Source organism: Pleurodeles waltl, chromosome 7 (assembly GCF_031143425.1).
Source record: "Pleurodeles waltl isolate 20211129_DDA chromosome 7, aPleWal1.hap1.20221129, whole genome shotgun sequence".
Lineage (NCBI taxonomy): Eukaryota > Metazoa > Chordata > Amphibia > Caudata > Salamandridae > Pleurodeles > Pleurodeles waltl.
The window spans coordinates 246,713,079-246,785,167 of NC_090446.1; positions in this window are offsets into that span (position 1 = coordinate 246,713,079).

The following is a 72,089-nucleotide window of genomic DNA, read 5'->3' on the forward strand; positions in this document are numbered from 1 at the left end:
GTTTACAAACCAGCCTCCTGGGAGCAGAATAAAGCATAATAAAAACCCTTGGCAATGGCAACTGTCCACATTAACAGCAACAAGTAACAAGCCTTGGTTAAACCCAGCAATGGCAATTCAATACAGTTAACTGCATTTATTATTTAATGTACCATGATTGAGCCAGCACCACTGGGGTAGCTGGCTTTACACAACATAAGAACTAGACCTAGACGAGGGAATCACAACAGTCCCCCCATCAAAGAAAACCTTACTGGGTGGGGCTTGGTTAGATTCTGAAGATGGAATTGAGAGACGAGGCAAGGGGCATGGACAGCACTAGCCGATTCCCAGGAGTTATCCTCAGAATCATAATCTTTCCAAGCCAAGAGATGAAGTCAGTAGGCTATGCTAACTCTACAGCTACTGGGTTAATAACCTTTGTGATGGTGAAAGGGCCAATGAAATGGGGATATAGCTTCAGTGATAGTAGAAGCCAAAGGTTTTTTGTAGACAACCAGACCAGGTTGCCTTCCTGATAATCAGCTGCGTTTTGTTTTATGTTTATCAGTCTGCCTTTTCATTTGTGTGTGAGTTTGTTTCAGGTTTTGAGGGCCTGTGATTAGATTTCCTGCAACCTTAGTGTGATGTTCCTGTACTGAAGGTGGGTGTTCTGGGGTCCAATATAGGAAGCATTCTAGGATGTTGACCAGAAAATCAATAGAAAGGAGAAACCCCTGTAGCTGCATGGGTACTATTGCTGTAAACAAATTCTACCAGGGTTAAGGCCTTCTTCCATTGACTTGCCCATGAGGATACAAAACATCTCAAAATCTGTTCTAGGGACTGGTTGGTTCTTTTCGTCTGACCATCTGTTTGGGGGTGGTAAGCGGAGGACAGGTGTACATCTATCCCCAAGACTGAACAAAAGCTTTGGCAAAATTGAGAGACAAACTGGGTTCTACGGTCGGACACATTTGTCGAGGGCAAACCATGTAGTCTCGTTATATGCTAAAAAAATAAGCTTGCTAGAGATGAAGCACTGGGGACCCTTTTTAAGGGGGTAAAATGGGTAATTTTAGTCAAGTAGTCTAAGACTACCCAGACAACTGAGTACCCATTGTGAAACAGAAAGGTCAGTAATGAAGTCCATGCTTATGGTGTGCCATGGAGTAGATTGGATTGGGAGGGGTTGAAGTAACCCTACCTGTTGGTTGTGGGGGATTTTAGCTTGGACACAGATGGAGCAGTTTTTGATGTAAGTCGTGACATCATGTGTCAGGGACAGCCACCAAAATCATCTCTTGCAGGTCTCTAACGTCTTCCTCTCTCCCAGATGGCCTGCAAGGGCCAAATATTTTCCCCAAAGAAGGATGGTTTCCTGCAGATCTGGAGTAGTGATATACAGTTTGTCGGCATGATAAAGGAAACCTCCCTGTATGGTAACAGTTGGAGAGCAGTCAGTAACCAATTGAGCAATTTGTAGCTTGTTGAGAAACTGACATGGTGAGCATGCTACTACAATCTGTTCAATAGGTATAATAGAATGGATCTGTTCTGTGTCTGTGCCCTCCTGCGTATAACCCAACCTGGATAGGATGTCAGCCTTTTGCTGGACTGTCTCAGTCTGTAAGTAATAACAAAATCAAATTTGTCGAACAATAGTAACCGACGCAATTGTCGTGGGGTGAGTGCTCTGGCAGTTTGAAAAAAATGAAGATTGCAGTGGGCTTATATGTTTATGTTTATAGTGTGTCTAGCCCTAAAAGTTGATGACGCCATTCTTGGGAAGAAAGTTTTATGGCCAACAACTCTCGTTCTGCCACCATGTAATTCTGTTCTGCTGGGAGTAGTATTTTTAGAAAAGTATGCCACTGGGTGAAAACTCCCTGCATCTGGGTCTTGTTGGGAAGGGACACCACCCACAGCCACCTGAGGGGTTGCAAGGGATTTGGGTGGTGGAGAATAGGGGCTCGACTAAAGGCCTCTTTCTGATGCTGCAAAGCATCTTCCGCTTGCTGATCCTAATAGAAGTTCACTATTTTTCTCAATAAGCGTGTGATTGGGGTCACCACTGTAGAAAACTGGGAGACTAATCGCTGATAAAAGTTGGCTTATCCCAGGAACTGTTGGATATCCTTGACAGATTTCTGGCTTTCCCTCTTTAGGGTGGCTTGTACTTTAGATTGATCCATGGAAATCCCCTCTGGAGATATGATATAACCCAGGAAATCAATTTGTTGGGCATGAAACACACACTTATCTAATTCAGCGAACAATTGGTGTTCCCTTAACCGCTACAACCCAGCTTGGACATGTCCAATATGTTCCTCAGTAGAGATGGAATAAATAAGGATGTCATCTATGTAGACTATTACACAGACATCAAGGAATTCCTGCAGCACTTCATTGATGAAAAATTGAATTGCTGTAGGAGCATTGCAGAGGCCAAAGGGCATTACAGTATGCTTGTAAAGCCCAAACGTGGTCTGAAAGTCGGTTTTCCACTCATCGCCCTTGCGTACAAGGATCAAATGATAGGCCCCTCGAAGATCGAGCTTGGTATAAGTGGTGGGATTGCGTACCTAATCAAGTAACACGGGTATTAGAGGGAGAGGATACCTATACTTTATTGTTGCCTTGTTTACCACGTGGAAGTCAAAGCAAGCGCGTAGTTCGCCATTTTGTTTTGGAATGAAGAACAAAGGTGACCATACTGGGGATGTGGAGTGACGTATAAAACCCTTGGCTAACAAGTCATCTAGGTGCTCCTGAAGGTACTGGGTCTCTGGCTCATATAAGGCATAAATCCTACTGCATGACAATGTCCTTGCAGTAAGACTACACGACAGACGTATGACCTCTGAGGTGGCAACTGCGTAGCTTTCTGCTCACAAAACACATTGTGGAAGTCCTGATCAGGTTTTGGTAAGGTTTGTGGGTCAAGTTTCTCTGGAGTAAGTGAGGAGAAGCAATGCAAAGGAGTAATCAGACTAGGAGGTTCTTGGTAACAGGAACACTAACAATGTTTGGAGTCCAGGGTTACCTTTCTAGCGATCCAATCAATCTTGGGGTTATGCATACCCAGGATGGCCCCAAATACGGGTGTTTCAATTAAATCAAATTGTATTTGCTCAGAATGGCCATTGGCACAAACCATGGTTAGTGGACCTGTCTGGTAAATGTTAAGTCCAGAGGACAATTCTGAGCCATCCACAGCTCAGACTGGATCAGAGGTTTGTTTTCGTAACATGGTGATGCCTAAGGTTTTAACAAAGCTGAGGTCGATAAAGTTTGTTGTCGCTCCTGTAGGAAAGTACCATCTTGCCTGGCATGTTGCCCCCATTTTTTACTTGTGTGTCAGTTTGGTTTTGCCTGTCTCATTGGGATCCTGTTAGCCAGGACCCCAGTGCTCAAAGTTGTGGCCTGAATGTGTTCCCTGTGTGGTGCCTAACTATGTCACTGAGGCTCTGCTAACCAGAACCTCAGTGCTCATGCTCTCTCTGCCCTTAAAATTGTCACTGCAGGCTAGTGACCATTTTAACCAATTCTGATTGGCACACTGGGACACCCTTATAATTCCCTAGCATATGGTACCTAGGTACCCAGGGTATTGGGGTACCAGGAGATCCGTACGGGCTGCAGCATTTCTTTTGTCACCCAAAGGGAGCTCAGACCAATATTACACAGGACTGCCACTGCAGCCTGAGTGAAATAACGTCCACGTTATTTCACAGCCATTTTACACTGCACTTAAGTAATCTATAAATCACCTATATGTCTAACCCTCACTTAGTGAAGGTTAGGTGCAAAGTTACTAAGTGTGAGGGCACCTTGGCACTAGCCAAGGTGCCCCCACATAGTTCAGGGCAATTTCCCCGTACTTTGTGAGTGCGGGGACACCATTACACGTGTGCACTATATAGGTCAATACCTATATGTAGCTTCCCAATGGTAACTCCGAATATGGCCATGTAACATGTCTAAGATCATGGAAATGTCACCCCATGCCAAATTTGGTATTGGGGTGCCAATCTCATGCATCCCCGGGGCTCCAGCATGGACCCCGGGTACTTCCAAACCAGCTCTCTGGGGTTTTCACTGCAGCTACTGCTGCTGCCAACCCACAGCTAGGCTTCTGCCCTCCTGGGGTTTGGGCAGCCCAGTCCCAGGAAGGCAGAATACAAGATTTCCTCTGAGAGAGGGTGTTACACCCTCTCCCCTTGGAAATAGGTGTTAAGGGCATGAGAGGAGTAGCCTCTCCTGGCCTCTGGGAATGCTTTGAAGGGCACAGATGGTGCCCTCCTTGCATAGACCAGTCTACACCAGTTCAGAGATCCCCTAGCCCCGGCTCTGGTGCAAAACTGGACAAAGGAAAGGGGAGTGACCACTCCCCTGTCCATCACCAACCCAGGGGTGGTACCCAGAGCTCCTCCAGTGTGTCCCAGACCTCTGCCATCTTGAATGCAGAGGTGTGAGGGCACAATGGAGGCCTCTGAGTGGCCAGTGCCAACAGGTGACGTCAGAGACCCCTCAATACGTGCTTACCTGACTAGGTGGCCAATCCTCCTCTGAGGGCTATTTAGGGTCTCTCCTGTGGGATTCTCTTCAGATAACGAATGCAAGAGCTCACCAGAGTTCCTCTGCATCTTCCTCTTCGACTTCTGCCAAAGATCGACAGCTGACTGCTCCAGGACGCCTGTAAAACTGCAACGAAGTAGCAAGAAGACTACCAGCGACATTGTAGCACCTAATCCTGCAAGCTTTCTCTACTGTTTCCTGGTGGTGCATGCTCTGAGGGCTGTCTGCCTCCACCCTGCACTGGAAGCAAAGACAAATCCCCAGTGGGTCAACAGAATCTTCCCCCTGCTAACGCAGGCACCAAACTTCTGCTTCACTGGTCCTCTGGGTCCCCTCTCATTGTGGTGAGCGTGGTCCCTGGAACACAGGAGGTAGATCCAAGTGACCGCGACAGTCCAGTGGTCCATCTGTCCAAATTTGGTGGAGGTAAGTCCTTGCCTCCCCACCCCAGACAGTAATCATGTGTACTGCGTGAACTGCAGCTGCTAGGGCTTCTGTGCATGTTTGCAAGGAATCCTTCATGCACAACACAGCCCAGGTCCCCACCACTCCATCCTGCATTGCTCAACTTGCTGAGTTGACCACAGGCTTCGAAGGGACCCTCCTTTGTAGTGTTGAGATGACCGCTATGCTCAGTTTTCTTGAACCCATGTTCAAGTACTTCTGCGGGTGCTGCCTGCTTGTGCATGGGCTCTCTTTGTTGCTGAGCGCCGCATCTGTCTCCTCGCCCAAGGGACGACCTCCTGGTCCTTCCTGGACTCGGAGAGCACCCATTTTCTTTAACTGCAACCTTTACAGCTACCAAGGCTTGTTTGTGGTCTTTAAGCGAGGAAACAACTCTGCATACTCCAGCACACCGTGGGACATCTTCTGTGCAAAGGAGAAGTCCCTGGCATCTTCTGTTATTGCAGAATATTCAGCTTCTTCCACCTAGAGGCAGCCATTTTGCACCTTCATCCACGGTTTAGTGGGCTCCTGCCCCCCCCGGACACTTTCGTGACTCTTGGACTTGGTCCCCTTCCTTTACAGGTCCTCAGGTCCAGGAATCCGTCTTCAGTGCTTTGCAGTCAGTTGTGGTCTTTGCAGAATCGCCTATCACGACTTTAGTGTGTTTCTGGCGAAGTAGGGTAACTTTACTCCTACTTTTCAGGTTCTTGGGGTGGGGTATCTTACACTCCCAGCAACCCTCTACACACTACACTAGGCCTGGGGGTCTCTAAGTGGTTCGCATTCCACTTTCTTAGCATATGGTTTGTGTTGCCCCTAGGCCTATTGCATCCTATTGTATTCTACAGTGTTTGCACTACTTTTCTAACTGTTTATTTATCTGATTTTGGTTTGTGTGTATATTTTGTGTGTTTTACTTAGCTCCTCAGGGAGTATATCCTCTGAGATATTTTTGGCACATTGTCACTAAAATTAAGCACCTTTATTTTTAGTAACTCTGAGTATTGTGATTCTTATGATATAGTGCTATATGATATAAATGGTACAGTAGGAGCTTTGCATGTCTCCTAGTTCAGTCTAAGCTGCTCTGCTATAGCTACCTCTATCAGCCTAAGCTGCTAGAACACTACTAATAAGGGATAACTGGACCTGGCACAAGGTGTAAGTACCATCAGGTACCCACTATAAGCCAGCCCAGCCTCCTACAGCTCCTGAGTCAAGTAAGATTGGAAGGACCTTAAGGGCTTGTGGGGAAAGTGTACTGGTCACAATAACTGTCAGGTGTCGGGGTGAAAGGGTCATAGTGTTAACTAGCTGATGAGAGACCATTGGAGAGGGATAGCTCGATAAAGTGGACTCAGACTTTATCAAGCCTGGAAGTTTTCCATTTCACTGATCTCACCTCCTACCACTGCTCCCACTGCTTTCTTTGCTATACTGGGTTTACTGGTACAGTGTGAGAAAGTAGCCTCTCTCTAGCCTTGTTATCCCCACTTTGGGCCTGTTTGTTAGTATATGTCAGGGTGTTTTCACTGTCTCACTGGGATCCTGCTAGCCAGGGCCCAGTGCTCATAGTGAAAACCCTATGTTGTCAGTGTGTTTTTTATGTGTCACTGGGACCCTGCTAGCCAGGACCCCAGTGCTCATAAGTTTGTGGCCTAAATGTGTTCCCTGTGTGATGCCTAACTGTCTCACTGAGGCTCTGCTAACCAGAACCTCAGGGTTATGCTCTCTCTACTTTCCAAATTTGTCACTAACAGGCTAGTGACTAAATTTACCAATTCACATTGGCATACTGGTACACCCATATAATTCCCTAGTATATGCTAGTGAGGTATTGGGGTTCCAGGAGATCCCTATGGGCTGCAGCATTTCTTTTGCCACCCATAGGGAGCTCTGACAATTCTTACACATTCCTGCCATTGCAGCCTGAATGAAATAACGTCCACGTTATTTCACAGCCATTTACCACTGCACTTAAGTAACTTATAAGTCACCTATATGTCTAACCTTCACCTGGTGAAGGTTAGGTGCAAAGTTGCTTAGTGTGTGGGCACCCTGGCACTAGCCAAGGTGCACCCACATCATTCAGGGCAAATTCCCCAGACTTTGTGAGTGCGGGGACACCATTACACGCGTGCACTGTACATAGGTCACCAGCTATGTACAGCATCACAATGGTAACTACGAGCATGGCCATGTAACATGTCTAAGATCATGGAATTGTCCCCCAATGCCATTCTGGCATTGGGGGAACAATTCCATGATCCTCATGGTCTCTTGCATAGTACCCGGGTACTGCCAAACTGCCTTTCCGGGGTCTCCACTGCAGCTGCTGCTGCTGCCAACCCCTCAGACAGGTTTCTGCCCTCCTGGGGTCCAGGCAGCCCTGGCCCAGGAAGGCAGAACAAAGGACTTCCTCTGAGAGAGGGTGTAACACCCTCTCCCTTTGGTGTGAGGGCTGGGGAGGAGTAGCCTCCCCCAGCCTCTGGAAATGCTTTGATAGGCACAGATGGTGCCCATCTCTGCATAAGCCAGTCTACACCAGTTCAGGGATCCCCCAGCCCTGCTCTGGCGCAAAACTGGACGAAGGAAAGGGGAGTGACCGCTCCCCTGCACCTCCCAGGGGAGGTGCCCAGAGCTCCTCCAGTGTGTCCCAGACCTCTGCCATCTTGGAAACAGAGGTGTTTGTGGAACACTGGACTGCTCTGAGTGGCCAGTGCCAGCAGGTGACATCAGAGGTTCCTTCTGATAGGTTCTTACCTCTCTTGGTAGCCAATCCTCCTTCCTAGGTAGCCAAACCTCCTCTTCTGGCTATTTAGGGTCTCTGCTTTGGAGATCTCTTCAGATAACGAATGCAGGAACTCACCAGAGTTCCTCTGCATCTCCCTCTTCACCTTCTACCAAAGGATCGACCGCTGAGTGCTCAGGACGCCTGCAAAACCGCAACAAAGTAGCAAGACGACTACTAGCAACCTTGTAACGCCTCATCTTGCCGGCTTTCTCAAATGTTTCCAGGTGGTGCATGCTCTCGGGGTAGCTTGCCTCCTCCCTGCACCAAGAGCTCTGAAGAAATCTCCCGTGGGTCGACGGAATCTTCCCCCCGCAACCGCAGGCACCAAAAGACTGCATCACTGGTCCGCTGGGTCCCCTCTCAGCAAAATAAAAAAAAGGCATGTAATCAATTTGCACTGTTCATCAAAATTCTTTAATACACATATAATACAATGATCCTCAATAATATTATTAAACTGATATCACAGCCATCATGCAGGCCTATGGCAAAGGCACACTGACTGGATGAACAAAATGGCCTCAACCACATGGAACAACAACAATATTGAGCAAGGAGGCATAGGGAACAAAGAAAACATGCAAGCCTACAGCAAAAACACACTGGCTGGATGCACAAAATGGTTCCAGCCACATGGTCAAACAGCTACAGTAAGCAAGGAGGTATGGGGAACAAAGAACACATGCAAGCCTATGGCAAAGGCATGAGAGAGTGTAGTTTATATAATGTATATTAACATGAAATGTTTATGAAATAATGTGTGATAATGCCGCATAGAAACTGAATTAATGTGATTTGCTTAAAACGTGACCACGGGGAGTGGCCGTCAATATATACGAGAACTAATGAAATTGACTAATGCTTATGAAATTTGTATTAAAGTATGTTTTTGTACTAATTGTTAATGATTATGTTATTATAGTTATGCTAAATGAATTTTGTAGGCCTTAAGTTAACATGAGCCAAAGCTTAGCTGCCTGGCTCTCATATTAAATGTTTTTCTAAACGTGCAGTGTGCGGACTCGTAAAAGGACATGACCTCTTGTTTTTCTTCAACTAGAAGCTGAATGTAACCATAGTGGATCCGTTCTCATGAAAATCATCTGGCTGGTAGAAATGTTTAGCTAAAAAGCAACAGTGTAGATTACTATAATGTACAAGGTTGTTCTAACCAGTGAAGACAATGGAGCTACTGACCAAAAGATGTGCAAAGAATTACAGAGGATGAAATCATACCGGACGTACTAACTCTGAAGACGTCAATCACATGGACCAATAAAATGTCTATAAATTAATATGGGGTGAATGATTAATGACAAAATCTGTTTTCTAATAGGGTAAAGATAGTGGGGTATAACCATGGACCAATGAAATCTTAGGAGAATGTACGACAAAAAAGGGATAAAAACCCATGACACGGGGAGCCATTTAGGTGGGTTAGGGAATGCTATTGATTTTATCCAGAAACTCTGTCACTCTGTTTGGTGACTTATTGGTTTACTTAAAACCATTTTCATCCTTAGATTGTTCATTTTACAATTTGCCTCCTTATGAGGGAAGTGCCCCTTTTGTTCCCCAGATCTGAGTTTTGACTGATGGCGAATCAACTGATGTCCTAAAGACGAAGACTGAACCTGAGTGCTGACCTAAACCTTGGAGGGCAACTATGACAATGAAATTGTGATTTGTCTGTTTGCTTTTCCTTTCTAGGTACCAACTGCTTACTTTGACAAGGACCATAGCTAGATGTTTTCCAAATTGGTGTTCTAAATTGTTTTGCATGAAGCCCAACATGCTAATGCTACTCAGTGGTTAGGACAGGGGTTCACTAAAACTGACGCAAATAGACAAACAACTGAATCTATACTTTGTTGAGCTGACACACTAATGATACTCTACTAAAGTTAATCTATGTACACACCGTGTTATGTTCTGTTGTTTGTGATTCTTGCCTTAATGAAATCTTATCAGAGTTGCCATATCGTAACTATGCTGTTTTGTTTCTTGGTTTTGAGATTAACACATCTACTTTTAGAATTGTAACTAATAGGGAATAAATCTCATAAAAATTGTACTAAACTGGTGTGGTTATTCATGACTGCAAGGTCATGGTGGTGTCTTGAATTGATTAATGTCTTTGACTAAAGTGAAATGCATTGTGGTAATAAATATTGATGACCTTATTGACGTATTGATTGACATATTGATTAGCTATCTTGTCCTAAGGTGTCTCTCAACTGGGTGAAAAGATTAATTGGCCTAAAACGAGTCCTATTGTGTAGTAAATTATCATAAAGAGACACGTTAACAGGCACACTGGTTATATGCACAAAATGGCCACCAGACACATGCATAGTCAAACAACAACAACGAGCAAGAAGGCAAGCAGAGCAGATAATACATGCAATTCTACTGCAAAAGCACACTGGCTGGATGCACAAAATGGCTACCAGCCAAATGGTCAAACTACAACAGTAAACATGGAGGCATGGAGAACAAAGAACACCTGTGAGCCTATGGGAAAAGCACACTGGCTGGATGCACAAAATGGCCACCAGCCACATGCATGGTCAATCAACAACAGAGAGCAAGGAGGCATGGAAAACAAAGAACATGTGGAAGCCAATTGCAAAAGCACACTGGTTGGATGTACAAAATGGCCACCACACCAGCCACATGGTCAAACAACAACAGTGAGCAAGAAGCATTGGAAAAACAAAAAAAAACATGTGCAAGCCTATAACTAAAACACACTGGCTGGATGTGCAAAATGGCCACAAACCACGTGGTCAAACAACAACAGCCAGAAAGGAAGCATGGGGAAAAAAAGAATACATGCAAGCCTATGACAAAAATACACTGCCTGGATGCATAAAATGGTCACCAACCACATGGTCAAACAATAACAGCAAGAAAGTAGGTGTGGACAACAAAGAACACATTCAGGCCTATGGACGTAGCCTACACATGATGGCCCCTGGCTACATGACATGGTGAACAAAGGCAAATGGTGGCCGATGACAAACACACACACACACACAAAAACACACACACACACCAAGCTGGCTAGTAAGAAGTGGCATGGTGATAGAACTGAAGAAAACACTAACATTAATTCAGCAATGAAAAACACAAGAATTAACTGAGCTATATAAATTTTACAGCACACATCCTCTTATGCCATCAAATAGTACCCCACATATACACTTTTTGCAGGAAACAAGAAATGCAAACAATAACCAATATTTTTAAATTAATTCAATTTTACTACCGCCTAAATGAAGATTCAAATCCATATACCACATTTCTTTCAATCACTGATGACCAGTTCTGGGCCTACTGTGTAGATGGCTCATTCGAAGTTTAGGCCACATAGTAATATATCTTAATATTGCAAATGTAACAAACATGGACAAAAAGTACTGATCTGTGCAACAATTTTCCTTTCCAAAAGATGAAAAATCAATGAAATATATAAAAAATATCTATACCCCTACTTAAACTGAAGACCACCCACCACAATGAAATGTAAAAATTAAATAAAAGTACAACTAAAAACTGGTGCATGCCCTATCAAACAAACAACACCCTTATAGATTTTTTTTTTATTACGTGTATGATATCACAAAAACAAAGTCCTTGAATCCTGGAGACAAAGAGCGTGATCCTTCCACCTTGAAATCCAAGGGAAAAGTGACAAGGAGATTGACAAAGCACTGGGAGGAGCCTGCTGACCAGGAATAGGAAGTTCGAGCAGATGGGGCACTTTCTTCCTGTTGGAGAAAAAAAGTAAAATAAAAAAGGATTCTCCACTAAAAAAACAACTTGAACTGTCTGTTGGAGAAGAAAAGCCACTCAAAAACCTATTTTGGATCAGGTTTAGCTGCTTCTCAAGTGGAAAATCTTCTCCAGGTGTGTTTATGCTTGTAAGAGGCACTGAAACGGTGTTGCCGAGGCTGGAAGGCGAGTGAGCGAATGTAAAATATTGAGCCCACTCACTAGCCACCTGAGAAAATCGTTGCACGAGGAATGCAAAACATAAATCTTGCGCTCACAAACAGAAAAAAACTCTTCTCCGTGCCATATGGCAGAATTCTGGAAGTTCGTGCTACTCTGCGTAGCAAACAAGTGCTTGAATTCTGAAAACTCAGCAAGTAGAGTTTTCCACCCAGGCCTACTTGCGACTTGTCTACATGACTCTGAGATTAAGTTTGCATTAAATCTCTTAACTTTATTGCTGAATGGAGTGTGGCCACATTGGTCATGCTGTGTAACTTATTTGGTTTGTATTGAAATTGTTTTGAAGGGTATATCACAACCTATGGAGGGTCCAAAGATCCGTTGACATCAATAAGCATTGATTCCTCTGAAGGATGAAGATGCTTCAGCAGCACCTAACTCCTGAATGAAACTGTCATGTGCCTTTGTATGAAGAAGGGTAAGGCTTTCTATTTTTTCTCTAGCTCAGAACAGGCTTCCTGGATTTCTTTCTGGTTAGTCTCTGTGATGGAAAAATAGTTCTCAATCTCTGTTGATAACTCGGCATTCATTTCTATGCGCCCTTGGTTCTACTGCCAACATTATTGGCTTCCAACCTGATCAGGGATTTTGTGGATTGGACCTTAATGATGGTGTGTCTCTATGGTTCTTTGCAGTCTAATTTGCTAATGTATCCCCCAGTGCCTGGCCACTTTTTAATGACACTCTCCCTGTAGGTTTATTTGGATACTTTACCTTTGGTTTTACATTTATCTGTCTTTCATCATCCTGCTACCCCCTCTTCGCACTGGCCCTGGGATCCAATAACAGGGATTTTGCAGATCTTGAAATGTACCTTCTTCCACAAACGTTCTCTCCCCTCCTTAATCTTAATACTACTAAACTTCAAAAAAGCAGTAGCTAGGCGATGCCCACTCACACTTTGCCAACATGGGACTTGTGCTGACTCTGTTGGTGCTGTGTCTATGTGAAACACGCAGTGTGGTTCAGAGTTCAGTGCAGAGCTCTTCCTCCACTCTTAACCACATCAGACCTAAAACACCAAAGGCCTGATATATGGAAAGTTAGTGCCACCCTTTGTGTAATTTTTTGACGCAAAAGCAGCGCAGATCTACAAAATATAATATATATTGTACGTTTAAACCACTTTTGCATCAAAAATTATGCAAAGGCAGCGCTAACTTTCCATAAAGCAGGTCCCAACAGTGTTAGCGGCTCCCACGTAGTAATAAAATCAAGATCACTGCACCCATGGCACAGAACACCACCAACATGCAGACGAGGGGGTAGGGGAAACTCCACATATCTCTAACCTGAAAGAGAGAGCTCTCGATAAACTACTCTAGCTGACCACCATGTTCCTGCTGATTTGTTTTCCTGAACACTCCCATTTAGGGGATACTAGTAGAGTGATGTGGGATTGCATAATCTGTTGTGGATAGTGAATAAACCTTTAGGTGAGACCTGCTCTTTTGTCTTTTCCTGATTATGCCTTCAGTTTGGCTGATGGCAAACACATAACCCAGTATGGAATATGCCCTGGTCTCAGAAGAATCACTCTGCACAAATGCTGTGTCTGTAGAGCAGCCTGGAAGGGCACTAAAATTGAGAACAACCCCAAACTGGTTCTACAGTTGCAGGCAGTGGATGCACAGAAACATATTTAGAGAGGGAAACAGTGACTATGGCTGTATCAAAGGGATTTAGAAGACAAAACCTAAAGAAAATGGGGTACCTGATAAAGCTTTGCGAACCTCCTTAGAAATGTGAATATTGGCTTTGGTGGTACCTAGAATGTCAAAGGGAACTACCAAAAGTGATATTTTGACACGGGAGTCTACAAAGTGCAGTTCAGGACCCCTCAGAAAAGCTCCCATTCAGCACCCTTAATCACCCAGGGCAAAAAAACAGTCACTCATTCAAAGTTATAGCTAATTTGAAGTGTGCTGCAGTTATTTTCTGTTGTGTTCTAGAAGTGTATCAACCCACTGATTATCTGCTTACTTAGCAGAAAAGATTCAGTGAAGAGTTCTGTGGTTTCTATGGTTTGCTATTAAAGGGATGATATGGTTCATAGGTATGGCTTTTGAATAGCTAATAAGTCCAAATATAGGCATATTTATGTTATCAATCTATTTTTTTATTATTGTAATATTTGTATTGTTTTAATGGGTATATGGTGACACTGTGATGAGGCCAGTAAATCTGGCTTTTGACAATTTTGTACTGCATGTTTAAAATAAGAATATAACGCAGTATTGTGGTGTTAGGGATTAAAGTCTGCTGAAAGAGAGACTGTTAAGGTGGCTCAAACATACTAGTCTGCATTTAGAGAGTTGTTCAGCTTCTGAGATGCACCTTGCGCGTCCTTTGAATGGTGTTCTCATTAGTTTTTCCATTTATTTTGTTGTATATTATTCGTAACTTTGACTGTTTTATTTAATTTTGAATGTATTGAAGTGCTTTTATTTTTTAAAGAAAAATCACGGACTGGGCATTGATTTATTGAATATAATTCCCTGTGTTGCTGAGTTCTGTAGACCAAGTTACTTTCCTGGGTAAGCCTTGGATTGCGTTGACTGACTCATGTATTACAACCTGGGCCCACAAATGTATGATTGTTCTGGGACTCAGCAAACCAAGTTTATCACATTCATGGTAATGGTAATAACTTTTCACAAAGCCATATTCCTAGTACTTTACTCCTCTAATAATACACAACCTTTTATTAAGGGTTGTAGACCAGTGAACTGATCGTTTTTCATGTATGCCTGTGACTCTTTCTCAAACTATATACAGATGTTTAGCAAAGACTAACACATGAATTTACTTTACAAGTGGATTCGTTCACTGTTCATTATTCCCTTGTGGTATAGGGGTGGCACCAGTGCTCGTCTTGAAGGAGGAGGGACACCAAACATGGTAAAGAAGAAACAGGATTTAATTACGTCCCAGAAAAAAGGATCCACGACAACACAGCAGTGTCCGGCTCCAGGAACAATGGCCAACTGAACTTCGTGACCAAAGTTCCAGCACACAAAGACAGCCACCAATGAAGACGAGGTTCCATATCAGAATACAGAGGTAAGACCCATTACATCACTAGCATTATACAAAAACAATATCAGCATTATACAAACATACTACAACCCTCTTCACCCTATTCACTTTGACATATGTTGTACAATTAGCTTACTTAGCGACTTTCAGGCCATTTTAGGAGTTTTTTGCAATTACACCTTGATGTCAGTTAACTCCCGGTTTTGACTGAGTTCAGTTGGATTATCAAGTAATTACACTGCTGGTTCGTCACCTTCACAGCTAACGAAAATTCACGTCATCATCTGTCTCATACACATGAAAGGCAGAAGTACACATACAGGAATATGCATGTCATTGGCCCTTTGCCTTCCAACTGTCCACCTTGTTGGGTTCCATTTACTGCCACTGCAGTTCGTACAGAGTTTCGCTCCATGTGTATGTTAATTGTTTTTGGACACCAGCTTCTGTTCACCCTGTACTTTACCTATTGCATTCTTCCGCTTGCCCACGTTTTTCAAAGTGTATAGGTACAAAGATGTGGCAGCAGCCATTTAAAGCTTCGAGGACTCAGTTCCCTACCTTGACAAAAAGTTTTAAAAAATACATATTTTGGGCAAGGTATGGATACCCCTAACTCTAGGCCTGGTGGCGAAATTCTTTACGAACCTCCAGGACCCAAAACCTATATTTTTTTTCTAACAACAGGACCACTGTCTTGTAAAAAAAATGTGAGGTCCTAAGGATTTTAAAAATATCCCATACACTGGGTCACTGTTGTTAGCGGCTCGGGAGGGTGCCATCGCTCTCCTGAGCAGGGAACACAACTTTTCTCCCACCTGAGTGGGAGTAGGGAAAATGCTTGGGTGTGCAGAGTTGCTTCGATATAGGTCTTGCAGCAGTGCGGCTTCCACCTCGCTGCCAACTCTCCTAAGGCACCCGCTGCCCCTGTTGCAAGTAACCTGGGGGAACCAGAAAAAAACACAGACCCCAAATTCTCCAACCGTTGGAAAAATGCCCACTCTAGTGCCGGAGCGCCAATAGTTTCACGCAACATCTGTAGTCCTCAAGTAAGAACGAGTTATATATTAATTATTTTAGATATCCAGAAAAAAGAATCTGAAGAGTCAAGAAGGAAAACAGGCTAACATTTTTACATGTTGAAATAGGCTTCTTTCTAGATGCAAGTACAGCTGGTTCAACAACTACCAACTTCCACTTAACCTTAGCATGACCAGGCGCGTCCATTGTGCTGGCCCAGTTCAAAAGGGACGGCAAGTTCATTTAGGTCTTTGCGGCGTTCGAAGAGCATTTATATAATTCCACTAGATTAATGCATCAAAAGAAGGCAGTGAAAGTCAGAAACACCGAGCAAGGATTGCCCCTCTCTGCTTCTGGCTCGTGCTGTCTAAGGTTCATACATTCATTCGGTGAAATTCTGAGTTATATTTCTGAATTTCAGACGCAAAATAATATGCGCTGGTTAGCGTTGAACCACCGCACCTGGTCATGAAACGGCTTATGAAATGCAGTCACGAAAATCTATGAATTGATTTAAACTAGATTCTAGTGCAGCATTCTAATACAACTATGCTATTAAACGTTAAAACTTCTCCTGAAAGCTTCACCCCTGTGCGTGCTCTCATTAACTCCAAGATAAATTGATATACTTTTTACAACCAGGCAATTCCAGATTGTTCTCTATATGCACGACAGATGGTTTTAAATGTTGCTGTCAAGGTCCAAATATGAAAACATTTATCATATTAACACCAACTATGAATCCAAAAAATGTCCATTCGATCCCTCTGTCTATCTCTTAGTGTTTCTGATCGGTATTCCTGGAGATGTATTTTTCTACATGAAAGAAATGATCAAACTATAAATACATAATAAACATCTTAGAAACTATAAACATATGATAGAAATCTTATGATCAGATACTCAAATTCATTGTTTTTTTCTACTTCAGTGTAAAATAGTCTATTTACACACTTCATGTTTCACGTGTTTTGTTATTCACACAGTACAAAACACACACTAAACGCCAGAAGAAAATCGTGTCCAATAAAATCGTAAATAGTTAGACTTCACAGTCGAGTTTTGCGATAGCAAACGTCAGGTTGCTGTCTTGGCAAGTCAGCCCATGCACGGAGCTAATATCCTTTGCAACTAATACTCCAATGTCTCACACAAATCGTTGTAGTCTTCCTCACCTTGAGCTAAATTCGAAGGATTCACTCAAGATTCAGCTCTGAGACTCATCCCACTTATCAGATGGAAAAAGCTAACAATTTTCATCTTGGCACTGAAAATAAAATCCCACACCTGTTTCCCTGAGCATCTCAAAACAGAGGTTCTCTCACTAGATTATACTTTGTAATGTAATTCCTCTGGAGCACCACTATCATACATTACCTTCCTAAAGGTCAACCTACACTCTATGACAATACATTGATTTTACCAAACTAGCTTTTACAACATTCAACAAAATTTGCAATGGCGAAAATACAGCTGTTCAACTTAAAGCAGTGCAAGAGTTTTCTAACTGCAAAGCAGCAACAAAACATAGAAATAAGTGCACAGGACAATGGGACTGAAATTCCCACTTCATGTGTGCTCAAGCATTAGAGATAAGTCTCCTAAGGTTTCTTTTCTTGCTACACCTGGAATATTTAGGGTGACCTACAAGTTTTGAAGCTGGTCTCCTGTGAATAAATTGATGGTGGGCCACTGCTGCTTTGGTTGGCCTCATCCAACAGCAATCTGTTGTGTGGGGCTTCTGCCCTTCTGGGGCACTGTGCCTCCAATATGCAAACTGTATGAAGTGCCGTAGAGGGTTCTGGGGTGCTTCTTTGTCATTAGCCCTTTCATCTGATGCAGCCATTCTGATTGCCTGCACTGTGTATCCATGGGCTTATGTCCTGGCACTGCTATTGGGCACACACCTGACACATGGTGTGCTGTACCTCACTCATGGCATGCACATATTAGCTGAAGAGTGCGCTTTGGGTTGCCAGAAAACTGAAGCAGCAATGGGTGCTGAATCACTATCCAAACATTTGACCCATTGTCTCGATATAAGAATAAAATGGTACAATGCACCACCAAATTATTGTCTGGGTGGAAGGTAGGCAGAAGGTGTTCCACTCCCTACGTACATCATATACACACTTGTCATACAAATCTACTGTCTTGACACAGGCCTACAGCAAATCCAGATTTACATGTGAAGACTGATGTACGGGTGTATGGCCTAGGTATTAAAGGGTTTGCAAGTACCAACAATGGTTGACGTGTAAGCACGGTATCCTAGTATGCTCTGTATAACAACATCACACAGCACATAGCAATACACACCTCTCACAGTCACTCACATGCCAGACCAAGAGTAAGGTACCACAGTCATAAAATTCCCAAATATGTTTTAGACCCTCATTACGAACATGGCGGTCCATTCCGCTACGCCGGCGGTGGCGGTAGAAACCGCCAACAGAGGAGCAGTCTGGACCGCCAAATAAGGATCCAAACGAAACACATGCATCCCGTGAACCACCCACTGCCAGGAAAGGAGTCCCGCCGACGACGGCAGAGTCTGCCCACAGGCCGTCGGATCCGCCGCCAGTTCTGGGGTGGGAACCACCTCCACACAAAGCCAGGCAGAAATGAACCAAAAATAAGGAAACACTCACCGGAGTTCCACAGAGTTCGACAGGTGGGGGGGACTTTGACTTTCTTGTGGAGGGTGGGCTTCTCCTTTGAAGGGGGTGGGGGCTGTTTGGCTCGGGTGGAGCTGGATGGCCTAGGCTCTGACTGGATCTTCTTCTTCACTGGGGTAGGGGCACGGGAATGGGAAGGCTGGACCGGTGAGGGCTATGATGTTGAAGGAGCGGAGAGGGCAAGGAGGTGGGCACGTTTGGGGACAAGACGAGGTTGGCCAGTGGGTTGGAAGAGGTCAGCACGGGAAAGGAAACGTTTTTTGGGAGCAATTGGGGTGGGCGTGGATGAGGGCGTGGGAGTGGAGGCAGAGGGAGTTGATGTATGGGGTGTAGGTGTGCGTGTAGTGGGTGAGGGTGACTGCTCAGTACATTTCCCATGTGAATGCCATGTTTCCGGATTCAGTCGATGATTCATTTGTGTTGAGGAACAGTAGTGTGCCACAGAAGATGGAACAACTACAAGAGGACAGAGGGTGGATCATAGGTAAGTTTGCCTGTCACTAACTGACACATTGCAGAAAACCAGCCTGTCTGAGTAAGAGACATTACAATGATGACTCTGTTTTGAACCATTTTGTAGGTGATTCTGGCTATCCAAACTTGCGTTGGCTCCTGACACCAGTAAGGAATCCCAGGACAGATGCAGAGAGGAAATACAATGAGGTCCATGGACATACTAGGAGGGTCATAGGGCGTACTATAGGTCTCCTCAAGGCTGGATTCCGGTGTCTACATATCTCTGGGGGTTCCGTGGCCTATGGGTCTGATAAGGTGTGTAGAATAGTGGTGGCCTGCTGCATGCTGCACAACGTGGCAGTGAGACATACTATCCCCCTTTTGGAGGTGGAGGGTGCTATAGGTCCTGATCAGCTACCTCAGAGAGGTGAGGAGAGTGATGGTTCGGATGAGGAAGGGGAAGATGTCAATTCCAGGAACCAACTAATACAACTCTACTTCCAATAACTGTGTGGGACTTAAGCCTGCTGTTGGGGTTAGTGACTGTAGGAGGCTGGCCTGGCTTATAGTGGGTACCTTGTGGTACTTATACCTTGTGCCAGGTCCAGTTATCCCTTATTAGTAGAATAGAAATGTTCTAGCAGCTTAGGCTGATAGAGGTAGCTATATCAGAGCAGCGTAGGCTCCTGCAAGGTTCCTTAGACATGCAAAGCTCCTACCATACCACTTATATCACTTAGCACTATATCATAAGAAACACAATACTCAGAGTTACTAAAAATAAAGGTACTTTATTTTAGTGACAATATGCCAAATGTATCTCAGAGGATATACTTCCTTAGGAGGTAAGTAATATACCCACAATATACACACAGACCAAAATCAGGTAAGTAAACAGTTAGAAAAGTAGTGCAAACACTGTAGAACACAATAGAATGCAATAGGAGACAATAGGCCTAGGGGAAACACAAACCATATACTCCAAAATTGGAATGTGAACCACAAATGGACCCAGGCCTAGTGTAGTGTGTAGAGGGTCGCTGGGAGTGTAAGAAAACACTAAGGGTGTCCAAGATACTCCACCCCAAGACCCTGAAAAGTAGGAGTAAAGTTACCCTACTATCCCAGAAAGACAGTAAGGTCGAGATGGGGGATTCTGCAAAGGCAATAACTTACAGCAAAGCACTGAAGATGGATTCCTGGACCTGAGGACCTGCAAAGGATGGGAACCAAGTCCAAGAGTCACGCAAGTGTCCAAGGGGGGCAGGAGCCCAATAAACCCCTGATGAAGGTGCAAAAGGGTGGCCTTCCAGGTGGAAGAAGCCAATAATTCTGCAACAATGAAAGGTGTCAGGAACTTCTCCTTTGGTCAGAAGATGTCCCACGGCATGCTGGAGGATGCAGAGGTGTTTCCACGCAGAAAGACCACAAACAAGCCTTACTAGCTGGAAGAGATGCGTTTGAGGATTTTCGGTACTGCCAGGGCCCAGGAAGGACCAGGAGGTCGCCCCTTGGAGGAGGAGACAGAAGGGGTGCTCAGCAAGAAAGAGAGCTCATGCAGAAGCAGGCAGAACCTTCAGAAGCACCTGAATAGGCATTAAGAAGATCTGAGCACAGCGGTCCTCTCAGCACAACAAAAGAGGGTCGCACGAAGTCAGAGTCCAGCTCAGTGAGTTGGGCAATGCAGGACGGAGTGCTGGGGACCTGGGCTAGGAGTTGCATGAAGGAAGTCTTGCAAAAGTGCACAGAAGCCCTACCAGCTGCAGTTCATGCAGTACACAGGATTACTGTGTGGGGTGGGGAGGCAAGGACTAACCTCCACCAAATTTGGACAGAAGGGCCACTGGTCTGTAGGGGACACTTGGATCCAGCTCTTGTGTTCCAGGGACCATGCTTGTCAAGATGAGAGGGGACCCAGAGGACCGGTGATGCAGAAGTTTGTTGCCTGCGTTAGCAGGGAGAAGATTCCGTCGACCCACAGGAGATTTCTTCTTGACTTCCAGTGCAGGGTGAAGGCAGACAGCCCTCAGAGCATGAACCACCAGGAAACAGTCGAGAAAGCCGGCAGGATGAGGTGCTACAATGTTGCTGGTAGTCTTCTTGCTACTTTGTTGTGGTTTTGCAGGCATCCTGGAGCATCAGCGGTCGATCCTTGGCAGAAGTCGAAGAGGGAAGTGCAGAGGAACTCTGGTGAGCTCTTGCATTAATTATCTGGTGAGATACCCACAGGAGCGACCCTAAATAGCCCTCAGAGGAGGATTGGCTACAGAGAAAGGTAAGCACCTTTCAGGTGGGGTCTCTGACATCACCTGCTGGCACTGGCCACTCAGAGGTGTCCATTGTGCCCTCACACCTCTGCATCCAAGATGGCAGGGGTCTGGGACACACTGGAGGATCTCTGGGCACCTCCGCTTGGGAGGTGCTGGTCAGGGGAGTGGTCACTCCCCTTTCCTTTGTCTAGTTTCACACCAGAGCAGAGCCGGTGGGGATCCCTGAACCGGTGTAGACTGGCTTATGCAAGGAGGGCACCATCTGTGCCCTTCAAAGCATTTCCAGAGGCCAGGATAGGCTACTCCTCCCAGGCCCTTCACACCTATTTCCAAAGGGAGAGGGTGTAACACCCTCTCTCAGAGGGAATCCTTTGTTCTGCCTTCCTGGGACTGGGCTGCCCAGGCCCCAGGGGGCACAAACCTGTCTGAGGAATGGCAGCAGCGGTAGCTGCAGAGAAAACCCTAGAAAGTTAGTTTGGCAGTAACCGGGCTCTATGCTGGAGCCCCGGGGATGCATGGAATTGTCCCCCCAATACCAGAATGGCATTGGGGTGACAATTCCATGTTCCTAGACATGTTACATGGCCATGTTCGGAGCTACCATTGTGACACTATATATAGGTATTGACCTATATGTAGTGCACGCGTGTAATAGTGTCCCCATACTCACAAAGTCCAGGGAAATTGCCCTGAACAATGTGGGGGCACCTTGGCTAGTGCCAGGGTGCCCTCACACTAAGTAACTTTGCACCTAACCTTCACCAAGTGAGGGTTAGACATATAGGTGACTTATAAGTTACTTAAGTGCAGTTTAAAATGGCTGTGAAATAACGTGGACGTTAGTTCACTCAGGCTGCAGTGGCAGTCCTGTGTAAGATTTGTCTGAGCTCTCTATGGGTGGCAAAAGAAATGCTGCAGCCCATTGGGCTCTCCTGGAACCCAAATACCCTGGGTACCTAGGTACCATATACTAGGGAATTATAAGGGTGTTCCGTTGTGCCAATCAGAATTGGCAAAATTAGTCACTAGCCTGCAGTGACAATTTTAAAAGCAGAGAGAGCATAAACACTGAGGTCCTGGTTAGCAGAGCCTCAGTGATACAGTTAGGCACCACACAGGGAACACATACAGGGCACACTTTATGAGCACTGGGGTCCTGGCTAGCAGGATCCCAGTGACATAGGCAAAAAGAAACATACATACAGTAAAAATGGGAGTAACATGCCAGACAAGATGGTACTTTCCTAGAGTGACTAATACTGTCAGTTTGCTCTGTCTATAGGGGGGATTGGTCATGATAGGCGATACATGGACCACGGCTGCATGGTACTGACAAACAAATATACACATTCCCTCCTTGCCAAAATTTGGGCACACGGTACCACCATCAAGCACAAATTGACAATAGAGTTGTTGTCTGCCAGTTGCATCCATACTCCACTTTGTTCACCATTGAAGACAGGGGACAGTGTTACAGGTGTGAAATATGCTTTATTGGTAGACTTGAGTGAATTGTGCTATATACAATTGTCGCGTGGGCTCTCATTATCCTAAATGAGACTACTGGATTTCTAGGTAGCAGGGTTGTTCTTAGTGTGGGGGACTAAGTCTTACCCACTCGGAAGGACCACTGTCACCCCAAATCTGGTTTTGCTCCGGCTAACTAGCAGTGCCTCATCTCTCCCAAGGGGAAAAGATGATTGGGCAGCCGAGCGCATGACATCTTTGGAACTTCTCAGGGAAGTCATGGTCACTCAGATTGAAACCAGCTCTCTCATTTACAGTATGATCTCATATACAAATGACAAAGGCAGTTTGAGTTTTATAGATTGTTTTAATAAAACGACTGCATTTTAGATATTAAGGCATGAGCCGCAATAACCAGAACCATACAACACAGTAGGATTGAAATAGTCATGAGGAGAGTGAAACATAAGAATAACGCTATCATGGTGTTAATAATTTCTACTCTCTCTCTCAGCTAGTTCTATTTCGAGCACAGCATGTTAAGCTTCTAACTTGCCTTTCAGATTCCCTGGGAAGCCATCAACCCTCATACCTGAGCAAAGGCCTGTGATCTGGTTCAGCATCTGCAACGAGGCAGTCAGCGTCTAGTTGTGGTTCCCTGGTCGGAATCTCCCTCTTGCGTGTATTAGGACAAGGAAGTGTTTTTATAACTAACATGTCAGTGTGATCACAAAATGTCCCTACGCAAGAATGCCAAAGACTAAACTCTTACCACGTCTATCGGCAATGTACCAGACTGTATCCTTGACTGAAGCACAGAGTGAACAAGAATGTGTTAATGAGAACTCCAGTGCTGAAGTAGGCTAAACAGTGTGATATAAAAAATAAAACAAGACTGTAGAACTGGTTATTTGAAAAATAACAGTACGAAGCCGAATAAAAAACATTTAGAGCAAAGTGCACAGAGGCTCTAAGCTGCGAGCAAAGGAATAAAATACATCCAGGGCAAAGTGCACAAAGGCCTAAAGCCTCAAGCTAACGCAAAAAGGATATATAAAACTGACCACACTACACCCTCCCCTTGTCGGTAGCAAGTGGTTCTAAAAATATAAAAATATGCCCCTGATATAAAAAATACACCAAATATATTTCGACAAGTCCAGAGGACAGCAAAGCAGAAAACTAATTTAAATTGGGAAGCATGTGACGTTAAAGCCAAATTTGATGCAATGTCAATTTAAAGAAAACCAATTCTTAGACGGAAGCTACGGAAAGCAGGAGATCCTCCACTTCGACAGATGTCAATATCGGAAAATCCACGCCAAAAACTATCTGGTGTCAGCGGACCACAATGATCCAAGTACACACACTGTAAAGGTTTATTTGATATCAGAAGGGGCGTCTGCTCCGGGCATCTAGCCGTGGAAACTTTAATTTGTTGGCAGACATCACAACAAAGGACATACTTCTTCGTCTCCTTATAGAGACCAGGCCACCAATAACGAGCCTGTAACAGTGAAATGGTGGCAGCCACGCCGGCATCTGCAGATGCCGCCCCCTCATGTGCTGCAGTAATTAATCGAGGTCGCTCAATTTTATTGGGCATTTCACGTACACCAACGCCTGGGATTTTAACTACAGCGTTTAGCATACCACCCATGCAGTAACTATATTTAGAAGGGAATCCTTTAGGAAATGGCATGCCATCAGCCGTAGCCTTTATGGCAGGCAAAATCTCTGTGTCTGGTTTGGAACTCGAACGAGTTACTGCGGCCACAGTGGCAACTGCCACTGCCGATTTTGCGGCTTCCTCAGCCAAGGTATTCCCAGCAACGTGTATTCCAACGCGCTGGTGTCCAAGTGTATGCACAACATGGACTTTAGGAAGCGTTTTCTTCAGATCCGCAACCTTCCTCCACAGCAATTTGTGTTTAATGGTGTTACCTTTTGAATCTCTGAACCCATTCAACCTCCAGTAGTGTAAATATTAATTGAAAGACTGAACACAGTAATAGGAATCACAAACCAGCAATGTAAATATTGCCGGATCCGCATGTTCCAAGGCTAACAATAGAGCTTTCAGCTCAGCCAACTGTGCCGTACAATCTCCCAAGTTCTGTGTATAAGTATGTCGGGGGCAGAACACTTCCCCCTCCATATAGCCGCTCACCACCGCACATGCAGCAGAATACTGTTGTTTAGTCCCAACAGCTGGTTGCGCATAACCATCGGTATACATGACCACCTGATATTGGTCAATAGGCAATGTGGCAGCGGGAACTGGGTACTCCATTTCATATTGAAGAAATTCTTGAGTCTGCAGTTTAGGGTCAAATACATAATCTACATCAGTGGCTGTCAAAGACGTTGCCCATTGTATCCATCGCGGGTGTAAAGCTTTCGAATTAGGAACACTCGCTTTCGTAACAGCCTCTAAGGCTGGAATCGTGGAAACAACAATGATGCGTTGGCCCTGGGCAAGAGGTCATTCTTTAATCACAGCCATCTGTACAGCAGTGAGCATTTTCTCAATTTGTGCAAAACGTTGTTCTGCAGCAGAATACAAGTGGGACTTGTATGCTATCGGGACTGTCTCACCCTCATTAAAGGTGACATATGTAAACCCAACGGCCCCAGGTATTACCCTGATGACTAGATGCGTTTTATTGTCCCGTGTGTGTAAATGCTTTACTGCTAAGAGATCAGTTTGCAAATCGCGAAGAATATGTGTATGCTCATTCGTCCAAAACCTTCTCGAAAAATTAGGGCGAATCAACTTGCATAATGGTTTTATACGTGTAGCGTAATCAGGAATGTAAGTTCTGCCAAAATTAAGAAACCCCAATAATGACTGGAGTTTCTAAATCGTATTAGGAGGTTGCAACTGTGCACAATTTTCCAAAAAGTGTGGCGCTAAGCTCTTGCCCTCATTCGACAACTCATATCCCGGGAAAATGACGCTGAGGAAGGCAATCTTTGATTTTTTTTAATTAAATTTGTAGCCAATTTCAGCAAATCCCACAACAATGCGCGCTACCCGCCTTAAATGTTGCAGTAACTCATCTTGCGTCAGATATATATCATCAACATATGATAAAGCTTCAGGGTCCAACTCGTGCAGAATTTCAGTTACACGAGCCAAAAATAGTCCTGGGCTATTCCTATACCCCTAAGGCAGACGACAAAACTTTTTTTGAGAGCCAAACGCACTAAAGCTCGTATAGTCCCTACTTTCGGGTGCTATATTTTGGCAGAAGAATCCATTCAAGATATCTAATGTTGTTTTGTATTTCTTACGCACAATATTATTCATGAGCGCTGCGCTGTGTGAATTCTGTATTGCATATGTGCGTGTATGTCCATTTAGATGTCTGTAATCCACCACTATCCTATAAGAATGGTCCGGTTTAGCTACTGGAAATAAGGAATTATTCATCGGCGAGACACAGGGTTCAATTACTCCCTGGTACTCCAATTGTGTAAGTATTTTCCTTACCGATGCCCTCGCTTCAAACTTTATTGGATATTGCAGTTGCGGCTGAGGTTTGCCCCTTTATCGGAATTACATGATAAGGTGAATCCCTATCCCACCCCACATTATTTCTATATAAGGCGGGTGCCTGTGCCAGGGCCCATGTTTTACTATAGGACTCTGCTAGTTCTCCCGGAACAAGTGGTGAGAATGAAGGTGTAATAACCTCCTCCCCAACTGGACAGTCACGAACAAAGTCAGGGGGCCAATCCTGTTCGGCCAGCAGAATGTCATACAATTTGACCACATGGTCCCAAAAGATGGCGTTTATAGTGCGCTCAATGTCCCCTTCTAATTGTAAAGTTACTGTATAAACTCTATCGGGATCAGAGACACGCATTTCTGCTGTTTCGACTTGTATGAAGTCATCAGTTGCTTTCACCTCCAGATGCTCTAGAAGATTCCGGCGAACTATTGTGACCTCTGCCGCGCTGTCTAACAGTGCTGACGCCCATGTCTTGTTCTTCAAGAGAACTCTCTTCTTGAGTGGTATGTCTAAGTGAGACTGCCACCACCTTCTTCTTTTTAAATTGCTGTTTTTGTTGGATCGGTTTCTCTTCTTTCTTGACAGAAATCTCAGTTGAGCGTTGTGATTCCGGCCTCAGTTTCACGTACTCTGTTCTCCGCTCTGACCGCCCACCTCTCTCATTTCCCTTTTCCGATGAGTCCTGAAAGAAACGAGATTGGCGTGTATCAGCATATTGATATCTCTCAGGCGTCTTCAAATTATCCCTATTCCTGAGATTATACCTATTCTGCGGGGTCTCTGGTTGCAGAGATTGTCCCCTATCTTTTTTAGGTGTCTGTTGTTTTTTCTCCCAGTGCTTTTTAGTACCCTCAGGTTGCTGTTGTTTAGTAGTATCCTTACTACTCTTACCCTGTAACTGTGGTTTTTGTGGTCTAGCCTATAGGCTATCACGACCGATACTCAAATATGTTTCTGCTATTATTCTCGGCAGCTCCCGGTCTTGATTCAGTTGCGGGACGTCTCGAAGACGCATACGCACTGTTAGCGCTACTGCCTCTCCTTTGAGATTACTCAAAATAATAGAAGAAACTGCGGCAAAATTGCCCATCAGCTGCATCCCTAAATCTAAGGCTGGGGCAGCCCCATGTTCATCTTGAATTTGTTTTAGCACTTCCGGTAGATTAGCCAATGTTGGTGTACCGTGTGCTGTAGTGTAGAGCGCGGCAAACCCTGTGCCCCAAGTATTACAATGATCCACAGTAGGAACCATTCCATACGGCAAACACATCGTCAATATTCTATGTTTATCCTGAGGTCCTGTATGGGGAAATACTGCTTCCAGCATATTAATTTTTTGCGCCAGCCAAAATGGAGTTTCCTCACGTTTAGCCGGTACTTTACCCATAACTGAGTGTACAGTGGCCGGATTGATACCCGGAACCACCGAATGTGGGTGCGCCGGAGCAGCACAAGCTGCGTTAGTATTTAAAGTCTGCATTACAAATTGAACCAGTCTTCTATATGTAGTAGCTAAGTCTATATATAAATGACGAACTTCAGCCACTGTCAAGTTAGCAACCGCAGGATATGGTGTGTATGTAGCCAATAAAGGCCAGGTAGGACCATCATTAGTCAGTTGACTTAACCGAACTTGTGCAACTGTGTGTTGGAGGGCGCCATCAAGCCAATTATTGTGTTCTTGATAAGATAAAGGTATCTCTAAGTATGCATATGCCATGTATTGTCCAGGGACATTCGCAATAGTGTATTCATGAAAAGTATTTGTACCCCCATCAACTGCTGAAAATACGACCCAGGAATAAAAAAGCTCTGTTCTATAAGCTGCATGGGCATCCACCACAAACGTGACTGGACCACCCTGGTTCGTCAGACCATGTGTTATCAGATGTCCTGTGAGCGGTTGGCGCATATTAAGCGCTATATTCAATACCTGAGGATTCGCCATTATAAAAATAGCACCAGGGCAGAGAAGGCACCCCAACATCGGGGTTTTCCCTTCAAAGTTCAAGCTTGAACAACCGGCCACTAAGTAATAGGATGTACCTATTTCGTGGTGGCGGAAATCCTCAGCGCCACGGACATCTCCGTTAACGGAACCGAGGAGTCAATGTATATATGAGACCGAGAGAGTCAGCCGGACCCAAAAATTAGAGCCAGACCAATCGTTGGCGGCGCCATGTTGCGTGGGCTCTCATTCTCCTAAATGAGACTACTAGATTTCTAGGTAGCAGGGTTGTTCCTAGTGTGGGGGACTAAGTCTTACCCACTCGGAAGGACCACTGTCACCCTAAATCCGGTTTTGCTCCGGCTAACTAGCAGTGCCTCATCTCATCCAAGGGGAAAAGATGATTGGGAAGCCAAGCGCATGACATCTTTGGAACTTCTCAGGAAAGTCGTGGTCACTCAGATCCAAACCAGCTCTCTCATTTACAGTATGATCTTATATACAAATGACAAAGTCAGTTTGAGTTTTATAGATTGTTTTAATAAAACGACTGCATTTTAGATATTAAGGCGTGAGCCTCAATAACCAGAACCATACAACACAGTAGGATTGAAATAGTCATGAGGAGAGTGAAACATAAGAATAACGCTATCATGGTGTTAATAATTTCTACTCTCTCTCAGCTAGTTCTATTTCGAGGACAGCATGTTAAGCTTCTAACTTGCCTTTCAGATTCCCTGGGAAGCCATCAATCCTTATACCTGAGCATAGGCCTGTGATCTGGTTCAGCATCTGCAACGAGGCAGTCAGCGTCTAGTTGTGGTTCCCTGGTCGGAATCTCCCTCTTCCGTGTATTAGGACAAGGAAGTGTTTTTATAACTAACATGTCAGTGTGATCACAAAATGTCCCTACGCAAGAATGCCAAAGTCTAAACTCCTACCACGTCTATCGGCAATGTATCAGACTGTATCCTTGACTGAAGCACAGAGTGAACAAGAATGTGTTATTGAGAACTCCAGTGCTGCAGTAGGCTAAACAGTGTGATATAAAAAATAAAACAAGACCGTAGAACTGGTTATTTGAAAAATAACAGTACGAAGCTGAATAAAAAACATTTAGAGCAAAGTGAACAGAGGCTCTAAGCTGCGAGCAAAGGAATAAAATACATCCAGGGCAAAGTGCACAAAGGCATAAAGCCTGAAGCTAACGCGCAAAGGATACATAAAACTGACCACACTACACAGTGATGGGAGTCGTAAATGTTGGATGTCCTCAAAACCAACTTGGTGGCAGCCCTTTTGGATGTTTTAGATGGGTCCATTTTGTAGAACAGTACTTCAATTTGCCCTCAGCTAAGTGTTGTTGGTGAATTGGTGGGATGGTTGCTTTGCATTAGTAGCAGTGTCAATTGTTGGAGTGGGCCTTGTTCTTAGCTGGGTTTCCAGTGCCATATCTTGGCCTAAGACTACGTTTGGGCGCCTGCTGTGGAGCTTCTTGGGGTGGCATGGTTGTCCATTGGGTTTCCTGGGAGGGTATTTCCTGTGATGTTTCTGCTGCTTGGGTCATCAGTTGCTGGTGGTCCTGGGCTGTTGTGGGGGCCTCTTGTCCGGTGTGGGTGTCAGACTGTTTTTTTGCCAACTGCAGCAGTTCTCCAGCAATGGTGGCCATTGTGTCATTGTGCTCTTTCCACTGCTCCATGGCCTGTTGGTGTTGTTGCTGCTGCATCTTCTGACTTTGCTCCAGCGTGGACACAATCTGTGCAAACCTGTCTTGGGTAAGTTGGTAGGCCCCAATACCTCTGCAATAATGTCCTGGGCTGCTGCATCCATCCGGTGGCCTCCCCCCTGACCCACTGGGACACTTGAACTTGCCCTAGCCCCCTGTGCCTGTGTCCCCTGCACAGGTCTGGCAGTGCCACTTGTACTGGGGTCCTCGCCTTCCTGCATGTTGGGAGTGGGAGACTGTGGCCTCTGTAGCTGTGTTCCCCCAGTCTGTGCCCTGGGTACACTGGTGTTGGTATGCCTCCCCTGGCCTGCTGGTCTTGACTGGGTGTTAAGGGTGACAGTGGTTTCCTGGGTGGGGCTGCTGCATGGTGAAAATCCAGGACTGTGTGAGGGGCCTGCCTGCTCATCAGTGTCCAGGGATCCTTCGCCAAGGTCTTGTATTGTATTGTATTGTAATAGTATTTATATATCGCTTACTACCCCTGACGAGGCGTTGAAGTGCTTTTAAGCGAGTAGCATGTTACTCCGGAACCCATCAAGAATTAGTGATGGATTAGTATTGAGAAATATGAGCACAGTTTTAGTATTTTTATGACTTGATTTGAGCCGCGGATATGAAAGTTTGTTACTTAGATTGACTAGAGTAATGGAGGGGTGGAGGAGGAAAGAAATCCAGAAGTGTTAATTGGGAGTATATCCCTTGTTTACTCATCCCAAGGGCTTGGGATGAGTAAAGGGGGATGGAAGAGGGAAGAGTCTGTGGAAGGATAAGGGAGATCATAGTAGCAGGGTGAGATAAATGAGGGAGAATTTAGTAGGGTTGTTTGGGAGGTCATGGTAATAGAGTGAGGTTTCGTGAGTTAGATGTGGAAGCGGAGGGAAGAGCTTAGGCAGAGGTATTTAGGAGATGAAAGAAGTAGAATGGATTTGGGATGAGTCAGAGTGGGAGTGGAGGATAGATTGATAGAGACATGACATATGATGATGGGTAGATAAGTGTGATAAGATGAGAGCAGGGATTCATAGATATCTGGTACAACAACCCACCTAGGAGCCATGCAATGATCCACGCACATGCCAAGCACAGAACAACATACACACATACATATATATATATATATATATATATATACATATATATATATATATATATATATATATATACATGAATACCCACACATATCCACACATATATGTACATACAATATATAATTGGAACCATGGGTAAATATACTTGGTCAAACAGGTTTAAAGAGTGTGTGTGGATTTTATTGTTATGACATAGTAGTGATAAATATTTTCTAAAGAACTATACATAACTAGAAATAGACACATAATCAGAAAAAAATATTTATCAACATAGGCATATGAAGTCCATAGTTGTTTGAATATGGTGGTTATGAAGGAAAGAGCTAACTCTTGAGTAGTTTTCAGAAGACAAGAAAGTTGTCTGTGGCTCTTATAGTTGGGGGTAATGAATTCCATAGTTTGGCTGCTTGAACGGAGAAGGATGTACCGCCCATAGTCTTTTTCTTGTATGGTGGTGTTCTAACGCAGGGTGCCAATCTTGAGCAGAGGTTTCTTTGTTGGATGTATTTGGTTATTTTGTTTCTGATAAAAAGTGGTCCTGTTCCATGTATAGCTTTGTGGGTGATACAAAGCAGCTTGAAAGTGCATCTTCTGCCAACGGGTAACCAGTGTAGTGCTCTCAAGGCAGGGGATATGTGGGCTTGCGGCTTTACATGTAATAGTAGCCTGGCTGCAGGGTTCTGAATATGTTGTAGTTTTTTCATATTAGATAGAGATGATCCATGGTAGAGGCCATTGGCATAATCCAGTTTGGATAGTAAAAGCGATATAGTGGCTTGCACCTTGTGTGGAAATCCGAGGTGGGGGAAGATGCGTCGTAGAGTCTTCAAGGTGATAAAGCTTGCTCGTGCTAATTTGTCCACTTGGGCATTCATAGTTAACTTGGAATCCATGGTGATTCCAAGGTTTTTAACTTCCTTGGATAATTGAGGAGGTGGTCCAAGATCGTCAGGCCAGACGCACAGAGGGTCATAACTTTTCCAGTCACCACTTATGAGCATTTCTGTTTTGAAGGTATTTAGTTTGAGATGGCTCCAGGTTATCCACTGATCAACGGCTCTGAGGCAACTGAAGATTTTTGAGTTTTCAATGTTTTTGGGGCATTCTAATTTAAGTAGTATTTGTGTGTCATCTGCATAGTTGTAGCATGTGAGATGAAATTCATTGATCAGTTCTGGTAATGATATCATGTAGATGTTCAAAAGCAAAGGTGAGATGATTGATCCTTGGGGGACCCCTGCTTTTGTGAGGTAGGGTTTGGACAAGAAGGGGGGTGAGTAGATGATATTAGATCTGTTTTGAAGATATGAAGTAATCCAGTCGAGAGCAGTCCCTTGTAGGCCGGCATCGTGGAGTCTTTGAATTAGGGTGTCACGGTCAACCATTTCAAAGGCAGCCGATGAGGTGCCTCTGTCTCCCTGGAGGGCTGTGCCACTCCTTGTCCCCTCCTTTAGGGTTGCATGGGCGATGGTGCCTGTTGGGGGACATACACATGTCTGTTACATATGCAAGTAGGTTGGAGGTGTACAGGACTGTGCTATTTTGTGCTGGTGTTAATTTCAGTGTCCTTCCATGGTGCCATTGTGAGGTTGACATAACATTTAGTGGCAGTGGTAGGGTTGCCTTGTGGTGTGGGGTATTATTCCATTGTGGGTACGTGCAGGGGTGGGTAGCTGTGCACAGCAGGAGTGATGTGGGCCTGTTAGTGGGTTGTAGGTGATTCCGGGTGGTGGATGTGGTGGGTAATGGCTGGGTGGGGTGTAGGTCCAGGTGGGTGGGGTGGGGTGGTGTATGCATTGCAGATGTGTTGTATATGAGGTAATTGTTGATGACTTACCCAAGTCCATTCCTCCAGTGAGTCCAGTGAGTCCCTCTGGGTGCAGGATGGCGAGGACCTTCTCCTCCCAGTCGGTGTAGTCGGTGGTGTTGGTGGCGGTCCTCCCCCAGTCTTCTGCACTGTGATGTGGTGCCTAGATGCAATGGCCCTGACCTTCCCCTGCAGGTCGTTCCGGATGTCGTCCCTGGTGCGTGAATGGTGTCCCACTGCATTCACCCTATTGACAATGGTCTGCCACAGCTCCAATTTCCACACAATGTGTGTGTGCTGCACCTCGGACCCGACTATTTGTGGCTCCACCTTCAGGATCTCGTCCACCATGGTCCTTAGCTAACTTTTGGTGAAGCGTGAATTTTTGGGGGGGCATGGTGAGTGTGGTGGATGGCGTCGGGACTGGGGATGGGGTAGGGGTGCTCCTCTGTGGGTCGAAATGTGTCTCCTGTAAGCTGCCGTTCGCTGTCTGGCTCTGGTGCTCTCCGTCTTCTGGTTTCATTGCAAGGGACCGTGGAGTGTGTCTGGGGGTGATTTATGGGGTTCTGGGTGTGTGTCAGGTGTGTGGGTGATACGCCTATCCAATGTGTGCACTTGTTGCTGTTGTGTCCACTAGCTGCCTGTGGCGGTTGCAGCCGCCAATGGTCGTGTGGCCTCCACTGTCCGCCGAGGTGATTTGCGCATCATTATTTGGAGGGCGGGATGTAGGTGTGCTTGGCGGTGGCGGGGTGGGATGGGGTGGGCCGGGATTCCTGCCGACAGAGTCCTGGAGGGGAGTGGTGGTCTAGGAATTTTTTGCAGGGTTGGGTTTTTCTTTCATTACATGGCAGGTTTCCATTCACTGCCAACGGCGGGATTCTGTTCACCGCCGACACTGCGGTCGGCGGTCTTTCCGGCCATGTTCATAATGACCGCCTTAGTCTCTAACATGCCAATCAGGTGTTGGATGTGCAAGTATGTCCAGCAATGTCCAAACATGTCAGAGAGCTACTCAAAAAATGAACGCAAGTAGAAGTAGGCCGATAAGTTGCATTTGGCTAATGAAAAAAGCAGCACTGAAATGATTTCACACATCACCATCATACAGTCATGGTAAGAGTTACAGCGGTTGTGGAATCCAGGAAAAAATGCATACCCATGTTCAATGGAGGATGTTGATGGACAGCTGAGAGATACTCACAGATACTTGGTAATACAAAATCGGAGGTCGCTTGGAGACGACACAAGTGCTGTGGCAGGTGTAATCTCATGTGTGTAGCACTCATTAAATTCACAAAGCCCGGCAATGGGACGGTAATTATCATGTAGCCAGTAGAAGAAGATGTTTTCATCTACAATTTACACAAGTCACTCGTTGCATTCTGTACATGTATGACAAGACAATGTTGCTGTAGAAGATGTGTACAAAGTGTAAGTAGCCTAAAGATTGGCTGCAATGTAGGACACAAAATACTCCTTACAAGTAATGTGGTAAAACATGTAAAAGGAGCACACATAGACAATACTGACTGTGCAACACATCAATGTCTACATGTGATTACCCAATATATGCACAGAGAGGGTGGCTAGGTCAGAACATAACCCAGTCATGTTTGCCACTACTATAACCTGATAGTTACCCATTGCATGCAAACATGATAGGAGGCAGTGACAGATAACACCATCTGTCCCCTGGCATGTTCCCAAAATAGAAGTCACAACAGAGATACAACCCCTAATCAAGCTGCCCATGGAAATTACTAAGGACATCAAATGATGAGACTTGTCCTACACGTGCAAGTGGCCAGTCTTCAGTACATTAAACGGGAAGACTGACATCAAGTGCCCTAGAGGCAACATTAATTTCCCAGTCCATTTGATCACATTTGCTCATGTGTCTGTCTGCAGGGGACTGTGCATTGCTTTGCCGATTAGCAACCATGAAGAGGCTAGATCCCTGCCCAAAATACCCTAACACAACTGCTCTGGCTACATACATTTTTGACTTTGTCAGGGACTTGAAACATTTGCAAAGTGGACTGAGTAGTCTGGAATCCCCTAAACCTGCGCATTCACATGCAACCATGGGACTAAGTTTGCATAAAACTTCCACAGTAGTGATGAAGAGTATGCTGCCACCTTTGCCAGACTGCAACACTGCTACTCAGAGGTATGCCATTGTATGTGACAGTCATAAAAAAACATGATGTGGATGATTGTAACTGCCTAGTTGGTGGCATGCACACATATACAAGATAACTCAGCACACATGTATCATTTAAAATGGCAGTGACCTGGTAATGTGTATTGGAGCCTGAACAAAAGGCAACTTACCACAAATGCGAGTACATATGTATCACAGGCTCATTGACAGGAATACATTACCTTCACATGTGTTCCGACATACAGAAACATAGATGACAGTGATATGACTACACAGGCATTTGTCAATGTCCAACATGTGTCCATTAAGGAAGATAGATATGTGAGGTTTCACATCCCATGAACATATCACTGTGGTTATATGTTACTGAAATGACACTACATATATCTTTAGACACACACACAGCATATAACAACCTTAATTGACACATGTGTACACCATCTTCTGCAACTAAGATGCATAGGGAACTATATGTCACACCTGTAGCAGAGCATCATGGAGGCTAAACCAACAACACACCACAGAGTCGACACACATGCACATGCAAATTGCCATGGGGTAACGTGATCTCAACCCAGCGGTAGTCCACTGTATCGTCTGAGAACAAATTGCCATGGCTGTCACATGCTTTACCATGCATTGGGCATAGCCCATCATACCTATTTTGTTGTAGGTATGTGTACATTTGTAAATCAGACATAACAATGTGGTACACCCACAAATATGTGTAAATGTAGGTGGACACAGTGTAGCTACACATGCACATATGCACAAGGTAAAAATGATTGCATGCATCACACGCATACACGAACATATAGGTTGAACATACCAATGTCACCATCAAGATATGAATGGATAGGTTACACATGTAGCCATACCATAATGACAACATTATTGCATGGCCCCTGTGACATGGTATGTGAATCTGGGTGCACTCTAGGCCTACATAGCAATTTTCCACACATTCCCATCATGCGTCAACATTTGTTGACGCAAACAGCTCAGTTCAATACTCCGCAATGCCAGAAAAATGACACCTGGCACCTGAGTGGCTCACGCAAGTCCACAGGCCATTTAATGCACAATTGGACAAAATCGACACATGACTGTCAGGCATCAAAAATGTAGACACAAACGCCTAAACTTCATACTTTTGTCTGCAGCGAAAAGACGCCTAGCCCCTGAGCATCTATCGCATGTCCACAACCGTGTCACGCACAATGGTACAAAATCGACGCATGATTGTAATTCGTCACAAATTTAGACGCAAACACCTAAACGTCATACTTTTCTATGCAGCAAAAAGACACCTAGCCCTCAGCACCTGAGCGTCTATCGCAAGTCCACAGGCCTTCTCACGCACAATGGGACAAAATCAACGCATGACCGCCATGCATAAAAAAAAAAACAACACATGACTAAAAAAATGTGTTGAAACAGGACATCCTGCCTGCATACATGGTACAGTGAGTTCACTTTCACTTCACAGTCTTATTGTCTGTGACTATGTGAGGGTGTGTGGAGCTGGTGTTGTTGGTGGACTGGAGTTTTTGGAGTGTTTTTGTACTGTGTCCTGTAGCTGTTGTGTCTTTTTTTGTCTTTTAAGTAGTCTTTTATAGTGTATTTGTACTGTGGGGTGTTTGACTAGGTGTTGGATAGTTTGTTGGGTATTTGGGGTAGTTTCACATTTTGTTTTTTTCCTGCAATTGTATTTGCAGTATAGATACAATGCATGATGTCAGGGAATGGGAAGATGTCCAAGATGTTGGCAGATGGGCTGGGGGTCTTTATTTGTCTTGTTCAGCATTACCTGCCAATGAGGCTTGTATTGGGTGACCATGTTATCCGGGGATACCCCAGAGAGGCCAGGAAGCTGCAGTGGGGCACAGTGCTGAAGCACTTGATATGAATATTCAGCACTGGGCGCAATGACCACCAACTCAAACACCGTTGGACTGGCCTGATCTCAAGGGAGCAAGATCTACTGGATCACCCCAGCATTGAGATTGGTGGAGCAGTTGATAAGTATCCCATTTCCATAGAAACACCATGATTTGCATGTGCATGGCAGGTGCTGATAAGGTTGAGTGCAGCATGTTTTGTCAAAGGATTTGAACACGTAGTATTGTGCCTGTATTAAGAGCCTCAGCACCACCTTAGGGGTGCCATTGTAATAAACAATTATGAAGTAGAGCCAGAACAAAAGAGCTATCTTCCTGGCGCAATCATAATAAAGTGTTCTGACCAGCACTTCATGAGGCCTGTGCCAGGCATCATGTATGGAAGGGGGACCCAAAACCTGCTTGGGGGGGGCTAAAGTACATGCCTCTGGGAAATATGAGAAATAACATAATGCCATATTTCCTGCAACTTGAAATGCTGCTCAGAGCAGGTGTTATAAGGGGCATATAAATCTATATGATGGGCCCCTATGTACTCAGCAGAAGTGGTGATAATCTGTTATGTTGCTACTTCTGCTGAGTCCTCCCTCTTTTTCTGGTGAGCTATGGATCCACTTTCCGCTGGTGTGCGGTAACTAACATGAGACTTTCCTGTTGTGCTCGTCCAGATACGGAACACGTGCTTTCTGCTTCAGCTACTCCATTGTAACACGATTTCTGCTTTGCTGATCAGAAAAAGAAGGGTGTGCAGATTGGGCTCCTTACAACAGGATTATGTTATGAATGCACATGAGTTTAGTGTCCAGAGCATGGGCATTAGAATTGGATTTGAACAGTTTGAGTAGTTTGCATCCGACCCTGTGGCATTTATGAAACATTGTTGATGACTTTGTCTTAATAGGTACTTCTTTCTTCCACAGCCCTGAAGAGGCCTGCAACTAATAGGGGCTGAAACACGTCGACTTTTGTTGCATAGGAGAGTTTGTTTGAATTTTTAATAATATTTATAAGGTGTTCTATGAAACACATCTTTTAAAGAAATGGACAATAGTATTCCTTTGATGGGCCATTGATGCAACCATCTCCTCTGCGGATTAGTCTATAGACTGAAGATCACAACCACATTGTTTGGATTGAAAGGGTCATCGGAACACAATCTTTATGAACTGGAATGGTTGAGCAAATGTTTTAGTTTGTTTTTGTATTCTGCTTCTATGTATCCTATGTTATTTAAAGCTGACTGGAGTTTTCTTATGTGTTATTTGTATTGATCTAGGTTATTGTACCATTTCTGATAAGGTATGATTACATATTGATTGTCCCTCCAGTGACTGATTTAGGGTTTCATTGGTGTACTAATAATTATATTTTCCCCTACTATTAAACCATTCTTGTTTCATTTCTACTTCTGCTGAGTACATAATTTGCCTCCATATAATCAGACACATTTGGACCCTACCTGCACCATGCTGTGCCTGATTTCTCATATGCCACACACATGGTGGGGGAAAGGGGAGCACTAAGGGCCACAAGGACTGGAGTGTGGCACTTGGTGCAGCACCACTTTCCTTCAATCTGCCCCTTTGTGTCACTGGCCAGTTCCATTTAAGGGAGCTTGACTGCACTGGGTCCAGACTACTAGCACTTTCCTCTTCCTGAACATTGTGTTATCATCCACCCCAAACTTTGTCTATTACCGTACACACATTTGCTGATTTTATACCACAGGCCTGCCGCACCTTACTGACAGTGTGGAGCTGCCCTGCATCTGCACTAGCACTGGCACATTACTCAGAAACCTGCACCAACACCTGCATGTTTGGACTACAGAGCAAGTGTGTCTGTGTTGAGGCATATGTCCGTGCGTATGTTCTTATCCATTCCTGGACAAATAATGGAATACCATGCCAACAATGGCTGGCCACACAGTATTGGCAGGTATGAACAACGAAATGAACATGAGTAAACTGCCTTGGCATTATAGTTCATGTATGTGTACCTTGTAATGACACACACATATTTGTAACTACAAACAAGTATATCAAAGCATTCCTCAACACTTTGGAATACTCACACAACCCCTGGGCAGTTGTCCATCAGTTTGCGGTGACAATTAGGTAGATGTCTCCAACATCTGGGGCAGGCTCAAAAGCTATGGGTGTCACAATTGGATGGCCACTGCAACAACCATCACATACCCCTCAGATGCAGAATACAGTGTCATGCAGTTCCATATGGTCAAGGAGGTATAAAACTACAAAACACATGCATGACAATTCCATTTACATATAGTGCAGTGCAAAGCACCACAGGAGTGTCAGGGAAAGTGATGGTTTGTAAGTTCCAGGGTCTCCATTATCTGAGACTATGGGGGTCATTTCGACCTCGGCGTTCATTTCACAAGACCGCTGAGGGACCGCCGTGCTGAAGACCGCCATTGGTGGCGGTTTTCCGCTCGGCGTAATATGACTGCTGGCAGCCCTCCATCCTTTTCCGGACGGAGAGCTGCCAGAAGCCATACTGGCGGGCGGCAGGGAAGTGGAGGTTGCTCCACCGCCACGTCAACAGAACACCGCCCACCGAATCACATTCTGTGGTTCGGCCTGGCGGTGTTCTGTTGACAGTGTGCTAGCGGCGGAGCAGCCCCCATGGATCCCGTCCCCTCCCGGAAGATCAACGGACAAGGTAAGTTGATCGTCCTTTAGGGGAAGGGGGTGGGGGGTGTTGTGTGATGTGTTGGTGCATGGGGGTGTGAGTATGTAGAGGGGGTGTGTGAGTGCGTGTATGCATGCAGGGGTGTAGTGTGAATGGAAATGTGTGCGTGTCTGTCTGTATGTATGTCTGTATGGATGTGTGCGTGTATGTCTGAATGAGGGTGTGCGTGTATGACTGTGTGTGTGTCTGTTGGCATGTTTGTTCATGTGTGTGCGGGAATGTGTGTTGGTGGTGCCTGCATGTGTGTCGGGTGTGTGTCTGTGTTGTGATGCCAGGGGTAGGGGTGGGGAGGGGGTCCTGCCACCTTTGCGGGTGGCAGGGGGGTGGGGGGTGTCGGGGACGGACTCGGGGGAGGGGGTGGGGGATGGCGAAGACCCCTATCAGTGCCAGGGAAGGAATTCCCTGGCACTGATAGTGCTTACCGCCATTGATGTCATGGCGGTTCCAAACCCCATGAACTCCATGGCGGTAAGCCGGGTCATGATTCCGCCGGCGGTCTTGTGACGCCCGCCAGGCTGGAGACTCAAGTCTCCAGCCCAGCAGTCGTCTCCGCCATGGTGTTCTGATCGGAGAAGTGGCGGATGACCATGGCGGTAACCACCATGGTCATAATTCCATATTTTTTACCGCCAGCCTGTTGGCGGTAACACCGCCACTTCTCCGTCAACCGCCAGGGTTGTAATGACCCCCTATGTGTTATTGACTGATCATAGATGTTTGACAGTTGTTCTGATCTGCCAATAGGTTGACTTGCTCACTCAGCCTAACAAGTTGATTTTTAACACTGCCATTCACAGAAATGTCCAAATATTATAAGGCTGTGTTTTCCTTTCATGTATTGCAGCCGGACCTCCGCCCTACACCGTTGGAGAGGTGGTGAGATTTGAAGACCTCAATTCTGCCAGTAAGTGTTTCCTTGTGCGTCATGTGTGGCAATCCAAGGTTTGGTGTGAGAAAGTCTGATGTGTGCAATGCAATGTGTAAACCTTTTGCATGACCAATGCTATGATATCATTGGATTTAGGATGGTGACATAATGTCTGTTGTAATGTTGAGCATTGAGAATGGCTTGATAGTTGCACAAGTGGCAACGTGTGCTGGTATGGAATTGTGGGTGTTAGGAAATGGAATGTATGGCCACATACACATTTATGTCCATCATGATAGGTGTAGTAGCAGCTGTGTATGTAATTAGCATGCCTATTGATAACAACATTGTCACAGCACTTTTGACAGCACTGTGTGCCACACATAGCATAAACTTACTCACGAAACGGTACAGAAGAAAGAAATGTATAGAGGTCTCTAGGGGGCTTATGTAGGAGACACTTGCACCACTGGTGCCTCAGTACCCTTCAGATATAAATTGAGGCTGCAGTGATGCCAGGAGCCATATTTTGATGGACAACAGTCAGTAGAGTACACAATTAGTACACAACTCAGCTCCAGATGGTTGTGTGAAATGTCTATGGATTTTCCCATTCTAGATCTCAGCAGAATTACCAACATGGTCCTGCCATCATGATATTTGTGAGTGATCTTGGTCACATCACATGTGCATATGATGTGAATGCTGAGTACATACCTGGTACTTTGATGATGTCTGACATGCATGTGCACAGTATGTTCAATACATAAGAATACTGTAGCCGCTCCCAGTGCAGTGCCAAACTTACTGTGGCCCTAAGGGCACCCATAGAGCCACCTTGCGTGTGCTGCATTACACATTTTGCACAACGTAACACAGGGTAGGGGGCATTACTTGTGTAATCTGTAGACAACTTTGATGTGCTGGTCAGGCATTGGATAAAGTTCATGGGGACATGGCATTATTTGTACATGTGGGCACATCGTGAGCAATGGTGTGCCCCCTTGTAACGTATGCTCAGACCAGGTCTTAAACCAGGAACATGAATAAAGCTTTACCAAACCTTAGAATACCGGTGGGAAGTTTCCAGCTCACCTATCAGATGACCCCACCTTTCATCCATGATTTCTGGGCAAGCCTTGATGTAGCACCAGGGGTGTCAAAGTGGTGGATTGCATACAAAGCCCCCATATTGACAAGGACCCAGGAAATCTAGACTTGTTGGGCCACGTGATCTTCACAAGTTTGTTAAAACAAATGTTGAGCAAAGACGCATTAGTCCACTCACCTCTGGGTCTGAATGGTCAACAATGGATAGCCGTCATCCCAGTGACATGTACATGATACCATAGATGTCGGGTAGGAAATAGTTATAAATTTGGAGTAAGTCATTGTTGAGGAATGTGTGTTGGACTGCATGTGTCATCTACGGATGCAGTGTACATTATATGTCTGTTCTACCTACACCCAATGCTGTATTTAATGCTTTATTTTCCTCATTTTTCAGCTGCCAATATGACACCTGAGGAACAACATGCGTTCCACAAAAGGGCAGAAAAACACTGTGGGGGTCATTTTGACCCCGGCGGGCGGCGGGCGCCGCCCGCCTGGAGGTAACCGCCATATGGCCGCTCCGCGGTCGAAAGACCGCAGAGGCCATTCTGGCTTTCCCGCTGGGCTGGCGGGCGACCGCCAGAAGGCCGCCAGCCAGCCCAGTGGGAAACCCCTCCCCACGAGGAAGCCGGCTCCGAATTGAGCCGGCGGAGTGGGCATGTGCGACGGGTGCAGTTTGCACCCGTCGCGTATTTCAGTGTCTGCTAGGCAGACACTGAAATACCCAGTGGGGCCCTCTTACGGGGGCCCCTGCCGTGCCCATGCCATTGGCATGGGCACGGCAGGGGCCCCCGGGCGAACCGCCAGGAACAGGATGGCGGTAGGGGGTGTCAGAATCCCCCATGGCGGCGCAGCAAGCTGCGCCGCCATGGGGGATTCCCAGGGCAGCGGAAAACCGGCGGGAGACCGCCGGTTTTCCCTTTCTGACCACGGCCAAACCGCCGCGGTCAGAATGCCCTGCGGGGCACCGCCAGCCTGTTGGCGGTGCTCCCGCCGACCCTGGCCCCGGCGGTACTGAACCGCCGGGGTCAGAATCACCCCCTGTAACATTTTGGATGTGAATTCTGGGTGGCAGAGGATGGCGATGAGGTTCCGGAAGTTAAAGGCCACAGGGGCATGGCATGCTTTCCCACATGGGAAACCTCTGTAGCAACCACAAAAAAGAAGGGCACATTGAAGAAAACATGAAGGGTCCAGGGGGCATCTGTGGATCTGACCCCCTCCACAAAAGCTGAACCTGTCACAAGCCAGGCACCCATGCTGCCGCCTGCTGCAGTCTTCAGCTCAAACTTTGAAAGTGACATGAGACGGGACATGGCCACCATGATGGCCCAATTGGACTGGTTGGAGCAGGAAAGTGCCAAAAATAGCAAGTTACTTAAGTACTGCTAAAGAAAGTTGAAGACATTGTGATGAGTCAGTACCACAACATCCCAGTTCCTTCCCTCTGCCTTTTACTGTTGTTAATTTTTTAGATTGCATTTTACATGGGTAGTGTTAGGTTAGTGAAATAGTCAGGGGTAGGCAGAGGTTAGAGGAAGTATAGTTGGTGGTGGGTTTTACAATTTTTTTTAATTGGGGGTTATTTTGGGGTATATGTGGAAAAAAATAAACATAAAAATAATAAAATAAATACCAAAAAATATATGTGTTCAGGCCAAAGGGTAAATACCTGTGTAGTCATAGTTTATGTTGTCCTACTTGTATTTTGTCTCTTAAGGGGGTGGGGGAGACAGTACTTAGAGTGTGGTGTTACATGTGGAAGGTTAGTTTAGAATAGGTAAGATAGGTGTAGTTGTAAGTTAAGTCAAGTTAGTTTAGGTTAGTTAGTGTAGTGTAGTTTTTAGGATAGGTTCAGGTATATCGTTTTAGACATTTTTAAATAAATCCTGTTTGCATAGGACTATTTTTTGCCATGGTGATTGAGTGTCTGGATGTTCTCATGTGTGCACTGGGCAAGTTAGAAGAATGGCCTAGGGTTTGCTTACTGTCTCGATTTCCATGGATTGTCATGTGCTTCCCCTGTGACCAAGGACCTGTAAGATTAGCTGCTAAATAACATCAACTAGTGCATACATTTGCCATCCACTGTTCCAGCCTTTCACATTGTGTATGTATACGTTATCTTGGACAGGTAAGTATGGAACTTCAGCTGTCATTGTTGGGGTCTTGCAGTGTCATTGTTGGCAAATGTGGTGCATATGACAACAGGCACAGTTGGAACTGAATCCTGCAACACTGACAAGTGCCCATCACTGATAAGGTTAGTCTCTTCTTTACCATACATATTAGTTGTACTGACACTCCCATCTGGGTAAATTACTATTGACTTGGTTCTGAGCCATACATGCTGTGTGTCAAATTCCAAGGATTTCTGTTCAATATATGTATAGAATACTCTGTAGCTTGGTTGTGGCCGACAACACCATCTTTCACCTTTCTCATGACAGGATCCTAGTGTTTGTCTTTGTGTCTGACAGTACTGCACTCATGTAACAATGTTCTGTACTCATTGACATGGATTCACACAAAACAATCATTTAGCTGAGTAGATGGATCACAGTAAATGTAGCAATGTTACTTGTGAACAAGGTGCTTTATTTACAGGTGCACGTGTAATTTCAAATGCTATACAGTGTCCAGTACACATACCGCATGAGAGAACCTTAGCCATTTGTAGTACAATCAGAGTCCAGAGGTGAGGGACATGCTGTGACACATGGTTATGAGAAGTGTGCATTAATGAGGAGGTTTAAAATTGCCAGTAGGTAAGAAGGAAGTCAATGACAGTATATAGTAGACAAGTCAACAGTGGCTGAGTGAAGAGAGCACATTTCCAGCTGTCACAACACTGGCATGATCTTAAGCCCAGAACTGAGGCGATACTGTCCATGTGGCACAGACTGGTGCTACCGGGTGCTTTTCTTTGTGAATGTTGTTCCTTCCACATCTTCGTATTCTGATGTGTGTGGTGTCTCCTGTGCCATGGGTGGTGCTGTTGTTGAGGTTGAGGAGGCCACACACACATCAGGGGATAGAGATGTGGAGTTAAAGGTCCTGGCAGCTGCCATTTGTGGGAACACATAAGGCATCACTGCAGCAAGGAGAAACTGCTGATTTTTCAACACCGCAGCAACATCACAGTGGTAGGCAGCCATGTTTTCCCTGAGGGAGGACACTTCCTGCAGTATGGACCCCAGGGTATTCTGCATAGTCCCCACCCTGTTGTCTATCAAGCTGCTACCACTTAGGAGGGCAATTGTGGAAGCTTCTGGCTCATGACAACAGCTATGTTGGCCACGTGCTACCGCAGTCCACGTAGCAGGGAGTGGGAGCCTCTAATGGCAGATGAGTTGTCCTTAATTGGACTGAGGCACCTCTGTACTCCCTCTATGCTGCCTGCCATGGTCTCCGTCCCCGCATGCACCTGCTTGGCCAGCTCTCACTGGACTCCTACCACTGTCCTCTGAAAGGTGATCTCTGGGTCCCCGGAGTCCAGAGCTATGTCAGTACTGGCTAGTGGTGAGTGTTGGTAGCTGGGTGGTTCGTGTGGAGACTCTGCAATGCTGTGTCCTCTCCGTGTCTGGAGTTGGTGCCTGGAGGAATCCTAGAACTTCCTGGAGAGTCTCTACATTGATGGTCGGCAGTTGTTCATCCATATCATCAGTAAAATCCAGGACAGGCAGGTCAGCAGGAGGTAAGCCATCATCCTCTGCAATTAACTAGTATAAAGTCAATCTTAAATTCTTGTGGCTGTTGACATGGCACATCATTTACTTGCTACTGGAGGCTCAATGACATGTTACAGAACCAAGGTTGTAGTTGTATATTATGTGTATGTGAGAACGTAGCCTCTTTCTAGCATGGTTACCCCCACTTTTGGCTTGTTTGTGAGTGCGTGTCAGTGTATTTTTGCTTTCTTACTGGGATCCTGCTAGCCAGGACCCCAGTGCTCATAGTTAAAAGCCTATTTCTCAGTTTGTTTTGCTTGTCTGACTGGGATCCAGCTAGCCAGGACCCAAGTGCTCATAGTTGGTGGTCTAATGTATGTGCTGACAGTAGTTCTTAACTGTGGCACTGAAGTCCTGCTAACCAGAAATCCAGTGCTTATGCTCTCTCTGCTTCCAAATTAGTCACTATAGTTTAGTGACTTCATATTCCAATTCTAATTGGCACACCGGACCACCCTTATAAGTCCCTAGTATATGGTACCTAGGTACCCAGGGCATTGGGGTTCCAGGAGATCTTATGGGCTACAGCATTTCTTTTGCCACCTATAAGGAGATCAGACAAACACTTCTACAGGACTGCCACTGCAGCCTGGGTGAAATAACGTCCATGTTATTTCACAGCCATTTTACACTGCACTTAAGTAACTTATAAGTCACCTAAATTCTAACCCTCACTTAGTGAAGGTTAGGTGCAATGTTACAAAGTGTGAGGGCACCCTGGCACTAGCCAAGGTGCACCCACATAGTTCAGGGCAATTTCCCCATACTTTGTGAGTGCGGGGACACCATTACACGTGTGGTACCTAGGTACCCAGAGCATTGGGCTTCCAGGAGATCCTTATGGGCTGCAGCATTTCTTTTGCCACCTGTAAGGAGCTCAGACAAACATTTCTACAGGACTGCCACTGCAGCCTGAGTGAAATAATGTCCACTCTGTTTCACAGCCATTTTCATTGCACTTAAGTAATTTATAAGTCACCTATATATCTAACCTTCATTTACTGAAGGCTAGGTGCAAAGTTACTAAGTGTGAGGGTACCCTTGCACTAGCAAAGGTGCCCCCACAGTGTCCAGGGCCACTTCCCCAGACTTCGTGAGTGCAGCAATACCATTACACTTGTGCACTTCACATAGATCAACACCTATATTTAGCTTCACAATGGTAACTCTGAATCTGGCCATGTGAGGTGTCTAAGATCATGGAATTGTCCCCCCCATTCCAAACCTGGTATTAGGGATTAGGGGGCCAATCCCATGCATCCTGGGGGCTCCACCACGGACCTCCAGTACTGCCAAACCAGCTCTCTGAGGCTTGCACTGCAGCTACAGCTGCTGCCATCTCACAATCAGGGTTCTGCCCTCCTGAGGTCTGAGCAGCTCGGTCCCAGGAAGGCAGAACAATGCATTTCCTTTGGGAGGAGGGTGTTATACCCTCTCCCTTTGGAAATAGGTGTTACAGGCTTGGGAGGGGTAACCTCCCAGAGCATATGGAAATGCTCTGAAGGGCACAAATGGTGCCCTCCTTGCATAAGTCAGTTTACACTGGTTCAAGGACCCCCTGTCCTTGCTCTGGCACGAAACTGGACATAGAAAAGGGGAGTGGCTACTCCCCTGTACATCACCACCCCAGGGTGGTGCCCAGAGCTCCTCTAGTGTGACCCTGGCATTAGCCATCTTGTTTTCCAAGGTGTGGGAACAACCTGGAGATCTCTGAGTGGCGAGTGCAGGAAGTGATGTCAGAGACCTCTCCTGATAGGTGAATACCTGGGTAGGTAGCCAATCTCCTTCTCAGGGCTATTTAGGGTCTCTCCTATGGCTTCCTCAGATTCAGCTTGCAAGACTCCTCCAGGAATCCTCTGTCTCCTCTGCTTCAGCTACAGACTGTCGGATAAACCGCAGACTGCTCCAAGAACTGCTGTAATTGCAACAAAGTATCTAGGACGATTCCTGTGACCTGCAACTTCAGCTCCAGACAGCATTTGCAACAGTTTCTAAGGTGTGCACACTCTGAGGACTCTCTGTCTTCATCCTGCACCAGAAGAACCAAAGGAATCTCCAGTGGAGTGACAGAGTCACTTCCCTGCTCTCTCCTGATGATGAGCCTGCTCCCTGGAACACAGGTGGTGGACCCATCTGACCCAGACTGTCCGAAGGTCCACCTGTACAAATTTGGAGGAGGTAAGAGCTTGCCTTCCAAGTTTGCGACAGTACCCCTGTGCACCATGTCATCTCTAGCTCCTTGGGCTTCTGTGCACTTCTTCCAAGAATCATTTGTGCACAGTGTAGCCCAGGTCCCCAGCACTCCATCCTGCTATGCACAACTCGCTGAGCTGTTCTCCGGTGGAGTGGGACCTTCTTTTGTTGTGCTGCATCAACTGCAATTTGCACTTTCTTTGTCCCTGTGTCCTGGGACTCCTGTGGGTGCCGCCTGGTCATCTGTGGGCTCTCACCAGTTTTGGAAGCCCCCTCTGCCTCCTCAGTTCAAGTTGAAGCCCCCAGGTCCCTCCTGAATCCAACTGCAACCTTGCTTGAACCAAAGCTTGTTGGACGAATCCAGTGACGCAAACAGCCTGCATTCAACTTCTCGCCGTGAGACATCTCCCACGCCACGCAGGAACCCGCAGCCATCTTCTTTGGTGCTTTTCTGCAGACTTTTGCACCATCTTCTAGGCTGGCAGGGGCTCCTTCCTGGAATGTTCTGCGACCTCTGAACTTCGTCTCCTCTCTTCACAGGTCTTCAGGTCCAGGAATCCACCATTTGTTGCTTGCAGTCTTGCTTGGTTCTTGCAATAATTCTTATCATGGCTTGTAGTGTGTCCTGAGGAAACTTGCAGTACTTTACCCCTACTTTCCTTGGCTCTGAGGTGGGGTATTTTACTTATGTTTGGTGTTCTGTGACACTCCCAGAGCCCCTCTACACACTACACTTGCCTAGGGGGGAATTTGTGATTCACATTCCACTTTCTTAGTATATGGTTTGTGTTGCCTCTAGGCCTATTGCACTCTATTGTATTTCCTACTGTTTGCGCTATTCTATGACTATTTACATTCCTGATTTTGGTCTCTAGTGTATATATTGTGTATAATACTTACCTCCAGAAGTATTGCCTCTAAGATATTTTTGGCCTTGTGTCACTAAAATAACAACCTTTATTTTTGGTAACACTGAGTATTGTATTTTATTGTGCATAAGTACTGTGTAACTATAGTGGTATTGCAGGAGCTCTGAACATTTCTTTTTGTGACGTTCACGTGGTGCAATGCCCTTGTAAGAAGGGTCCCTTCACACGCAGCACATTATGTGGTAGGGGCGTGCAATGGGTGGTGTTGTGTTCGTGCCACAGCAACACATTGCTTTTTAACAGTGCCTCAGATTGACGCGTTTTTGGAAACCGGAGTCCTTGCAAATATATCACACCACTGAGGGGTGGCATTGGCCTGGTGCAAGGATGTCAAATGCCATATGTTCTCCTCATTGTTCCATATGAGCTGCTTTTAGCAACACACATAGACAGAGCTAATGGCCTTTCAAAAATGTTTTTTCTGCAGAAAAAACAATCTACCTCTCAATGCAGCCATCCTTGCACTATGGTGTAAGGCTTGCTGCGTTGGCCCATGTCAGCTAACTTAGCCTCAGCACAGTAAGAGTGACCCAGGGGCACCCCATATTCTAGTGAATACTGGACATCAGTGAATTTTGAAAATGACGGTGCGCAACGCTGCCACATTTGGGGTAGCCTGGCACACCATAATTTCCTATTAGATCTAGGTCTTTGTGATTTTATCCCACACTACCTACTTCCTTGCAAGTCCTTGGCCCTTGCACATTGGTGACATCTAATTAGCCTTCTATTCACCATGGTGGACATTGCCACAGTAGTGTAATGTGTGCTGTCACTCTTTTGGTGCAATGATGCATTGGCACCATGAATGATGGCACTAGTGTAGCATAGTACAGGTTGCTCCATTGTATACAATGTTTTTGCTGCTTTCTCAACTGCCTGTAGCAGGCCCCACACATGGGCTAATTGGAGGTAACAGTGCAACCATTATGGATTGTCTGCTCCATTAGATTGTCCCTCCCTAAATTTGAAACATTTCCTTGCACACGAGATATCAGCAACAGGACTGTGTTAATGTAAAGATGTTAAATGTGGATCAATGCATGCATTTTGTGACTTTGTAAATGTGGCACTAGAATGTACAGCTTGGTTCCACATGAGCTATTATTTGAAAGATGATACAGTTGCATAAAAGGCTCCTGACATTGTTCCAGTAGTGCAACACTGATGCTACGGGTGCCAATTCTCAATCATGTTGAATGTACCATTAAGTAGTACACCAACCTTTCCCAAAATACACTCTATCTTGTTGCATAGTGGGATTGCATCTACTTGTACAGCTGTACACATGATGTTCACAGACATGCTTCATGTGTTGTATGTGTTTTATTTTGTGCCCATTCTCATACGGTGCACAGAGTTGTGTGTGAGTTTTTGTGGTTTGCATTCCACAGGTTGCACACTTTTGGGCAGATTTTTTCTCAAGTGGCACAGCTCAGTGCAGCAGCAATATGTCGTGCACAAGACTGCACCTGTTTAGAAACACAGAGAAAAGCCATGTTTACTAGAATACGGTACACCCCTACAGTTCCCCTTGTACCAACACAGGTATTGTTGCAGCATGGTAAAGGGATTCCTGCCTTGAGGGGATGAATTGTTTGTGTGCAGGGAAGTGTCCCTTCCTGCACATGTACAAGCTATTTTTGCTAAGGTGGCCTTTCAATGTGTGCTGCAAGATGCAGCACACAGAAGAAGGGTAATGAGACAAGGAAGAAGGGAAGCATTTTGGCCTGTTACACCAACCTGCCACCACCCCTGGGGTGGTATTGACTTCAGTCCCAGTCTCTGATGTGCAAGTTGCATAGGATCAAGGCCTTTGACAATATTCATTGGGTATTGTTGGGGCACAGGCACTGCCACACTATTTGCACGTCCCTTCCAGGCAATGTGGTGCATATTTACATGGTGGAGTATAACCATTGTGAGTGGCTTATGCCCACGTTGTGTATATGTTGGAGTGCACTGCACAACCAAAGCATCAGTGCATGTGTGGTTTGGGTGGGAATGGCAAGTCTTGATTCAGGGCCTATGTGTCCCGATGCAACCCTTTGGCATGCATTGGGTGTGTCCAATGTGCCTCCCCCTTCTGCCATTCGTGGAATTCCAGATATTCCCTCTCTGCAACTTGCCCTGCATTTGTGGTAGTTCTTGGCAGCCTGTTTTGTTTTATCCTGCAGTTCCAGTGACCAGCTCCTCCTACATTACAGCTGCAACCATCTGCTCCAGCTCATTGAGCTCCTCCTGTGGTGTGAGACTTCCAGATTCCAGTCTGCTGTGCTGCCATTTGGTTCCTGGACAGTTTCTCTTTAGTCCTGCACTTGCAATCATGCCAGAGCTTCTTGCAATTGGTGACAATCCTCATCACCTCTGCCACGCTGTTGACTTTGTCTACTATTGCCTGCCATATTGCTATTCTCCTACCGGCTGGCAATTTGGAGGTGACGAAGAGCTAGTGTTACTGCTCCATCACCTCTCTGAACCGGATGTCATGCTCCTACTCACTAAAGTGACACTTGCGCTTCCTCTTATCCTTCTCCTGGAACTTTGCTGGACCCTCTTGGCTGGTACTTGGGTGATTGTGTTCTCCCTGGGGTCTCTCTTGGCCTGTAATCCCCATCTTGTTTTTCAATTTGTATTTTTCTTGCTTGTGCATTTGTTTTTGACGCTACTGTGGTTAAAAATGGCATTAACCCTTTTTGCGTCAAAAATATGTGCTGCAAAACAGTCTAGCACCACTTTTGTAGCATTAGCACCATTTTTCCTTATGGCATGTCTCAGCGTCATTTTTTTACTTTACACTAACCAATCCTTAGCGCCATTGTGCATCATTCTTAAAATATGGCGCACAGATGGCGCTGAGGAATGACTGTAGCTTGCGGTAAAAATTTTGATGCACAACTGCACTAGCACAGTTGTCTGTCATTTTTCATAAATATGGGCCTAAGGGTGCAATGAGGACAAAAAAAGTACATTGATGGCACTGATTTTTGCACCACTATGAGGTGATATACATTGTGCGAGCACAAACCTTTAGTAACTCTGTTCCTACATTTTGGCCCTCATTACAACATTGGCGGTAAATCCCGCTTACCGCCGTGCAGAAGACCGCCAACACACTGCCGCGGCTGCGTAATTCCGCCACAGCTATTACGACCCACAGCTCGGAATACGCCAAAATCCAGGCACCTACACAAGTCCGCCACATCAAAGGTCAGTGATAAACTGGCGATAACAAAACCTCCACTGTCACGCCAACAGGAATACGCACACACTATCATGACCCACGAATCCACGCTGGTCTTTCAACCGCGGTAAACCATTGGCGGTACACACCGCTGCGCTCAAAATACATACACATTAACAAAACACAACCACATCGGACAATTCGAAATACACACACCTGATACACATACACAAAGCCACACCCACACACTCAATACAATATAAAACACACACCCACCTCACCCACAAACCCTTATGACCAGATTTGCGACAGAAGGCCAGAGAGAGACACCACCATCAACAAACTAACATCCACAGGCACTCAATACCATCACTCACACAACATCCACACACCTCACACAACACACACAAACACATCCCCTCACACATCATAACACCCACCACCTCACACATCACCCACACCACCCCATGGCACCGCAAAGACACCCCAGGTTTTCTGAGGAGGAGCTCAGGGTCATGGTGGAGGAAATCATCCGGGTAGAGCCACAGCTATTCGGATCACAGGTGTAGCACACCTCCATAGCTAGGAAAATGGAGCTATGGTGCAGAGTCATGGACAGGGTCAACGCAGTGGGACAGCATCCAAGAACACGGGATTACATCAGGAAGAGGTGGAATGACCTACGGGGGAAGATGCGTTCTGTGGTCTCAAGACATCAGATTGCAGTTCAGAGGACTGGCAGCAGACCCCCACCTCCCTTACCACGACTAACAACATGGGAGGAGCAGGTCTTGGCTATACTGCATCCTGAGGGCATCGCAGGAGTAGCCGGAGGAATGGACTCAGATAAGTCAAATCTTTAGCTACCATATCCCCCACCCTTCCTGCATGCTGTCACATGCCCCCACCCTCGCCCTCACCCCCATTACTCCAACTCCTCACATATGTCCCATTATCACAAACCACACATCCCAACACCAAGCCCTGCATGCAACAACAAAGCATGGACACCCATCACCAAGGCATGTCCACTACAGATACCCACACAGACCCCAAAACAATTATCACACAAGGTCCTACACAAGAATGTAAGCATTGGGGTACAGGGTCACCCACCCATTGCACACCATGGCACATACAGATGAAATAATCATGCCTTTACACCCCTGAAGGACCCCTACCCAACGTCACCAGACAGAAGGTTCCAGACATGTCCACCCCCCCCCACAGAAGAGGCCCACAGTGATGACAGCAGCTCTGTCCAACTGGATCTAGATGACCAGCCCGGCCCATCTGGGTCCTCGGGACAGTCGGTTCCCCTGACACAGTCACAGGCCACCACAGAGCCTCCCTTCTCATGAAACACCAGCACAGCACCCACACAGCAGGCCCATACCTCTGTCCCCAGGACACGTCAAGCAGCAGTGTGTCCACCACTACAGGAAACCCAGGCAAACCCACCACCCCAAGAACAGCAGGGACTGGGGGCAGTGGGCACACGGTTCAGGGGACAGAGGCCCAGGAAAACCGGGTAACTGGGAGGTCTGCTGTGCGTCAGGGGGAGAACAGGCCCAGGGAACCCACTCTCCACGAGGCCCTCTCCAACATCATGGGAGCGTACCATCATTCCCAGGAGACGATGGCAACGGTACTGGCCACGTTTCAGGAGACCCAGCGGCTGCAGGAGGAACAGTATTTGGGGTTCAGGGAGGAACTCAAGTCCACCAACACCACCCTGGGCACCATTGTAGGGCTGCTGAAGGACCTTGTGAACACCGGGAGGGACACTGTGGCACAACAAGGGGCCCCTGACACTAGCCTTGACGATGAACTGCCCACCACCTCTGCCGACGCTAGTGGACAGGAGGCACCGCTACAGGACCACAACACCAGCACCCCAGCCCCTGCAGATGGAGAACCACCCCACATGCGGTCCCTGAGATCCAGGACAAAGGCAGAGAACAATGCCAAGACCCCCACCAAGAAATGAGACTACCCTGAATGTCATCCTTCTGTCCCACTTTGTCACCCTGTCCATCCTTAAACTGCCCTAGCTCAACTTCCTATGCCCCTTTGGACAATGCACCTGTGAAACACATAACTGGACTCTGCCATGGACATTCCTCCACCATCACCCTGACCATTTTACAACCCCCTCCACTATTTTGCACTTAAATAAACACCCTTGAATCACAAAACAATCTGGGGTCAGTCTGTGCTTTCACAAATGCGTATTTGCAATAACTGAGGAAAATAACAATGTCTAACTATTGTCAACATACCTATGTCACACAGCTCTAGTCCATGAGGTAACATAGCAGAGGTCACACAGTGGGAGCCACATCTGTAAAATGGAAAGGCAAAGTGACAATTCAGGGTCCATACACTGGGTGAAAGTGACAGACAGATGATAGGTCTAACAATTTTATCAGATGTAGGAATCAGTGATGTCTTCTTAATTGTGTCTCACTGGAAGTATTGCTGGATCACGTTGTTTCTGTTGTCTATGTCCTCTTCTTCTGCCTCCTCTTCTTCACTGTCCACAGGCTCCACAGCTGCTACAAGACCTCCTTCTGGACCATCTTTCTGCAGAAAAGGCACCTGTTGTCGCAAAGCCAAGTTGTGCAGCATACAGCAGGCCACGATGATCTGCACACCTACTTTGGTGAGTAGTATAGGGAACCACCTGTCATATGGAGGCACAAAGCCCCCTCCAGAACCAGTGGAGAAAGGCATCCACTAGCTCAGTCCTTGGCAGGATGAAGCACTCTGGGCACCAAGACCCCTCCAGAACCAGTGGAGAAAGGCATCCACTACCTCAGTCCTTGGCAGGATGAAGCGCTCTGGGCCCCAAGCCCCCTCCAGAACCAGTGGGGAAAGGCATCCACTACCTCAGTCCTTGGCAGGATGAAGCACTCTGGGCACCAAGCCCCCTCCAGAACTAGTGGAGAAAGGCATCCACCAACTCAGTCCTTGGCAGGATGAAGCACTCTGGGCACAAAGCCCCCTCCAGAACCAGTGGAGACTGACATCCACTTGAGAGACTTTGACTTTGCACTCCCCAGGATACAGCAGTGGGCAAACCACCCACTGGAGAGACTTGAGAGACTGTGGCTTTACACTCCCCAGGATACAGCAGTGGGCAAACCACCCACTGGAGTGACTTGAGAGACTGTGGCTTTGCACTCCCTAGGAAAGAGCAGTGGGCAAACCACCCACTGGAGAGACTTGAGAGACTGTGGCTTTGCACTCCCCAGGATTAAGCAGTGGGCATGGAGTCCCCTCGTGGAGCTGGCATCGTGCACTCATTCGGCTGAGGTGCCCCTCCTTCCCCCTGAGGTGTCTGTTTTATTTTGATCTGATGCCCCTCCAGTGTTCTCTCTGTTTCGATCGAGTGTGGGCCTTGTCCATGCATTTTGGGCCCAGTGGTCCACGGACTATATAGGTGCAGTACCTGGACTTGAAATCTTGGTGTACATATTTGTTTATAGCGTATATAAATTCTTGACTAATGGATGTTTATTGATTTTAATGGTTACAATCATTTTCTTTTGTCCTTGCATTCTTCCAGGGGTGGTTGAATGGTGTAAATGTAATGTTTCAGCATGTATTTATGTGTGTGTTGTTGTGGGTGAGAGTGGGGTTGTTGCGTGTTGTGTGTGTATGTCACTCTCTTTTCCCTCCCCCTCTCCTGTGTTGTAGGTGCAGTACTCACCGTGGTTGTTGCCGCCGTCGTTTGTGCTCCTGGTAGAGGAGCAGGAAGACTATTGCAGGGAGTATGTGGAGTTCAGGATCCATAGCGTCCTGATTCCTCGTGGGCTGTGCAGAGGTGGGTGTTTTCGCTTCTTCCGCCGTGTTTTTGTTTGTGTTGAATCCGCCCCGGAAAAGGTGGCGGATTGGGCTGTCATAATAGTGTGGGCGGTACATTGTCTTCCGCCTTTCTGTTGGCGGTGACCGCCAAGCTGTTTTTTTGTACCGCCATGGCGGTCGGAGTGTTAAAGTGGCTGTCTATGTTTGCGGTTTCCACCATTGTCATAATTCCTTTTTTTTTACCTCCGGCCTGTTGGGAGTTTTACCGCCGCTTTACCACCAACCGCCAGGTTTGTAATGAGGGCCTTTGTCTAGTAAGTTCCTTGCAAATTGCCACCTATTGTATTCCCACCTTCAACAAGAACCAACCAGATTCCGATTATAAACACAATAGAGGCAGTCATTGTTAGTGTGCTGAGCTAAGTCTGTCTTTCAATCCAGCCTTTGCTTTCACTGCTTCAAAACGAATGTTGAAATACACTTCCAGAAGTAATAATCATCTTCAAATGTTGCTTGTGCGATCTAAAATCATTTGTAATGATAAATATGTATATTATTTAAAAATGGTATGGGTGCCAATTCTACAATCTGCACCCAAGCATTTCTTCTCAAGCATTGTGGTGGTGCCCGCAAGGGCTGTAGAAGTGGTGTACTGTATGATAGTTTCTGTAATGAATTTAATTCGGATAGTAAATAGCGTCCTGCTATTGCTGTGCTTTAATGTGTACTGTGGTTGCTTAATTTGTCAAACGTCTAAGATGCCTGGCTTTAATGCTACAGTATGAAAAATGCAAAAATATGCAACTTCGTGTGATAATGCACGAAACTCTCCATTTATGCAGATTCCAGCCTAATTGTCCATTCATAGATGTTGTGCATCGTATTTTAACAAATTATAGTTTTAGTGATGATTTATAAATCACAAATAAGCTAAACAAAAATCAATTACTTTTTCGATTGATTAATTTATTGTATTTATCAGATTGTCTTTATTTTTCATTCATTTATGTATTTGTCACTTTTATGCAAAGCACTGAATATTCAATATAAAAGAGTACAAATCAATAAAAAGGTCACTTAGCAGTAAGTACCAGAGTCCTTTCTGAGCATTTACTGATAATAAAGGCTCAGTCAATAATTTCTTGGCGGTGAACAGGATAGAAGCAGGTCTTACACAAACCGGTAATTGGTTCCAAAGTTGAGGCTCAATAGTTCATAAGATCGAAAGCAAAAGGAAAGCTAACTAGGAGGCACAACAAGGCTGAATGGAGAGTTTATCTAGGGACATAAGTTGAGATCAGGGGGAGCCTCGATAAGGTGAGACTAAGAAGTGCTAATACTTTAACATGAAATAGAAAGGGAAACCTGCATTCGACAATAAATAGAAACTGTCAAATCTCGGTGAAATATGAAGAAAGTGAAGAGGGGAAGAGAGAAGGGTATATATACTAAAAGAGGATTTTTGAATTATGTGAAATAATACAGTGATTGAAAAATGTAGGAAGGCTAATATAGGGAATGAGCAATATAATTAAAACAATACATCATTAAAGTTTTTTCGAGGAGGAGGGAATGAAGGGTTTGAGTTTATGAATACTGAATAGCAGGAAGATACAGTCCTTGATAAGAAAAAAAAAATGAGGTGAAAATGTAAAGAAAAATAAAAGATCACAAAATACTTAAGTTCTGTACTGCTCCATCTGGAGGATACTCTATCTAAACGTAGATTCCGTATTTTTTGAGTACCCTCAATGCCAGACTGGATTGAGAGATTTTCCTAAACGATTCCTTTTCGCATCAGAAGGTGGTGTTGTGCAGCTTGAGCCTAGTCAATCTAGTCTGTGAGGAATCTGCGGTTAGGGTATTGCCAGAAAGAGCAATTTCTCCTTCTGATCAATACTTTTAACTGCTGATTCCTCACCTTCTAAAATGATACCTAAGCAGTATATCCCCAGGAGGTGAGTCTGTGAAATGCTCAGATCAGGAAATCTTACAGAATCGACCAGGCAAGATCATGTTCTGCTAGGATTGGCTAACCAGGCAGTAATGCTTTTTGTCTGTGTGAACTGACGTCCATGTCACAGGCTAGCAAATGTATAAAACAGGCATTCTGTGTGCCAGTACAGTGGTGGCAGCTTTGGCTCTGGCAGAATGAGCCCATAGGCCTTCCTTTAACTGTTTCTTAACCAAACCATAGCCAAATAGTAAGATGAAGGGCAATCAACTTGTGGATGGTCTATTTCTGTATGGCCTTTCTTTTCTTTGCTCTCGAGAACTCAATGAATAGTTGATAGTCCTCCAGATGGGCCCTAGTGTGATCCATGTAGAAGCACAGTGCCTTCTTAAAGTTTAAGTGATGGTGTCTTTTCTCCATCTTGGGTGGATGAGTAGGGTCCAAAGGACACCAGCAGGGTCATATACTGTCTGATGTGGAAGGGAGTGACAACATTGGGAAGGAACACTAACTTAATCCATTGTGTTCACTTGTCCTGGAATAAGGTAGTATGGGGTTTTTCAACAGAAAAAACCTGTGGGTCAGTCAGGCTGCGGCTTGCTGACATGATCACTATGAAAAACACTGTCTTCAGTGTTAGTAGCCTCAGAGGACCACTGTGCATCAGTTCAAATGAGGTGCACATTAGAAGAGTAAGAACTAAACTCATATCACATTGAAGAATGACAAAAAGCTTTGGTGGAAACTTGTGAGTCAGACGTTTTAAAAAATGCATCACAAAAGGTTATTTGAATAGAGACAGCTGATCAGGTAATTGTAGAACCTTTAACTGTCACCACAGAAAGATCTTGCTGGGCCAGGAAAAATAAATATGTAAGATAACTCTGTCTGTGGGGGCTGGATATGCATGGAAACACAAAACACAACAAACATATCCCACCATCCAGCATTGATGGCTTTGGTGGTGGGCCATCTGGTTAACAAAATGTACTCCTTCGGGATGAAGATCAAAACCAGTTGGCCAACTGTAGAAGTGTAAGTTTGCAGGCTCCGATGCACGACTCTGCTTTCCTGCTGTGACAGAAGATCCTCCTGAAGAGACAGTTGCATTGGAGTACAGATGCTCATGGCTATAAATTCTGGATACCACTCTCTCCTGGCTCAGTCCTGGGGTGTTAGAGGTGGGAAGGTATACAGAAGTCCCAAGTTCCTGTCCAACCAAAAGGCATCTCCCATGAAAATATGCTCTTGGCAAATCCAGTGCACAAAGGTTTGGACAGTGTGTGTTCTAAATTGTAGTAAAACAAATTGACAGTGTTCTACCCAAAGGTGGAAGAAACACAGTGCCACCTCGGAGAGTAGCTGACATTCATGATCCGCTTAGTAACAATGGATGAGTTCATCAGCCATGGCATTTAAAGGTCCTGACAGGTGTTGCATGACCAAGGAGCTGCCAAACAAATCCACCAGCTCCTGAATAGTAAAGGTTCCTATCACAGGATTCACAACCTCACCTGTGCTGATTGTTGATATGGATGTAGAATTTCTGCAGAGATCAAAGTCCTCTGATCTCCATCCCTTCCAGGAGGCCTCCCCAACCCGCCAAAGTTTCATCCATCTCAACAATTAGCTAGGGTGTGGTAGGGAGAGGGCTCTGAAGCTGGTCTAATTCCAGTCCACCAACCACCACCGCAGATCATTTGCAGTCTCCTCCTACACCCAAATGGAAACTTAGAGGTATCCTTGGTACTTATCCCACTGTGACTTCAGATCCCACTGCAGAGCCTGCACATGTGCAACCTGGCAAGGTCCTCTAGCAAGGTGTAGGTCAAGAAGCGAGGAAGCACCTAAGCTGCTCTAAGAAAGAAAGAAAGGAAGGAAGGAGGAGAGATATGGCAAAATGTCAGAACATCATTTGGAAGGAAGGAAACTGGAGAGTGAGGAACAACAATGTGCACATGGGTAAAATCCATATTAGTAAATTTATGGTGGTTTGGAAACTTCTTCCAAAAGAGGATGATGTCACTTTGAAGTTTGGGCACAAATATCTTAAAAGATATTAAGATGTGACTAAAGAATACCTCTTTTAATAAAGAGTGAAATTGGAGTAGCATGTGCTCTATCTAATCGGTGATTATAACATACACCATACCACCATGCTTGAAAATAAATTTCTGAAGAGAGCTTCCAGTTTTTTGTAATCTAATGAAAGGCAATTGCAATTAATAGGTCCGGTATTGTAGTTTTAGAATCAATATTTTGCCAAACACCTGAAAGACCCTCAAGAAAAACATTTGAAAATGAAAATGGTACAGATGTACAAAAAATAGCTTTGATTTGAGACCATGGGCCATATGGATTAAAACTGGGGCTTGCCAATCGCAAATAGCGATTTTTAAGAAATCTCTATTTCCGAGTTGCAATTGGCCATGTAGCAATATTGCGATTCAGAAATAGCGATTTCTTAAAAATTGCTATTTGTGATTTGCGAGGCCCATTTACCGAATCGCAATTTGCATTTTCGCAAATTGCTATTTATTTGCGATTCGGTAAAAAATCGTAAATTGCGAGAAAGTTTGAGAAAGCACACCTGGAGGAGCCTGATGACATGACCAGCAGGAAATGAGTCATCCCAGGCAGTTTCAGGTGCCACTCCCAAACCAACATCCTGAGAGAGAGCAGCCCAGCCACACAGAGCAGCACTCAGAAGGACCAAGAACACCTGAGCAAGGATGGATACCCCAGGCCAAGCACAGGAGAAGGGTGAAAGAAAGCGCAAGCTGAAATTCAGCGAGCAGGAGCTTGAGGTGCTAACTGAGGAGGTGGTCAGGAGCCATGACTGCCTGTTTGGAAAAAGCTCACTCCAGGTGCCTGAGAGTGGGAAGAGGAGACTATGGTTGGACATACAGTCAAAAATCTGCGCAATTGGAGTGGCACAGCGCTCCATTGAAGAGATTAAAAAAAGGTGGTATGACCTGCGGTGCCGTGCAAAGGAGAGGGTGGCAAGGACTTGCGGAGGCCAGGGGCACAGGAGGCGGTCCACCCACAGAGGCACCATCAACACCATTGGAGGACCTAGTGGAGTCCACACTCCTCCCTGAAGCTGTGACTGGGGTCACAGAGATCGACACCGCCGGCCCACAAAGTACCAGCCAAGGTAAGTGCAATATTGATTTGTAACCCTATATGTGTATGCACAAAGGCCCCTTAGGAATTAGCAAGTAATGTGAAACAGTGTGAGAAGTAGTCCAGTCCACATTTTAGAAGCAGAACTACAATGCATTATGGTAGTGGCAGTCCACAACCCAGAACTGAAAGTAGCACAACAAAGTATTTAAGTAGAGTGACACCCAGAGGAACACAACACACACAACACCATGTAGAAAAGTACCTGTACCTTTATTGCCATTGTCTGACCGAAAATGTAACATACATAAATGACATGCTGCATATTGTTGTTGCAGGTGGGCCAGGCCAGTAGCCATAGCCTCTGCACGGGTAGGCGAGACAGACACCCATCTGGCCTCAGATTCTAACACCAGTGGATCCCTCAACATAGTGACTGTACGACGCAGGCCCAGGGCACTGTCACTGCCAGAGCTCAGCAACGACTCCGATGAGCAGCAGGAAGGGCCAAGTACCCCATCAGCAACAGACAGGCGCAGCCAGATTCAGGAGGGCAGGTGTCATCCAACCACAGCACCACGCAGGATTGCGACAGATTCCTAGGCACAGCAGCATGAGGCAGGTGAGGGTCCCTCCTTATTTGGTGGCCTGGAAGCTGATATGTTGCAGCAGCAGCGTCTACAAAATAAGCGGATCCTTGCATTAGATAAAAACCTGCGCAAACATAACCGCAACATGATGGGCCTGCATCGCCAACTTGACTCCCTCAATAATAACATAGTACAGCTGCGTAGGGACAGGTGCAGGCATCACAGGACACCAGGTACCTTACAAGTGCTGTCTGTGAACTCTGCCAGGAGCTGTGCCATGAGAGGGTGAGCCAGCACAGAGAGGAGCGCTGATTCCGTACCATGTTTGGCAGCTTCTGTCGTTCCTCTAACAGGATGGCAAATTCTACAGCACTGATTGCCCATCGTGCAGTGACTGCGCAAGTGCAGGCAGCGCAGAGAGCAGGGACATTGTAAATGGACTTGTGCAGATCACCAATGTGACCGAACACATTATGGGACCAAGATCAGCCACTACGAGTGAGCTAGCACTGGGGGACACTGAGGACAGTTCAAGCCTCAGCAGTGTTGCGTACCAGCAGCGGACACCAGATGGCGCAGTGCCAGGCACAGCACTGCCACTGAGGGTGACAATAGAGGTGCCAGTGACGTTACTGGGCACCCGAGTGGTGTGCGTGGGCACAAAAAATTACTCTAGCTGCCATTGGACTGCTGTTGACACCATGAAGTAATAGTGCAGAACTCTGTTTCTTCATTGGTTTGCGTTTCTCACATTACCTGTTTTTTGTTATTACTCACACGTACATTACCTGACTTAAGGTAATAAATTTATTTCACTACAGGTACAGTTGTCAGAGGATTTGTGTCATTAATACTCACGTCTGAAATGGTTGTGTGTGATGTCGGCACGCCTTTGCCTTCCCTCTGCTGCACTGGTCCTGTCTGCTGGCTGTAGAGGTGGTATGGGATCGTCATCCTCATCAGATTCACATATTTCTACAGGTATGCCCCTGGTGGTAGCTATATTGTGCAGGATTGCACAAGTAGGCACTATTCTACATGTAGTCTCTGGACTGAACTGTAGTGCCCCTCCACTTTTGTGGAGGTACCGGAAGCGACTCTTCAGCAGTCAAAATGTGTGCTCCACCACGTTGCGGGTTGCCCTGTGTGCTGCATTGTATCTCCCTTCAGCTGGTGTTGTAGGATTGAGGTAGGGCATCTTCATGTAGGTGCGCACTGCGTAAGCACTGTCTCCTGGAAGGGACAGAGGGTGTGATGAGTAACTGAGCCATCTGACATCGGTACGCCATCAATGCGCCAGTGTACAGAGGGACAATACTTAGTAGATATCCTTCACCAAACTCCCCAGCTAGCAGTCTTGTGTGATTCCCGCTGTGGCGAAAGATGTAAGAATCATGTGTGCTCCCTGGGCACCTGGCCATAAGATCAGTAATAATGTAGGAGGCATTGCATATCACCTGTATATTCATGGAATGTTGGTATTTCCTGTTGCGGTACACATACTCTGTAGCTGATGGTGGACAGATTGCCACATGTGTGCCATCTATGGCACCTAGGACGTGGGGGAACTGTGCTATCTGGTAAAACTCTATTTTTGTCTGCTGTAATTACTGTGGGGTGTGAGGGAATCTGATGTACTGTTGTAGTTTGCTCAGCAAGGCGTTGATGAATGCATTGAAAAATCTGGAGAGGGTACTCTGTGAGACCCCTCCAGTTGTTGCTATGACCCCTTGATAGCTCCCTGAGGTGAGTAGGTGGAGGGAGCATAATACCTGCACATGGATGGGTATGCTGTGAATCCTTAGTGTTCTGCACTGCAGTATGGGTTGTAGCTCAGCTTTCAGATCAAGTATCATGGCTGAGTTCAACCTATACCTCTCATATATTTCCTCCTCTGTCAGGTCAAAAAGTGTAATGCGCACTCCGAAAATGCGCTCCTGTCTCTTCCTCCCTCTCCTCAAAACTGCCAAGATCCTCATCCTCCTCGCCATGAAGTAGAGTGCAGCCATTGTTGATAAGAGTTTGAGGCATTCTGGGCCTCTTTATATAGGTTGCACCTGGTTACCACCTGGTTTCAGTTCATGGTATTTTGCATGTGCAATATGGCATTCTGTCAAAAATCGCAATTTGCAATTTTTTGATGCATCTCTTTGCGACTTGGATTTTGAGAATCGCAATTAGTGCCTCGCAATTTCCTACTGGAAATACCGAATCGCAAAATGCGACTCGCAAAACCAGGTCGCAATGCAAAAAATAGGAATTTTTGCGATTTCTTATGTTTGGTCTGCGAATGCCTTTCATGCATCGCAGACCACGTTTTTGCACCCGCAAACGGACGATTTTTGCGATTCGCACTGTTTGTGAGTGCAAAAATATTTCATACATCTGGCCCCATATCTCTAACCAAAATTGCTAAGTATGCGGTCAAGTAAAAAGAATATGGTATGTATCTGCAGAAGTAGTGTTACATGACCAACAATTAGAATAGGATTCTGGGTTTAATTCATGTAAATTAGCTGGGGTAAACATAAGTCCATTATAGGTCAAAAATTGAGTTTGATAGTGAAGGCATATCTTCAAGTTTTGCATATTTTTAACCACGGTTTATCCCAAAAGTCAATGGACCATGAAGTCTGGAAATCACGTTCCCATTGTAATTCAACTTCTGACTTATCCCTGTACTCTAGAGTTTTGGTAAGTATTAAGTAACTACATGAGGAAGTAGGATGTGTTGATAATAAAAACAAGAAATCGAATATTGATTTTAAGGAGATGGTTGTGCCAAACAGAAGAATGGAGGATTTTTTCTCTTTCTGAGACATGTGAGAAACGTAGTGGAGTTAGTAGATTCTAAGTGATTTTATGAATGGGTGAAGATAGCAAATGTGTTGCACGAGAAAAGGAGAGAAATTCTCTGAATGGAAAGGAGGATAAAAAGGATAATTCAATATCTTTCCAAAGAGGAGAGAATTCTGAAGAGAATTCAATTAGGCATTTAGAAGTTTGTTTGTGCAGAAATGCTGTATGATGAGATTTAAAATCAGGAAAATTCACTCCTCCTGGATCTTTACTAAGTTTACATTTAAGGAGTGACATATAGGGCTTTTTGTTATTGCATAAAAAGATGGAAAGAATGGAGTACACTTTATTTAAAACAGGAAGCAGGAATAGTAAGACGTATGGTAGGAATGGTATAAAAAATAATGGGGACATGCATCATTTTAGTTGCATCGAAACTACTCTACCAGGATAAATAAAGAGGATGTCATTTGACAGTTAAACTAGTTAAGGTAGTGATAACTGCATTAAGATTTCGTAACAAAGTATTTTTGTGGAAGAAAACCATATCCCCAAATATTTAATTTTATGAGAACTCCATAGATAGGGAGAGAAGTCATGTTTGAAATCCAAAATGTTGAGTAGAAGAATCTGCATTTAACACTATTCAATTTATAACGACAAATATTGGAGAACCAACTTCCGTAAGAAAAGCTGGAAGAGAGGAATCAGGCTTGGACAGGAATAGAAGAATACTGTCACCGTCAATACTCAATTCAATATGAGGGTTCTTATTTTGAAAACCAAGTATAATCTTTTTAAGGAAAGTTTCCAATGCAAGAATAAAAACAAGTGGGGAGAGGGGACATAATACAGTTTGCACAAATGAAAGTCTTCAGAGTAGAATATAAGAGGGATATATAAGAAATAAATTTAGGGCTAAAACCAAACCAGGAAAGCTTATGAAAAATAGACATCCAATCCACATTGTCAAAACTATTTCAGCATCTAGAGAAATAGCTGCTAGTGAATTTTTATATTTACCTAGTATATTAGTAAAGACTGTAACATTGTCAGAAATATGCCTACCCATGCTGAAATATTATTGTTCTTTACCAATAAAAAGTGCTCGAAAGGGGACCAAAAGAAGGGCAAGAATTTGAGCAAATATTTCATAATCAAAATTTACTAAGAAAATCAGTCTGTAATTTTAACATAAGTGTGGGTCCTGGCCCTCTTTAGGAAAGAGGCAAATAAGCGCATCTTGAAAAGTGTCATTAGAGGTTTTGGAAGATAAAAAATTATTTAAAAGATCATGAATTTTTGGAAATAAAAAGCTGGAAAAATGCAAATAAAATTCAGTAGGGAATCCATCTGGTCATGTAGTTCTTCCTGTTTTAATTAGCTTCACTGCTTGAGAGATATATTTAATGGATATATCAGTTTCTAATGCAGAAAGATCTATGATGGTGTCAAACTCTTTCTGAACATTGGATAGATAATGTAATATGTTGTCTGGAGTGGGAGTAGATTCAGGGGTATAAAGAGTACTGTAAAATGATTCCAATTCTTCTAAGAGTTCTGAATCTTTAAAAACAGGAGGGAAATTTGGTTTAAAAATGGATTTAATTTTGGTTCATTCTTTCCTAATTTTAAAGTAAGTAGTAAGTAGTCGCCTGCTTTGTTTTGACCCCTATAGTATCAAGCTGTTCCTTCGTGAAGATAGAAGACAGCATTTTCAGAGATAAGCTTATTCTATTTGAGTTTTTCTACAATTAGGTTACTAAGGCGATCATTGGAATTAGAATTAGATATAGTATAAAGATGTTCCAAATGTTTAATATGTTTCATAATATCAAGTGCTTTTAGAGAGTTTAATTCTTTCTTTGTAGAGACATTAGAGATAATAAAATGTCTAGCCGAAGCTCTAAATGAATCCCAAAACATGTGAAAGGGTAGATTGAATGATGAATTAATAGAAAAGATTTTGGTAGTGAAAGATTGAAATGTGGAGGTAAAAAATGGGTCAAGTAACAAAGAAGCATTAAAACAACATCTTCCATTGCCAGCAACAAGAGGGAGTACTTCTAGACCAATTGTTACTGGAGCATGGTCTGATATAGGTGATATAGGTATAGAACCAAAATTTGCATGTATAACGTGTTGTACTGGTGGTTTGGAGACAAATAATCAAATTGCAACTGAGACAGGGGTGGGGTAAGAGAAAAATGTATACTCTTGTAGTAATGGATTACATAATCTCCAGATGTCAATAAGAGATCATTGATCGATAGTTGTAGTGAATTGTTTATGCATAGTAGATGGAACAAAATGAGCATCTTGACGTTGTCCTTTGTTGGACTTGGCCCTGTCTGTAGGGTCACTCCCAACTTCACCCCTTTTACATTTCCTGGTAGTGAATAATGGTTCAATTCCTATTTCACTATCCTGAGGCCTTATTCTCCCATAGGATAATCCTGGGTTACCTTATTACATTTAAAAGGTGCTAACTTTTGGTTGGGAACAGGTTAACATTTCATGTTTGGTCCCTGATACAATGTAATTCAAACTCCTCTTTGATGGTAAAGTCAGATTTTAAGTCTCAATTTTGAAAATGTCTCTTTTAAAAACTTGTCAGTTTCCTACCTTAACTATTTGGTGCTTAAAGCCTGTACCTGGGGAACATGACTTGGTGCAGTTGGCAGTTGTTTATTCCTCCAAGAAAGCCACATAATAGAGGAATTAGGGCCCGTATTTATACTTTTTGACGCTAAACTGCGCTAACGCAGTTTAGCGTCAAAAAGTTTTGCGCCGGCTAACGCCATTCTGAAGCGCCATGCGGGCGCCGTATTTATTGAATGGCGTTAGCCGACGCAAGCAGACCGGCGCTGCCTGGTGTGCGTGGAAAAAAACCACGTACACCAGGCAGCGCCGGCGTTGGGAAAAATGGCGCTAGGGCGTCTTAAAAATGGTGCAAGTCAGGTTGATGCAAAAAATCGCCTCCACCCGATTTGCGCCATTTTTAACGACGCCCAGACGCCATTTACATTACTCCTGTCTTAGTAAAGACAGGAGTCATGCCCCCTTGCCCAATGGCCATGCCCAGGGGACTTATGTCCCCTGGGCATGGTCATTGGGCATTGAGGCATGTAGGGGGGCACAAATCTGGCCCCCCTATGCCCAAAAAAAATATTTAAAAAAAATAAAATTATACTTACCTGAACTTACCTGAATGTCCCTGGGGTGGGTCCCTCCATCCTTGGGTGTCCTCCTGGGGTGGGCAAGGGTGGCAGGGGGGTCCCTGGGGGCATGGGAGGGCTGCTGTGGGCTCATTTTGAGCCCACAGGTCCCTTAACGCCTGCCCTGACCCAGGCGCTAAAATCCGGCGCAAATGCAGGGTTTTTTGCCCCGCCCACTCCCGGGCGTCATTTTTGCCCGGGAGTATAAATACGACGCATTTGCGTCGCAGTCATTTTTTTAGACGGGAAGGCCTACCCTGCATCTCATTAACGCAAGGAAGGCGTTCATGCAAAAAAATGACGCTTTTTCCTCATACTTTGGCGCTAGACGCGTCTAACGCCAAAGTATAAATATGGCGTTAGTTTTGCGCCGAATTTGCGTAGAAAAAAACGATGCTAATTCGGCGCAAACGGAGTATAAATATGCCCCTAGGTGTGCTTTTTTCTGCCATCACTGCAGGAAGTTAGGGCGGGGCTGAGCACAGCCCCATTTGCAAATCAATAGGCTATTCCCTGTCTTCATACAAAGGACGTCACTTGTCACTTCTCCATAGTTTATGTAGGTAGTTTGGAGCCAAATCAGGGGTGGCAGGAAACCTTAAGCCCTTCGTAGGGAATGCTCAAGAAACTGCACCTACTTCAAGGAAGACACTAGGTAAATAATGGAACCCACAGACCCACTCTTCAGTTTGCTTCATTAACCTGCAGAAGGACTCTAAGAGGACTTCCTGCTGCTGCTGCCTGCTGAATTCTTCAGAAGAGTATTTTGCTGGACATGGAGGGACTTATTTACTGCCTAAAGCTTGCCTTGAACCCTCAGAAGCCTGCCCTGCCGCTTGAGCCCTGTTCCACTTCTTGAACCCAGGCCTACCAAATGACTCCAAGAGCTAGTTGACTGGCTGATCAGTGCCTCAGGGACAGAAAAGGCTCCAACCATCTTGAACCCATTCCTGGAAGCAGCCTGAGTAAGTCCTAACCCCGCCACCCCAAGTGGCACCGCTTCAGTCTTGGACCCCTGGGTGGTATTAAAGGTTTCCAGAGAGCAAAAATTGAAAACTTGCAACTTATAACATTTTTGATTAAAAACTACCATATGAACTTAGAGGAGACAAAGACTAAACTGCGCATCTGTCCATCAAAGAAGCATCCCATGTCGGCCTGACATTGCAGCAGCTCCGCCATGTTAATCTCCACAGCGGCAAATGCTGTTCAGCGGTTCTTTACAAAAGGGTATCACGGGTAAAGGGGTATCGCCTCCAGCTTCGTCCCAGTGGAAATTTCCAACTTCTAAAAAAGAGACTACATTTTAAATGTAGAAATCTTCATCATGATATGGTCCTGCAGTACCCTGAAGTTGACATCTTCTCCTCCGACTCCACCTGCAGACTTACCCCACTGAACTTCTACCTTCTCTTGGGCAGTTTTTTTCAAATTTCTCCTAAGTCCGTATGTAAGCGCCAACCAGGCACAATCCACTTTGTGAATCTGACTCAGACACAATTGCTTGGCCATATTTTTTTATTTTGACTTGATTTCGCATGACTAGCTGTCTGCAGTTTGTATTTTGATCTTTTAGGAGCTAGTTTTTACCTTAATCTTTAACAGTGTGATTGGAATTTTGTCATTTTTGCTGTCAAATAATTTATTGAAATGTACTCTATTTTTCTAGATTGATTCAGGATTTTTCATTTGTTGTTCTTTCATTTTATAACTGCTTGTGTGCTGCATAAATATTTTACACATTGCCTCTAAGTTAAGCCTGACTGCTTTTTGCCAAGCTTTCAGAGAGTTAAGTGCAGGTTTATTTAGCGATTTTTGTGGTTCACCCTGACAGGGATTGTGGCTGTTGCTAACTCCCCTCTCTGCCAACAACTCAATTTCTCAAAATCTTCTCAGGAAGAAATTGAGGGGCAAAAATTCTAGAATAGCATGAAATCCTGCATCCTCTATAGGGACCAAAAAGTAACAGGAGTAGCAGCAAATCCCTACCTCTGATGTGGGTATTTTTAGAAGTTGGGTCTTTTGTTGGCAGTCAGGTTACCCCCTGTCCGAGCAAAGAACCTCACTCTAGTCATGGTAAATGAGAATCACCCTCAGTTAACCCCCGCTCACCCCATTGGTAGCTTGGCAGGAGCAGGCAGGCTTAACTTCATGTGCTAGGTGTAAAGTATTTGTACCAACACACACAGTAACTTAATGAAATCACTACAAAATGACACAACACAAGTTTAGAAAAATAGAAAATATTTATCTAAACAAAACAAGACCAAAACGACAAAAATCCAACATACACAAGTCAAGTTATTAATTAAAAAGCAAAAGGAGTCTTAAAGCCTTGAGAAATACGGTAAAACACTGTTAGCGTTGAAAAGCGCCTGGTTAGCATCAAAATAACACACACAGGCATGTGTGCATCGAAAATGGTAAGCAGTGTGTCGATTTCTCACCCGCAAGTGAGAGCGTGCATTGGTTCTACTTCTTCGGTCAGGTCGTCGTGCATCATTTTCCTCCCCACAGGGGAGCAATGCACCAATCCGGGCAGCACTCGGTCCAGGCTGGCATTGTGTTGTTTTTGCGCGCCCAACAAGGTTTGCGTCAAAAATCCTGCTGCATAGTATCAGAAAAACCACTCAATGTGGGTTGCGATGCTAACAGCCTCCGTCAGCGGGTGTGCCCATCATTCTTTGAGCTCCATGCATCAATTTTCCAACCTTGATGCCAGTGGAGTGTTGATTTCTGCTGCGAAGCTGGCGGTGAGACGTTTTTCAGCCGCGTCTCGGAAGGTGCATCAAATGTTTCCCCGCACAGCGGTCTGTGCGTGGATTTTCAGTCTTGGTCTGCCAGCTTCACCTCCCAGGGCCCCAGGAACTGGATAGGGCACCACTTGGCAGGGTAGGAGTCCCAGCAGGGAGTCTAGGTGCTGGCAGGAGAAGTCTTTGATGGCCCTGAGACTTCAACAACAGGGGGCAAGCTCTGGACAAGCCCTTGGAGATTTCTTCGCAAGCAGGAAGGCACACAAAGTGCAGTCTTTGTCCTCTTGCACAGGCAGAAGCAGCAACTGCAGGATAGTTCCCCAAAGCACAGTCTCAGGCAGGGCAGCACTTCTCCTCAGCTCTTCAACTCTTCTCCAGGCAGAGGTTCCTCTTGATGTCCAAAAGTGATCTAACGTCTTTGGTTTTGGGTGCCCTTCTTATATCCATTTTGGCCTTTGAAGTAAGCTTACTTCAAATGAAAGTCTCTCTTGTCTGTGAAATCCTGCCCGAGACACACACCAGGGGGTTGGAGACTACATTGTGTGAGGGCAGGCACAGCCTTTTCAGGTGTAAGTGACCACTCATCCCCTCCCTCCTAGCACAGATGGCTCATCAGGATATACCGGCTACACCCCAGCTCCCTTTGTGTCGCTGTCTAGAGAGAGGTGTAAACAGCTCAACTGTCAAACTGACCCAGAAAGGGTATCCACAAACAGGCAGTCACAGAATGGTTTAAGCAAGAAAATGCCCACTTTCTAAAAGTGGCATTTTCAAACATACAACCTCAAAACCAACTTTCCTAAAAGATTTATTTCTAAATTGTGAGCTCAGAGACCCCAAACTCCACATGTCTATCTGCTCCCAAAGGGAATCTATGCTTTAATAATTTTGAAAGGCAGCCCCCCTGTCAACCTATAAGAGAGATATGCCTTGCAACAGTGCAAAAACAAATTTGATAGTATTTTACTGTCAGGACATATAAAACACATCAGTATGGGGGTCATTCTGACCGCCGGGGCCAGGGTCGGCGGGAGCACCGCCGACAGACCGCGGTCAGACAAGGAAAACCGGCGGTCTCCCGCCGGTTTTCCGCTGCCCCTGTGAATCCTCCATGGCGGCGGAGCGCGCTCCGCCGCCATGGGGATTCTGACACCCCCTACCGCCATCCTGTTCCTGGCGGGTCTCCCGCCAGGAATAGGATGGCGGTAGGGGGTGCCGCGGGGCCCCTCGTAAGAGGGCCCCACTTTGTATTTCAGTGTCTGCTTTGCAGACACTGAAATACGCGACGGGTGCCACTGCACCCGTCGCACCTTCCCACTACACCGGCTCAATTATGAGCCGGCGTCATCGTGGGAAGGTTGATTTGCCCTGGGCTGGCGGGTGGCCTTTTGGCGGTCGCCCGCCCGCCCAGGGCAAATCCCAAAATACCCTCAGCGGTCTTTCGACCGCGGAGCGGTATTTTGGTGGTGGAAGTCTGGCGGGCGGCCTCCGCCGCCCGCCAGACTTAGAATCACCCCCTATATGTACTACCTTAAACATGCCCCTAAGGTAGGCTACCTAGGGCCTACCTTAGGGGTGCCTTACATGTAAAAAAGGGGAGGTTTAGGCCTGGCAAATAGGTACACTTGCCAAGTCGAATTGGCAGTTTAAAATTGCACATATAGACACTGCAGTGGCAGGTGTGCAACATGATTACAGGGCTACTAATGTGGGTGGCACAATCAGTGCTGCTGGCCCACTAGTAGCATTTGATTTACAGGCCCTGGGCACTTCTAGTGCACTGCACTAGGGACTTACCAGTAAATCAAATATGTGAATCATGGAAAGCCAATTACATACACATTTTATACAAGAGCACTTGCACTTTAGCACTGGATATCAGTGGTAAAGTTCCCGGAGTAACAACACCAGCAAAAACAGAGTTCAGCACACATCAACAACCTGGGAAACAGAGAAAAAACAATTAGGGGAGACCACGCAAGGATGAAAAGTCTAACAGGTATCCTCTCAAGGGCTCATTTCTACAAGAGAGCATGAACTTGTTATTGGAGAATTTCCAAGTAGTCATTCCAAAGCAGCTGTTGTGTAAGAAGCATGTCTGAAGGGGTGGACAGGAAGGGGAGGTCATACCTGTATTCAACAATTCAAAGCACCCATTTTTCTGATGTGATGCTTTGCCATATGTGGAGGTAAAAATATATCT